The 72,089-nt window shown below is 45.3% G+C and overlaps 1 protein-coding gene across 1 annotated transcript; it reads right to left on the reverse strand.

Annotated features, from left to right (window-relative positions):
- Positions 1-10,710: 10,710 nt before the first annotated feature.
- On the reverse strand, positions 10,711-13,609 carry LOC146830302 (uncharacterized). Its single transcript, XM_085604492.1, has one exon. It carries the CDS (start codon positions 13,376-13,378, stop codon positions 11,822-11,824), a length of 1,557 nt encoding a protein of 518 aa, XP_085460618.1. The 5' UTR covers positions 13,379-13,609; the 3' UTR covers positions 10,711-11,821.
- Between the last annotated feature and the right edge of the window lie 58,480 nt (positions 13,610-72,089).

The following is a 72,089-nucleotide window of genomic DNA, read 5'->3' on the forward strand; positions in this document are numbered from 1 at the left end:
TCTTTGGAAAACCACTTTCCATATACATTGTCTGGTATATTGTAGGCCACTTATGAGTCTTTGACATTCTCACAGCTGAAATCCAAGATATAGATACTTTCCCCTACACTTAGTTAAAAATTAGATACAAAATTTTGTTTACAAATGGATAAATACATGTATGTTATTTCTACTTCTGTATAAAAAAAACAGCCATATTTGTATGGAATGCGCTCCATTTTGTTGAGTATTTTTAATCAACCAAAGCAGGAATTATCAACACATAACCAATAACCCATGGATTATCACTATTACTGCCATTATAATTCTAGAATATAATGGTTTATTTACTATACAGTTACACTAACAGCTCTAAGTTCTCATCCAGACCAGAAGGAAGGGAAATGTTGGCAGCCATCCACCTACATAAGACATCTTGCGTATGGTTTCAGTTGGTTAAGTATGTAGGCAGCGGGGTCCAATAATCTCTGGAGCAAGATGTGCTGGTGAACGTAGAGGTGTAAAGTCTAGACAGTTCTTAACATAGGGAGAGGTCTATAAGCCAACCTAAATATTGGTGTGAATGTTCCCTACACCATGTAATATCAACTCTGGGTTTACCCATTAGCACAGCAATGGTGACAAATTTGCTATATACCTTCGTTATGTTCTTCAGGTTGTCTAATAGTGCAGCAAATGGGCTTAGACCATGGGTATTCGCCGTCACAGGGCCCACGGCCATCCGGAACTTCCTCCCAAAATATGGCTATCCAGGGACAGTACCACGCCAAATGCATGAATTCTGCCACACAAGTCGCATGCCACCAGTATCAAGAGCTAGCCACCATAACATAACAAGTCATAATAGCTGGCATGCCATATACCCAATGGAGTTATTTGAAAAGTATCAACCTATACACCAACGTTTTCTGCTTCACACTCTCCAGTATTCCTTTCCATTTCTTGTCATCAACCAGGTCTTCGCTTTTACCATTTCTCACCATCAACGAGGTCTTCTCTTTTACCATATTTACTCAGCCAGGCAGGAAGTAAGTAATCACAAGCAACTCTACCTCTGAGGGCTTTGAAAGGAGACACACTAGTGACACTATGCAATGTGTTGCGATAAGCCTGTAACTTTGACATTAGGGAATCTTCCATGTTGCACCCCATAGCAACAACACTCACACACTCATTCATCATCCTATTAATTCTTTACAGGAAACAACTGCTCTGAGGATGGTACAAAATGCTCCTCTTGTGCTCGAATCATGCATCCGCCAAAAAGCTCCTTCAACTTCTTAGAAATGAATAGCACTCCATTGGCTGAGTGCAATACAGCTAGAAAACCCTCTCTGACAAAAACATTAGTCAGGAAAACAAAAAACTATGAGCAGTTGGTTTTCTGACGAACCTCACTTCTAGCCACTTTGACATACAATTGATAAGAACCAAAGCATACTTCTGAAATTGAGGCAGATAATGGAATGGACCCAAAAACCTATATACTTTTTGCCCCACACACTTCCAGGAAAACCAAACAAATCCAATTGGCCGCACTCTGCTCGTCTACCAGCAAGTTGCCCCAAGGAACTATGGTCCATGTAGTGGCGACGGCGAGTACGCCTGTGCCACAGTGTTAGAAAAAAGTAAGTGTCGCATTAGCCATCCCTGGACACGTGTTTCGAGGTAGTTGCCTCTCGTCAGCAGGGAGTAGGTGAGTGTAAGGGGGTGCCGCGTAGACTGCCAAAAACGTATTAACAGGTGACGTACCACTCATGGCGCGCAGGTGCTGGTCCAAGGCCCGTCGGCCCAATGGCTCAAGGGAGCCTTAAATACAACAAATCCAATTGGCCGCACTCTGCTCGTCTACCAGCAAGTTGCCCCAAGGAACTATGGTCCATGTAGTGGCGACGGCGAGTACGCCTGTGCCACAGTGTTAGAAAAAAGTAAGTGTCGCATTAGCCATCCCTGGACACGTGTTTCGAGGTACTTGCCTCTCGTCAGCAGGGAGTAGGTGAGTGTAAGGGGGTGCCGCGTAGACTGCCAAAAACGTATTAACAGGTGACGTACCACTCATGGCGCGCAGGTGCTGGTCCAAGGCCCGTCGGCCCAATGGCTCAAGGGAGCCTTAAATACAACAAATCCAATTGGCCGCACTCTGCTCGTCTACCAGCAAGTTGCCCCAAGGAACTATGGTCCATGTAGTGGCGACGGCGAGTACGCCTGTGCCACAGTGTTAGAAAAAAGTAAGTGTCGCATTAGCCATCCCTGGACACGTGTTTCGAGGTAGTTGCCTCTCGTCAGCAGGGAGTAGGTGAGTGTAAGGGGGTGCTGCGTAGACTGCCAAAAACGTATTAACAGGTGACGTACCACTCATGGCGCGCAGGTGCTGGTCCAAGGCCCGTCGGCCCAATGGCTCAAGGGGTTTTTAATTACATTTTGGCAGTCCACATGGCACCCCTTTACACTGTCCTACTCCCTGCTGACGAGAGGCAACTACCTCGAAACACGTGTCCAGGGATGGCTAAATGCAACACATACTGTTCTCTTTACACATCGTGGCATAGGCGTACCCGCCGTCGCCACTTCATTTACCACAGTCCTTTGGGGCAACTTGCTGGTGTGACGAGCAGTGTGCGACCAATTTGTGTACAAGTTATTACGGCTCCCTTGAGCTAACGGGCTGACGAGCCTTGGATCTGCACCTGCGCGCCATGAGAGGTACTTGACCTGTTTTTAATTACATTTTGGCAGTCCACACGGCACCCCTTTACACTGTCCTACTCCCTGCTGACGAGAGGCAACTACCTCGAAACACGTGTCCAGGGATGGCTAAATGCAACACATACTGTTCTCTTTACACATCGTGGCATAGGCGTACCCGCCGTCGCCACTTCATTTACCACAGTCCTTTGGGGCAACTTGCTGGTGTGACGAGCAGTGTGCGACCAATTTGTGTACAAGTTATTACGGCTCCCTTGAGCTAACGGGCTGACGAGCCTTGGATCTGCACCTGCGCGCCATGAGAGGTACTTGACCTGTTTTTAATTATATTTTGGCAGTCCACACGGCACCCCTTTACACTGTCCTACTCCCTGCTGACGAGAGGCAACTACCTCGAAACACGTGTCCAGGGATGGCTAAATGCAACACATACTGTTCTCTTTACACATCGTGGCATAGGCGTACCCGCCGTCGCCACTTCATTTACCACAGTCCTTTGGGGCAACTTGCTGGTGTGACGAGCAGTGTGCGACCAATTTGTGTACAAGTTATTACGGCTCCCTTGAGCTAACGGGCTGACGAGCCTTGGATCTGCACCTGCGCGCCATGAGAGGTACTTGACCTGTTTTTAATTACATTTTGGCAGTCCACACGGCACCCCTTTACACTGTCCTACTCCCTGCTGACGAGAGGCAACTACCTCGAAACACGTGTCCAGGGATGGCTAAATGCAACACATACTGTTCTCTTTACACATCGTGGCATAGGCGTACCCGCCGTCGCCACTTCATTTACCACAGTCCTTTGGGGCAACTTGCTGGTGTGACGAGCAGTGTGCGACCAATTTGTGTACAAGTTATTACGGCTCCCTTGAGCTAACGGGCTGACGAGCCTTGGATCTGCACCTGCGCGCCATGAGAGGTACTTGACCTGTTTTTAATTACATTTTGGCAGTCCACACGGCACCCCTTTACACTGTCCTACTCCCTGCTGACGAGAGGCAACTACCTCGAAACACGTGTCCAGGGATGGCTAAATGCAACACATACTGTTCTCTTTACACATCGTGGCATAGGCGTACCCGCCGTCGCCACTTCATTTACCACAGTCCTTTGGGGCAACTTGCTGGTGTGACGAGCAGTGTGCGACCAATTTGTGTACAAGTTATTACGGCTCCCTTGAGCTAACGGGCTGACGAGCCTTGGATCTGCACCTGCGCGCCATGAGAGGTACTTGACCTGTTTTTAATTACATTTTGGCAGTCCACACGGCACCCCTTTACACTGTCCTACTCCCTGCTGACGAGAGGCAACTACCTCGAAACACGTGTCCAGGGATGGCTAAATGCAACACATACTGTTCTCTTTACACATCGTGGCATAGGCGTACCCGCCGTCACCACTTCATTTACCACAGTCCTTTGGGGCAACTTGCTGGTGTGACGAGCAGTGTGCGACCAATTTGTGTACAAGTTATTACGGCTCCCTTGAGCTAACGGGCTGACGAGCCTTGGATCTGCACCTGCGCGCCATGAGAGGTACTTGACCTGTTTTTAATTACATTTTGGCAGTCCACACGGCACCCCTTTACACTGTCCTACTCCCTGCTGACGAGAGGAAACTACCTCGAAACACGTGTCCAGGGATGGCTAAATGCAACACATACTGTTCTCTTTACACATCGTGGCATAGGCGTACCCGCCGTCGCCACTTCATTTACCACAGTCCTTTGGGGCAACTTGCTGGTGTGACGAGCAGTGTGCGACCAATTTGTGTACAAGCTATTACGGCTCCCTTGAGCTAACGGGCTGACGAGCCTTGGATCTGCACCTGCGCGCCATGAGAGGTACTTGACCTGTTTTTAATTACATTTTGGCAGTCCACACGGCACCCCTTTACACTGTCCTACTCCCTGCTGACGAGAGGCAACTACCTCGAAACACGTGTCCAGGGATGGCTAAATGCAACACATACTGTTCTCTTTACACATCGTGGCATAGGCGTACCCGCCGTCGCCACTTCATTTACCACAGTCCTTTGGGGCAACTTGCTGGTGTGACGAGCAGTGTGCGACCAATTTGTATACAAGTTATTACGGCTCCCTTGAGCTAACGGGCTGACGAGCCTTGGATCTGCACCTGCGCGCCATGAGAGGTACTTGACCTGTTTTTAATTACATTTTGGCAGTCCACACGGCACCCCTTTACACTGTCCTACTCCCTGCTGACGAGAGGCAACTACCTCGAAACACGTGTCCAGGGATGGCTAAATGCAACACATACTGTTCTCTTTACACATCGTGGCATAGGCGTACCCGCCGTCGCCACTTTATTTACCACAGTCCTTTGGGGCAACTTGCTGGTGTGACGAGCAGTGTGCGACCAATTTGTGTACAAGTTATTACGGCTCCCTTGAGCTAACGGGCTGACGAGCCTTGGATCTGCACCTGCGCGCCATGAGAGGTACTTGACCTGTTTTTAATTACATTTTGGCAGTCCACACGGCACCCCTTTACACTGTCCTACTCCCTGCTGACAAGAGGCAACTACCTCGAAACACGTGTCCAGGGATGGCTAAATGCAACACATACTGTTCTCTTTACACATCGTGGCATAGGCGTACCCGCCGTCGCCACTTCATTTACCACAGTCCTTTGGGGCAACTTGCTGGTGTGACGAGCAGTGTGCGACCAATTTGTGTACAAGTTATTACGGCTCCCTTGAGCTAACGGGCTGACGAGCCTTGGATCTGCACCTGCGCGCCATGAGAGGTACTTGACCTGTTTTTAATTACATTTTGGCAGTCCACACGGCACCCCTTTACACTGTCCTACTCCCTGCTGACGAGAGGCAACTACCTCGAAACACGTGTCCAGGGATGGCTAAATGCAACACATACTGTTCTCTTTACACATCGTGGCATAGGCGTACCCACCGTCGCCACTTCATTTACCACAGTCCTTTGGGGCAACTTGCTGGTGTGACGAGCAGTGTGCGACCAATTTGTGTACAAGTTATTACGGCTCCCTTGAGCTAACGGGCTGACGAGCCTTGGATCTGCACCTGCGCGCCATGAGAGGTACTTGACCTGTTTTTAATTACATTTTGGCAGTCCACACGGCACCCCTTTACACTGTCCTACTCCCTGCTGACGAGAGGCAACTACCTCGAAACACGTGTCCAGGGATGGCTAAATGCAACACATACTGTTCTCTTTACACATCGTGGCATAGGCGTACCCGCCGTCGCCACTTCATTTACCACAGTCCTTTGGGGCAACTTGCTGGTGTGACGAGCAGTGTGCGACCAATTTGTGTACAAGTTATTACGGCTCCCTTGAGCTAACGGGCTGACGAGCCTTGGATCTGCACCTGCGCGCCATGAGAGGTACTTGACCTGTTTTTAATTACATTTTGGCAGTCCACACGGCACCCCTTTACACTGTCCTACTCCCTGCTGACGAGAGGCAACTACCTCGAAACACGTGTCCAGGGATGGCTAAATGCAACACATACTGTTCTCTTTACACATCGTGGCATAGGCGTACCCGCCGTCGCCACTTCATTTACCACAGTCCTTTGGGGCAACTTGCTGGTGTGACGAGCAGTGTGCGACCAATTTGTGTACAAGTTATTACGGCTCCCTTGAGCTAACGGGCTGACGAGCCTTGGATCTGCACCTGCGCGCCATGAGAGGTACTTGACCTGTTTTTAATTACATTTTGGCAGTCCACACGGCACCCCTTTACACTGTCCTACTCCCTGCTGACGAGAGGCAACTACCTCGAAACACGTGTCCAGGGATGGCTAAATGCAACACATACTGTTCTCTTTACACATCGTGGCATAGGCGTACCCGCCGTCGCCACTTCATTTACCACAGTCCTTTGGGGCAACTTGCTGGTGTGACGAGCAGTGTGCGACCAATTTGTGTACTTCCAGGAAAACCAGCTGCTGCCATCCTGGGTTGCAAACCGTTGCTACTGCCGATACATACACTACGCTTCTCGACCCATCTTTCCAATTTTCTATCAATCACATGCCACATAGACTCTCAAATAATCACTTTTTGTTCAAAGTCATGTCTAAATTTCTTTCATGATTAATGTTAATCAATATCATTCTAACCACACAAGGCGGAATCAATTTATCATCATGAAACAACAATCCACTCAAAAGCGTCAATTCTGATTGTACTTTGCTGTGTAATTCTCTAGTCCTAGTGGTTAATTTATTTCGCTGGGCCAAACATAATCCAAAACATTGTTCTTTGCAAATGCACCTTTAGCTATAACAATTTCCCAATGGGAGAGATTTCTATGGTTTGGTGACAACAAAAAGACCACTGAGCTTCCAATATATTAACTCCCAAATCTTGAGACCACTTAGTCCTACTTTTTTTGTTATCTGTACCCATCGTTCCCTTCTCTAAAGTGTACATCATTAAACAATCCATTCTAAAGCACCAATGTGGATTGTACCTTACTATAATACGCTGTTCTTAGTGGTTAATTTCCTTCTCTGGGCCATCCAGTACAAACATAATCCATAACCTTGTTCTTAATAGAAGCAACTATGAGATAACAAGTTCCCACTGGGAGAGATTTCCTTTGTCTGCTGACAGTGAAAAAGACCACTGTGCTACAAATATCTTATATCTGCTCCCATAATTCACTTCACTACATTGCCCATCTTAGTGATTAATTTGACTGAGGGCTCGCAAGTAACAAGGTGATCAACTCCCACTCCAAAGGCTCATCAGGTATTGATGGAAAACTTCTCTAGCAGCATTTCACAATGTATGGTATGTTAACATATCAAGAGAAGAGCCAGCAGTCACACCCAAGTATTCCTGGTATGACTTAAAGCATTTTATTTACAAACAACTCCCCATGATTGCTATTTTTTTCCAATTGTTTTATTAGTACTGTTTTGCACTAAACCGCAAACTGGGGGTTATAAAGTACTGGGATATTGGGGAGTAATCTCAGTCACTCTGCCCACCGTGTCTAGTCTTGACAGATTGGGATGGGTTCAGTTAGAGTTGCTGGTCCCACCCCACTCTGAGGTGTCAATGATAGACAGTAGGACCTGGGCATTTTGGGCCTTAAAACTGGATTCCCTAGATATTAAGCTATTTTACCATGAGGGGAAGGCCCTCAAGGCTCTTTGCCGAGCTGAGGAGTTTAAGCCCATGGGAGCTGTCACATCTTCAGCCTGGCAAAGTTCAGCTCAGCCAGCCAGAAGTCTTACTCATGGCTGCCAGACCTGAAAACAAAGTGTCTGCCAGGCTGCTCTTTGCTCTGCCTGAAAAATACTCCTTATGTCCAAAAGGTGGCGGGGATGGCACCTCTGCTATTCATATGGCAACTGCTATTTTGTCCAGCTGACTCACTGCCTGCCCACCTGGCCATGCAAATTTAACCATGATTGTTCTAAGTTACATAAGGAGCGCTCTCATTAGAGGCATGGGGATATTCTGAAAGTGATATCATAGTTTTAGTAGCTGAACCATCGCCATCAGTGCCACTCTGCCAGCTACTGATATGGATAGTTTAATCCACTACTCTAGCAACAAGGTTAAGTGGTTGACACAGTTACCATAATTTGCTTTCAGATTAGGGTCTATTCTTAGTTATATAATATGTCCAAGTATCTTAAATAATCAGTCTGCCATTTAAGCGGAAAATCCAGTACTTGCTGGTTTGTAGTATTTGTTAGTGGTATCATCACTGATTTTGACCCAGACCATCCCCCACAACATATGATTGCACCTATAATAGGGTTTAGGTTTGTGGATTGGAGAATTTTCCAAATTTTATACCATGCGTCTGGTGATAATCTCGGAGTATACTAGTCAATGGCTCTACTTATAAAGCAACCAGTAGTGGGAGTAATGGGCAGTGTCCCTCTGGCAATTGCTATGGATTTGGCCATGCCCCAGTTCACATTAATTCTGACTTTCAGGTCGGAGTATATTAATCTAAGACAACTCAGCATTGCTTTACCTATTCCCACCCACAACCTTTCAATCACAGCAAACCGGAATGGCACTCAAGTGTCAAATCTCTTAGGTGCATCTTGGAAGATGGCTACTGCTGCTGTATCCCTATTCATTTGATGAGTGACAGAAAATAATGTGCGTAGGTTATCTGCCATAGACGTTCCAGGGCTGAATCAAAATTGATTTGATTTAAGTTGAGCATTTAGGGTAGTAATCCATTGGCCAGTATTTTCGTCAAGATCTCGTCCACATTTATGAAAGATAGGGGTCGGTACAAATCACAACTTTCTGGCGACTTGCTTGGTTTTAACAGTGCAATTATTATGATGGCCTCTTGCATAGAGTATGGGAGCTTCCTTGCAGAATATGCCTCCTCATATACAGCTAGTAGTATCGGGACAAACTCTTTTATACGCTCTTTATAAATTCTGATAGGGATGCTCTCACTTCCTGATGAATTTTTCTACATTTGGCAATGCATTTGCTTTAACATTGATTACTCCTCACTTGAACCCACACATGTGCATTAACATGGAGATATTGCAATTGAAACAAAACCATTAAAATGTGTTTTAATGTGTTTTGTGGCTTAGACTAAACTAGGTTTTTTGCCAAAATTGCTACAGTATCATGACATTCATTCTGTTTATATTTCTCGTTTAATACTAGCAAGATGTACTCTGTTTATTTTGTATGACATTGTTCTTGAAGATCTCACTAGAGGAAGCCTTTCGTTTCCTTTTAAGTGTCTTCCTGCTTGCACACTGTGTTGCAGTCATTCACAATTATTTTCTGTTGCTTATGTAACCAGTTTGTTCAGACTCCTCCTGGTGGCATTAGGTTTTTAAGGGGCAAATCATGTAGTGGGTTAGTGCAAATACAACAGGGTTATGTCCTGGTAAACAAAAAACTAAAATTATAATTTGTTGTAAAATGATCATACCATGATCACTGCAGTTTCCATATTTTTTGTATGCTGAAATAAGGTATAGAAACCATCAAATTTGAGGGCTGGCCAGATTTCTTTGGACAGTTTTACGAGCTCACAAGGGATACAGTCTGATTTTCTACGGATTTACTGCATATCTGAGACAATCTCTGAGACAATCTATTTTCCCTGATTCACTGCTTTCTTGTAAACAATGGTTTTAAAGGAATACGATTTTCTGTAACTTAAATAAGAATTACTACTACATGTGTATTTTTCTAATTTATGTCTTGTATCTTAAACTGTAATAAACAAATATGCGATTTCATACATTTCTGATCTCAAACTCTCTTTTTGAGTCAGTCCTTTTTATTGACTGTATTTTGAAATGCTGTTTTGACTCTGGTCTCTGTGACAGATTACCTCATAGACTTTGAGGTTAACAAGCCCCCCTCAACCCGGGCTCACCACTAATGTGCAAATTTTCTAGGCGACCACGTGCTAGCACTACCATTCCTCACAGTTTTGTCCACACTTTTAATTTCTGCAGGTGTGACAGGTTGACATAATGTTGTGAGCTCGTCTAGCTACAGCCACGCTAATGTGGCTTTGTCTAAGTATTTCTTATTGATATTTGGTAAATATGTGTAGAATATCTTGAGACGGTGTAGTAGCTGTCCCTCACTGGAAGCAATCTGAACAATATGAGAGACTGCTGACTATGGTCTTATTCTCACCTCTAATGGATGGCCTTGGGGTTCCCCTTCCGCATAGCTTTAAAGCCTTATATTTCCACAGAAATGTAATGTCTGTCAGCTTCTTCTCTAAATTCTTTGAGTTTAGCATATATGTCCACTAGTGTACAACATCTGGTATAATGATTCAAGTGCCTTGATTACCCTTTGTAGTTTAGTGAGTCTATTTAGTACGATTTAACTATTCGATGACCATTGGCGGTGTTTTTGCCACATGTCACTGGTATGTAGGCTTCTCTTAAGATTGCATTTGTGAAAACTGAGTGTTATTGATTTCAAAATAAGTCTTTATTACCTCTCAAATTTCCACTCTCAATACTGTGCGTAAGAGGGTCATGGGCTACAGATGCCATAATTTTGTGTATGCCAGTCACATGAAATTGACACAGTGAGTTTATCAGGAGAGTGTTCGGACAGTGTCTAGTATCCTGGGCAAAGGTCAGAGCGATTTGGTCCAGCCAATGACATCCTTATTACCAATTCAGAAGTTCATCCTAGAAGAGAAACCTTGAAAAGTGTAGTGAAATATTTGTTTTCTGAAATATTGATGTCTAACTCTCCACAGACCTATAAAGTTGTATTGTTACATAATGTCTAATAGTGCCAGTGCTTCCATTGCCTTATTCTATCATCAAGGTTCCCCTCCCCACGTTTTCAGAGGATGAGATTATGGTTACCTCAGCATTTAATTGTTTGTGATTGAGAGGGGAGTAGAGTGATATTATTTGGGTTAGTAATTCTGGGCAATCATAAGCATAGGAGTTAATGAATTTAGCGTGCATGGCTCCCGGAAAGCCTTGGCCCAGAATGTGTTTAAAAATTACAATTTAATTAAGTAATACTATTACAAAATGTGCCTTTAAGATGCATAATTTGTTTTTTCTTGTTCATAATTTACTCAGCCGTGCTGCATAGTTATATGCCCCTCCATGCCGCATAATTCAAGTGACCCTGGATATAGTTCTATGTGGAGTTAGACTTTGTAAATTTATCAATCATCATACAGGCATCTTACTCAAAGGAATACAAATCTTGCAAATTGATAGAGAAATCTCCCTATGGGTGGGAGCGACTTTTTTTGAGTTGGGCACAGCTATGTTCAAATTCTGCTTTACTAATCTCTTAGGGTAAATTTAGGTTGCAGTTGGTCTTTTTAAACCATGATTTATGCCCTAAATCCATCCTCTGATCTTATCTTGGGGCTGACAACTGCATAATCCCTTCCCAACTTTGAAACAATTGGACAATTCCCAGAAGTATGAAGGGATTTGATGTTTTAATAAAGCTGTTCTCCTAGTGTAGCTGATTTTGCAATCCCCAGTGTGGTTTTTCCACTATGGATCAATTGATGCCTGTACAGATGTGAAGATGGATTCTCTAATGACAATCCACAGCTGATGTGTGAGTGAAGCTTTTCTCGCACTCACTACATTAGGGTGATTTATCCCCAGTATGGATTCTTTGATGCCTATAAAGACTGGAGCGTAGACTGAAGCTTTGAGTGCACTCAGTACACTGGTATGGTTTCTCCCCAGTATGGATTCTCTGATGCCTATAAAGACTTGAGCATAGACTGAAGTTTTTCGTGCACTCAGTACACTGGTATGGTTTCTCCCCAGTATGGATTCTCTGATGATGAACCAGATGTGACCTTCGAACAAAAGTTCTCTCACACTCGGAACACTGATAAGGCTTCTTCCTAATATGGGTCATTTGATGTTTACAGAGTTCAGAGTTTTGACTGAAGCTTTTCGGGCACTCTGTACATTGGTATGGTTGCTTACCAGTATGAATTCTCTGATGCGATTGGAGATGAGAGAGTAGACTGAAGCTTTTGTCACTCTCTGTGCATTTGTTTGATTTCACCCCAGTATGAATTTTTGAATGACTTATTAAACTTGATTGATTAGTGAAGCATTTCTCACACTCCGTACATTGGTACGGTTTCTCCCCAGTATGGATTCTGTGATGTAGTACTAGATTTGACAGCAAAGAGAAGCTTTTTTGGCACTCCGGACATTGATATGGTTTTTCCCCAGTATGGATCCTCTGATGAGAGTATAGATTACTGCGTTGACTGAAGCATTTTTCACACTCTGTACATTTGTATGGTTTCTCTCCAGTATGAATTCTACGATGCCGGGAAAGATGTGAGGGTTGACTGAAGCTCTTATCACACATTTTACATTTGTATGGTTTCTCCTCAGAATGGATCCTTTGATGATATAACAAAACATGTTGATTAGTGAAGCTTTTCGGGCACTCTGTGCATTTGTATGGTTTCTCCCCTGTATGGATTCTGTGATGCCTCCCCAGATATGCCTTTTCAGAGAAGCTCTTCCCACAGTCCGTACACTGGTATGGTTTCTCCCCAGTATGGACTCTTTGATGCTTCACCAGACCTGACTTTTCAGTGAAGGTTTTCTTGCACTCTGTGCACTGGTATGGTTTCTCCCCAGTATGGATTCTTTGATGCTTCCCCAGATCTGACTTGTGAGTGAAGCTTTTCCCACAGTCCGTACATGGGTACGGTTTTTCCCCAGTATGGATTCTTTGATGCTTCCCCAGATCTGACTTTTGAGTGAAGCTTTTCCCACAGTCTGTACACTGGTGTGGTTTCTCCCCTGTATGGATTCTTTGATGATTTAACAAAGAGGACTTGTTAGTGAAGCTTTTCCCACAGTCCGTACACTGGTACGGTTTTTCCCCAGTATGGATTCTTTGATGCTTCCCCAGATCGGATTTTTGAATGAAGCTTTGCCCACAGTCCGTACACTGGTACGGTTTCTCACCAGTGTGGATTCTTTGATGATTTAATAAAGATGACTTGCGCGTGAAGTTCTTTTTACACTCTGTACATTGGTACTGTCTATTTGGAAGCTGTATCCTTTGGTGCTTGAATATATTTGAACTAAAAGTGACACTTTCCATGCAGTCCATCTGAGTTTTCGCCACAGTATAGATGCTTTGATATAACAAAGCCATCATCTGTGATTGTTTTCCATCGATCAAGTATTTAGAGATATTCTCTAACTTGTGAACTTTTTCAAGCTGGGGGTACAGGTTAACGTGGCATGGGATTTCCCCACAACAGGTCTGATGTGTATACAGATGTGATCTTCAAGTGTTTGCTCACACTCTTTGCTGTGGTACGATTCTTGTTTGACTACTGTTGCTGCGGATGGCGTGCTGCATTGTAAGTGATTACTGTTGCACAGCAGGTCTCTTCATTAGCAACCTTTCAGGCTCTGAAAGAGAAGAAAATCAAATGTAAATGAGTGATTAAAAGGCATCTAGTGTTCACTTATGCACAAAAATATTAATTTCCGCAATTTCTCAAAAAGAGTGTACGAGTATGCATATCTGCATTGGTCTGGAGTGATGAGACTTGTGTATGGTTTCACCAACTGGTATGCAAAGAGAGAAGTACAACATGTATAACTAATGAAGTACCATGTCACATATGGATGCAGGTATTTCTAAAGAATTCAAGGTAATTGATTTAGCTCAGTTTGTCAAAGTTGTTTGTCACCATTCTCATGTACATGAATGGAAGACGATGGGTGGGTTGGGCCAAGGGAGAACAGCACACTTGAGTGCAGGGCTAAGAGTGTTCTTTATATGATGGGAATGTGAGTCCTTACAGCTTGCTTCACTTTTTAATTTTACAATATTTAATTGATTTCATTTATTGCAATCCCTTATCATCATACGTACAGGTACATTAAAGGCCAGCCTTGTATTTAAGACTCACACTTTATTGCAAGCAAGGGGCTTAAATCACAGTCACATTTGAAAATGTATCCCACATTATTCCATATGCCATATCTGATCTTTAAAAGATCAAACTAGAAACTGTATACAGCAAAAACATTTACATCCCACCACTCCATCTTCCCTCTGAGTGGCCCATAGTGATTAATCAGGAATAGCACGTGAAAATATTTTATTACCTATTCAATTGATTTTCTCAGGGGATTGACTTACGCAGATTCACTGTATAGGTACACCAAATTAACATTTATTTTGCTCTGTATCCCACTCAGAGGATATATATAGTTTACCTATACAATCATAAGGCTTTCATTAATGACACTTGTGTTCGTAAAGAAGGGACATCTATGGTTCCTCTTTATTATTATCTTGAATAACTAAAATTTTATTCCATCGTTGTGCCATAGGCCCTTTCCTCAATCACAGTCTTTTTTTCTGTGTAGTGTGAGACTATCTGCATCTACCAAATCAATCACAATTTTCCTACAACTAGTAGCCAGAAAGGTTTAAGGTTCTTTCAAGCTAGGGTGATCTCTGTCACCTATTATGAAAGTCAAAACAAATTTCAAAGCCACTTCCTGAAGGGCAGTCCTATAGCATGGGTCTGAAGCCTGTGTGCATTTCACAGCAATGTGGGTTTCCTAAAGAGGGGGTCGGAATGATCTAGTTTATTTTCTGCTGAGTGAGGGAAGTTCTTCTTAACATGTTAAATTGTATATATCAAGCTTGAATTATAGGAGACCTTTAGTGGACAGGTAAGGCTCAATGCCCGCTCCCTCTGCAAACACGCCATGGAAATCTGAGACACCATCATCACCCTTACCCCCTACGTAGCCTTCATAACCAAAACGTGGCTCAGCCCTTCATCGAACCCCACCTCCCCCGATGGCTACAAGATGATACACCGAGACAACACCAACAAAACGGCGGAGGCATCGTTCTAATCTTTAAGGAAACCATTCGATGTATCGTCACCACTGACAAACGCCTCTCATGGAACACCTCAACTTCCGACTACAGAGGCACCCTCGCTTTCAGCCCCCCAGCGGTCCAACCATTCCTAAAGAAACCCTTGGCTGACCCCAGTGACCTAAAAAGTTAACGCCCGATCTCCTTGTTCCCCTATCCAGCCAAAGTCCTTGAGAAAGGCCATCAACCAACGGCTCACCGAATAGTTGGAAGAAAACCACCATCTCGATGCCTCACAATCCAAATTTCATGCCAACCACAGCCCTGAGACCATGCCAACCACACCAACCTAGGCATCATCCTCACAGCCAACAGACCATAAAGCAACAGGTCAATGCAGCTGCCTCCTCCTGCTTCCAAACCCTCCACATGCTACACAGAATTTACAGGTGGATTCCAGCCAGCACCAGAAAGACTGTTTCCACCTAGCTCCTCAGAAACCTATAGACCATTCAGAACACTGCAGCCATAACCATCCTGAACCTAACCACACGGACCAGCATCACTCCTCACCTGAGAAACCTTCACTGGCTACCCATCCAGAAGAGGCGACAGTTCAAGTTCCTCATGCACGCATACAAAGATCTACACAACCAGGGACCATCCTAAATCAACCTTCGACTAAGTTTCCACCTACCCCGCAAGACACATACGCCTCGTTCGCCCGCGCACACATGCCACATCCAACGCAGCTGCTGCGGGGGGGGGGGGGGCGCTCCTTTTCCTACCTCACCGTCGGGACCTGGAACAAACTGCCCCGCCACCTCCGAATAGCGTCCTCGCTGGCGGACATCAAAAGGAAAATCAAGACCTGCCCCCCCTCAGAGCGCCCAGAAACCCTTACGGTTGACAGTGCTGCGCTATACAAATGCTGATTGATATATATTGCCAATCATGTTACTGAACCCACGCCCTAGCGGTGTTTCCCATGTGCCCCTAAGTGGGAGGAGAGGTATGCCCAAAAGTTCCACTACTGCTTTATTGAACCAGGAGACCAGATATCTGCCATTCCCCATACTCAGGACCACTGGATTTATGAAATTCAACGCCCGCTGCCCTTTTCACTTAATTATATAATTGCTGCATTTGCCACATAATTCATCTGCTGTATAATCTGTAGATTTTAACCCAAAAAATGTGTTTCAGCTAAACGGATTAAACGTTACCAAAAACATGGCACTGTGTTCATGCTCAGTAGATCATTCGCAAAGGTCAACTGCCCATCTTTCAGCTGCTTATTTTTAGGTTTCGCCAAGGCAGCGCAGGCACTGCATGAGCTGCCTCGAAGAGATATGCTGTATCTAGGATATGGCCTTCAAATATCACCCATCTTTTACATTGGTTCCTTTTGCTGTCCTTTAGAAATGCTGGCTTTTCATTGGTGAAAACACTTAGTAGTCCCTCCTTTTGGAATTCTGCATCATCCTAGGAGGACTGTCCCTGTTACATGTGTTCTTACTGTTCAGGTTATTTATACTTTGAGAGAACTCTTTTTTAGTTGGCCTGCTTCTTCACTAGTAAAGTGCTCAGTTTACTAGTGCAATGAAACTTCAGTCAGTTCCCCCACCCCCCTTCTGAAACCAAAACTCTCATTTTGCCATTTTACATGATTTGCAGTGCAGTGCCCTCATTTAATCACTTCCCGCCCAATCCCCTCAACCAACACTGCTTGCCTACCCCCACCTCCAAGATCGCTGCATTGATTTCTTATCCTTATTTTAAATTGTTGGCTTTGAATTATTATCCTTATTTTAAATGAATAGCTTTCATTTATCCAGGGCAGCTCTCCAGGCGCTTGGGAGGAAATTAAAGGACCAGTCCATTATCATAGGATGTTGAGCTGACTCGTACACGGATCCGCAGCTCCCCAGTTGGCAGCTCTCACCGCTGCACAATATCCTTTCCCTATCCATGTTTCAGGGTGCAGTACCTTATGAAGCCAAAAGAGGTCCTGAGGGACACCTAATGACTGCCTGTTGTACTGCACCCTCACAACACTGCTGGTGTGTTATGCTGCTTGCAAGGGCCTTGGAGCAGGAGCTGTGCAGGAAGCAGGGAGTGGACTTGTGGAATTTTCTCATGTGACAATCTTGTAGCATGGCTGCCCCTTCTGACAGACTAATGCATGTCAACGATTAGAATTGCTGCATGACTAATAAACAAAAACACGTCACGGGTACATTTGCTCTCGTCCACCCATTCCCTCTGACAGAGTTGCAGAGTGCAGGGCCCCTGGGGTGCTGCGGCACCCTAGCTTTGCTGTGGACGGGATGGATGTGAAAGCTGCAGTGTTGTGTGCTGGTTAGTGATGCCATCACTGAACTCCTGTCCTATCACCTCCACTCACCTTGCACCAACAGCAGCCTCTGCTTCCCAGTAGGAGAGTCCTCCTGGCCATTAGGAGTGCTCCCGCTGTAGTAACCTTCTGAATGTCACATGTGCCTGGAGGTTCGAGTGGAAGCTGTAGGCTCGGTTCTCAGGTTTATGGCGTATTCACACTTGAGTGGGAGAAGCGCTGTCATGTCGTATCTCATCGGAGCTGCACTCACACCAGGGCCTGGAGCCAGTACAGAGGCTAAGAAGGGGACAGTGCACCATGTCCTGGGTGTGGAGCGAGGAGTACCACTGGCAGCACATCCACGGGTCAGTTCAGTGTCTTGGGGTGCAACGGGCTGGGGCATGGGGCAAACCTTGCAAAAGTTGGCATTTACTTTACATTTTTATTTTCACAATATATACAACAAACCAGTGTTATCTTCTCCCTTTGCCCCAGGGACATTAAATCACTCCTGAGACCAGTTCATCCTTTGTCACTGTATTGGACTGGTTTAGTCTGAGGCAACTGATACTTATTGATCAGTCTCTAAGTACAAGCCTGCTGCCAAGGGTGCATATGCGATTTGTCAATTCTTATTATATGGCAGTGGCTAAGATGCGCGGTATACATGTGGTAAGGATATGTAGGTAAGCAAGATCAAGCGGATTGCCAGTCACAGGTCGTTTACAAAAGGATTTTATTAAGTGTTTTTCTTTCTAGAAAGCAGAGCATGTGCACACGTATATTACCTGATCCAAGGATCTGCCAAAAAGTGCACATTCACAATCTTCTTTGAAAGCCAATGAGGTCTTGCAAAGCTTTTCTTTTGCTGCTCGTTTTTTGTCTACCCTGCATAATCAGTTTTGGACAGGGGTGGATGGCTTATGCGATCTTCAGTGGTGCTTGGACCAAGCACACAGGGGTTTCAGTTATAAGAAATGAACATGCCTGGGATGCTCTGTGGTATCAGATGAAGCGGTGTGTAGCTGGAGAGCAATTTGTGGCCAAATCATGGGCATCTATTTCCCAAAATGCCAGTGGTAGTGGAAGTGACATCACATACTCTTTTACCTTAATTACATCGCAGGAAGTGGCATCACATAACATTTGCTTGCTCCAGTTATTTTCCAAGAAGGCATGTCGTATGACCCTCACATAACACACACACTCTCTTACATCTCATTACCCTCATTCTTATTCATTTTCACTCGTATTTACTATTAATCTCACTCCTGCTCGCTCATACATACTGACATGCTGGCACAGGTTTACCCTTAATTTTCCTCAAGATGACAGAAGTTGGCGCCAGTGTTAAGGCGGTATTTCCTATCCAATGCAAACCTGGATTTACATTGGATAGTATCCCAAAGTAATGTATTATTTTGCTATGCACTGCTTTCCTTTCTTTTGGGTCAAGTGTGCGTTCCATGGGAGGTGATTGAGTGTTCCCATGCAACCACCCGTGGATTTTGATGCAAATCATGAGCTACAAACATTGGTACAGACGAATTTGCACCAAAATCTTACGACTTTCTCAAGACTGGCATTTCTTCTCTTTTTCCAACTTTTCATGTGTGCTGCATTTAACAGCAAGCTACAAAGTGCGCAATGCCTTAAAGCATAGTTTTTGTATTGTAAGGGGCCCCTCCCTGTACAAAACCTACTCTTCAGAGAATGTACACATTCTTGCAATATGGTACAGGCATGTGTGCGCTGGCGCATTGCTGGCCAAAGTGCACCAGCATACAGGCAGAGAAACAATGCACCATATTGTAAATTATATGGTGCACTGTTTCCCTCTTCCTTTGACGCAAGATAGCGCTGGATCTTTGGTGAAGCATTGCCTTGCGTGTAAATCTGGGCAACAGTCTCACTCACTACCTGGCACATGCACGCACACTCTCCCCGCAAACACATACAGCATACATTTGAAAAAAATACTTACCACAACAGGAGTGCTCCATTTTTTTACAACACTAATAGTGAATAACAGAATTTTATTCACTATTAGTATAAAGAAACATGGGCTGAAATGAATTAATGCTGAGTTTCCCCTGTGTTTTTGGCACTGAATTTGCAATCCCCAAGGCCATAGGTCGTAAAGGCAGTGTCGGCGGATGCACGGGGCAACCCAAGGGTGACCCCTAAATGACATCCATGGGCCAACTATGTGCTTAACTAGGTGGCAGTTTGCCTTCTTTATCTGTGCAAGCAATACAAAGATGCTTTATCCCACACTAGGCTTGGGGTACACACAGTACGTACCAACATACTACAAGGGATATGTGTGCATCCTTTCACTGCATCCTGTCCTCCGATACGGGCTATGTTCGGAGCGTGGGTAACGTCCTTTTCAGGCTGCTTTAACTTACCGCTGATAACTTCAGTGGGTCCATACTACGTAACATGGTGTGTTTCCAGCTACAAGTAGTAAATGTGTCCAGCAGTCTTGTGATCTTCACAGCTTTTTACCTAAATCTGCTTCTCAAACGCCCTAATAAGCAGCTCGTTCATGGATCAAAACTGCACACGTTCTTCCTAGACTACAGCAGGCCATGATCGCAAGTTAATATCACTATCTGCAATCTTTTTTAAAGTATTTCTTACTACTTCATATTTTGGTTTTAAATTGCCCAAATTACTGTACTTCACACCTGTACTGTGAATATTTAATGCGTCCACAATTCTGACTATGCTCTGAAAACTGTTGCCTCCATCTCCAGAAGTTGTAGCGTTGCCATTTCAACTACTTTAAATTGTAAAACTCGTGACTCCAACTCTGTTCTACCCCTTTACATACAATTTATGGTCCGATGGTGAAATAAATATAACATTTGTGGCTGCTGTGTTCCACCTAACACTCCATCTAGGGACCAGCAGTAGTATTGCAGGCTTTACAGCACCTTTCAGAAGGGGCATCTATCAGTGCATTAATGCCATTGCAACCTCTTTGAAGGGACATCTTCGTACACTGAGCACGCTTCGTCAGCTCCAGTATTTTAAGAAATACTTCGTCTGCAGTGCACCTCCCGATCGGGGGGGGGGGGGGGGGTGCAGAAGCTATGGTTAATGTGCTGCATGGCTAAACACAAATAAGGCTCCAAAGGCAAACACATAGAAAAAAGACATTATCGTCTACAATGCCAATAGCTCTAACTCTCCCAAATGAAACACCTATTGCAGTGCAAATGCTTGTTATATTTGGTTGTTAAACTGGTACTACTGAGATGAAATCTTTGTCCAGACAATATTACCATGTATAAAAGAAATTACATAACACTATCACAAATTGTGCTGCATAATTCTCCTAAAGTTAGTCACCCGGTTGCATAATTTGGTGCTCCACTGACATATAATTCTGGTGGCCCGGGGCATGAGTTTGTGGATCCTCCAGTGTGGGGTCTCATTGCCGTTTTACTGTGCTAGTTCTTCTCCCATTCACTAGGAATTGGCCACGGTGCAGCACACTTTCCTCTTCTAATAAATGGAAAGTGGAGCAACACCAAGTCTGTGTACAGATTCCTATGTGTTCAATACCTGCCATCTCCCACTGTGTCAAGTCCTTTACAAGATGAATGCAACTAATGCCTTAAAAGGAATCACAGGCACATATGGCTTAACTGTACAGGTTTTGTTCAGACTTCGCTTCAAACAACCCAGTGTGGTGCACGTTTAGATACGGAGGCCTTTGGCAGTTAAGGATGTACAAGAAAAAAAACTGGAAGCGGCCTGTTATTGTGCAAGAGTATACCCATTCTCACCGAGTCTCTCTCTGCTAACCATTGGAGCAAGGCTTCCAGATAATAACCTGCAAAATTAGGGTACCCCATCAATTGTCAGTTTTAATTTTACTATCGCTACTTGTCTTCCGTTAGAGCCCCCTTATCAGATCATTTAACAAATGATCAAGTTAACAAAAATATTATTTGAGGATTCATGAAATTATAAGGAAGACATGGTAGCACTCATTTTGGATAGATTCAGCTATATGGCCTATAGTCCATAAAAAGAACATGCATGAGAATGCAAACAGATCTGAGTGTACAAACTACAGATCCCAAATTGTTCTCCAATAAATCACCCTCCAGATAATAGGTCCTCATCCCTAATTATCAGAACATAACTCATTCCCGTTGCATCTCATGACCCGAGAATAAATCTACATTGTGGTAGTATATGGGATTTTGGGAATATACAGGATTTGCTTCAATTAATGCCAGGCTCTGTACTTCTTTAAAAGAGTTGAGCATTAGAGATGTTGAGGGTGATCTCTCAACTATTTTTAAGAAAGTAGTATATCAGGTATGTAAAATGAGATTGTAGGATTAGCATCTCCCAGTTGAGTTGCCCGTTCCTCCCCCAAAATGAACATTCAACCGCTAGTTGTTCAATGGCTAGCCAGAAGAGCATGAGAGAGTGGGCACCCCTGCTGGAGTCCTCTGCCCACTTGATAAAATACCAATATGGATCACCAAGATTTAACCCTGGGTGTTTTTCTAACATTGAGGATCATGAATAATTGGATCATTTTCCTGCCTGTCACAAATTCTGGCAGTATTTTCAACATATAGTGCTAACTGCACATGTTAAGAGCTTTGTCCATGTCCAAGATCACACAGACAAAGACCAGGAGCGCTTTCTATAATAGTATAAAGGCATCGCATATTCAGAGATGTGTTTAGAGGCATAAAGGCATTTCAGTCCTCGTGTATTAAGGTAAAAATTATAGGAGCCTCTGTGCTAAGATTTTATTGAGGATCTTTTATTCAGTGCCTGCTTTAGGAATTGGTACTAATAAGCAGAGCTCATGGTAAAGTTCATCTAATCTGTAGATACTGAAAAAATAGGTTAGGGTGGGAGTGTCAGGGTATTAATTAGGAATATGAAGGACATATACAATAGGGGCGGAAGTCATGGTCCAGCCCTCTGACTTCCTACAGTTATTGCTTTTATCCCAATCAACTACCTACCGAAGTTAGAATCCAGGCAGAACATGGAAATCAAGAGCCTTTTCTATGATACTTTAGAGGTATCTAATATTCAGATATGTTTTAAAACGGACAAAGCCATTTTGATCCTCATGTATTAAAGTAGGCAAAATGAGTAGCAGTTTGCACGCCACGATATAAATGAATATCTTGTATATATTACCTGTTTTAGGGGTTGGTACTAGTTTTGCTTGTTTGCTGTGCTAACTATAATTGAAAGCAGTTTCAAATTATTGACCACTTTGGGGGCCAAAACAGCAGCAGATTTGTCTTAATTTTCCTATGGTGTTTGTCTTCACTTGTGCACCTGGATGGTTTGCACAGACTTCTGCACTACATCATCCACCTCTTAAGGTGGGTGGCATGCCATGCACGACTGTGTGACTAGCCCTTTTATTGTTACGAGGTTCAAGATGTGTGCTACTGTGGGTCAAGTCACCCAGAATGGAGTCTCCAACACAGCTCTGTGTTCAGTAGAGCTTTCTGAGCATGGAGTCCAATATAATCCTGTGTTCTTCACAGCTCACCCGCAGTAGCAATTACTAGTGCTATAATGTGACCTATCTTGCACCCCAGACCGGTCTAGTGAAGGGATTTCATGGCCATCCTGGTGAAGATTGCCAACCTCACACACATCTGAGATCGGATTCATTTTGAGCTTTATAGCACCAACTTGCACCTTGCTAACAATTCAGAGCGATGAATCGCCAAGATAAGGTGCAGTTAGTACTTAATTTGTATAAACCAATTTAAGTAAGCTTAGTGTTAGTAAGTAGAGGTCAAAGAAAAGTTCAGCTAATAGGTAGCTTCTGAAAGAAAGTTAGCATGGGATGGTTGGGGTATTAGTCAGAACTAGCAATATAAATGACATTCAATGGGAGAGGACGTCACAACCCAGCCCTCCCTCTGACTCTTCAGTTGCTGCGTCAATCCCAATTGAACATCTACTGAAGTCAGAGTCCAGATAGAACATGAGGTTGGTTCTCAATATGGAGTTCTTTATTACTGCTTGCAGCGGATCGTATTGTCAGTGTGGGTTCATGTTATTTTGAAGTTTAGCTTGTGCTGATTATAGGAAATCAAGGCAGAGAAAACCACAAAGGGCATCAAATTAAGGAGTACTGTGGGATTCCTGGTGTGTTATACAATGCTTTATTGCAGAGAGGTTGTGGCCTTCCGCTTTGGTAAATAGTAGTTGTGCTCCCTTACCATCTATTGGTAAGAAAATACAATGAAGTGTTGGCTGCTGGGATCTAGTATGATCTATAGGTCAAATTCCAGAAAATTCCACTCTGCTTTTTATCATTGTAGGGTCATAAAAGTAAGTAACTTTCTGATTGTGCGATAATTATACATACAAATGTTCTAAGTCATATGTTTGGATAAAATGCTATATAATTGATGCCACCTGTGCCTGTATTGTGACCTGTGTTCTCTAAGACATGCTCCTGGATGCTCCAGCACACACATGCGTGACGACGCACTCAAAGAGGATAACACTACACAACAGGACACCCCCAACACAGGTGGTAAAGGTTACCCCCTGTAGGGATTGACTGGCCATTACCATAGCATATTAATTTCCAGAGTAAGAAGGGGGCATCATAAAAGGCTTTAGGGCAGGCATCTTGCAAGGCAGTCTTGCTTATACGTTCCCGAGGATAGAACTCTGAAAGAGTTAGCATTTGTAAAGATTATGGTGATGCTAGAAATTGAAATACTTAAATCAATGTTTTGGGTCATTTCCCATGCTCTGCATTCCAATTTTTGGGGGTTATTGTTTCTGAGGAATTTACAAATTAGTGTATTAAAAGAGATGCTGTTCTTTTACTTTTAGCTGAAACATGGTTTTTACCCTTTTTAATAGTAATATCCGTAAGGAGCAAGTTGACATTTAATTGAGCAGACATAAACACTCCACAAATCCTTTTCCTTTCCTTAATAGAGTCCCAAAAACTTTTCTACTGAAAGCTTAGTTGCTTCACCAGGAGTTTGTTTTATGATGTTTTAGGACACTCCGTAGTGCTTTGTTAGCCACGTTGAATTATATTATATATAGAAAATTCGTATTTTTTTGGACCCAGGTGGAATTATATAAATCCCAAGCAGCCTCTAACAGAGCGATGCCATAAATCTGAATTAGTTTGAAATCACCCTTTTGCAGCAGATTTCGACTCAGCCACTGCTTTGCCACCTCAATTCTCTGCAAGCAATACCTGCCATAATTTGTGTAGGCAGAAGAACGCGGTTAGGGAATGTTGTGCACTAAAACTGGCCTCAAAGACCTTTACCACATATTATTCCCAGTTGCCAGTCTGGAAGCTTTGAAGGTACCGTGCGCTTACGGTATTTTCATAGGAGGGTAGAGATAAAGGCTCATTGCGAGCAATATTATCTCACCAACTGGGATTAGACTTGTATTTTGCACTTTCATCATATATACACATAACTCAACTTCACACAATGCCAGTAAACCACAGCTTTCAGTGGGAGGTCAATTTGCTCAAATCGACGGTTCAAATTGTACATCTGGAGCCCTGTTGGAAGATCTCACAGGACATAATTGTTTCTCTTGCTGTTTTTTTTTTCCCTCAAGAATCTTTACTGACTCTCTTTAACTCTTTCCTCTCCCATCCACCACTGCTCCAATGTGGTAGCTCGCTTAGCATAATCGCCCAAACGGCTCATGGTAACATACTCTTCCTGCTACACTCAATCAATCAACGTGTTCATGCTACCATCCTGTTGCCACACACTGAGAAAAATAATTAGAGGGAACTTTAATCATGACCAGTGTTTAGCTTTTCTATTGACAAATGGACCACCAGTGCACTCTTATGCAAAGTTTCCAATGCTTTTAAACATGACCGCAAAACTGTACAGCTCCAACCATGCGACTCTTTAGGACACCCTTACTTTTACTGTCAATACAACAAAGAGGAAAAAAAAATCAATTAATGTTGCTTGTGGGGGACATGTATGTATGCCAAGGTTATCATCTCAAGAGGCAATGCCTCAACTTTGAGACGGTACCGATCATATAAATGTTATTATTGTAAATCTAGATAACTTGTGAGTCCCCCACAATACAAAAGTGTTTGTGGGGCAGTCCACCGGACCCCTGCGATCACTTCACACAGGTTTGAACTCACTCCCGTACTCACCTCTGTCCTGCTACCACAGATATTCCTCCCCCCAATACCCTAGATTTCACAATGTTATCCCCACACCTACCCACAGTAATCACCACATCCCTTAAACTAGCCTTCACCTCTCCCAGCGTACAAGTCTATATAAATAGGTTGCACCTTTGGCATGCCTGCACCAGTCCACTCAAATGCATCGAGGTAGATGGAGTTCAAGAAAGTCTCTAAACTCATTGAATTAATATTGGTTGACAAATTCAAGTGCAGCTAGTTCTGGACATCTTCTAAAATACAAATGTTTTATACTTGTGGTACTTGTCAGAAGATAGCTGTCTTATGGGAGCTTCATGATTTGTAGCTTTAAACTTCCTATGGTCTAATACTTAGCAAAAGGCATACCATGGACTCAGACAACCTTCACAAGCTCTTTTAGCAGTTTGAAGCTTGAATGAAATTCTAACAGATGGATTGCATGCCTACACCAGTCATCACAAATGTATTCTGACAGATGTAATTCAAAGCAATCTGTTAGCTGAAATATTGTTCAGTTCTCACAAACAAATTCAAGACAAGATTGAGATGCACATCTCCCGACATATGCATGCATGTGTCCATCAGAAGAGGCAGTCTAGAGGGGATGGCATGAAGTGTCGTCTTAAGTTCCAATGGTCAAATAAATACTCATCAGAGCGCAGGTGTTCACCACTGGCCCAGACAATCATCACCAGCTCCTCCTGTCAAGTGCTTTGCGTAGTTTACCCCTACATGCTGTCCACTATAATTGTAGGTTTCCTTTAACATTGATTATATGCACATCTATTATTTTGATAGTACAACCACGAGGGTGAAACAGAATGTATATGCCAATTATGTTTATTTAGAATGAATGCACAGGTATCTCAGTGAAAGGGTCATCTTGTGATTTCCAGGGAGAGGTTGGCTCATGATATGCAGACAAAAAAAAAATCAGAGCCGACGGCCCTAGGCTAAGTGTTTTTATTCTTATCTGTACTCTTGCAGTATGTAATGCCAAAAAACAGCAGCAGCTTGACCATGCCTAGAAAGCCGAGCACAATAGCAGACTGGAAATCATCTTGCAAGAATGCATGTCTGATGCCATCAGAAAAACTCAAATGGGGATTTTGGTGTAGAACTAGTTCTGCTCATCTAAGGCCTATAAAGCGATGGATGTCAGCATTGATTGATCAAATCAAAACCACCCAACATGCAGCCATTCTTTTTATCTTATGTTTAAACATTTAAAGCCTACTTTATCAGGACGGGTCTGTTTATTCTGGCTACATCATTTATTCATATAATTTGATTTCATATTTATAAAGCGTGGACTAATGCTCGAGGGTGAAGCGAACAGCAGATACCTGGATCCATTATAAAAATGACTGCAGGGTGAAAAGCCAGAGGTTATGGGCCTTACAGAATGGTAGCAGTTCAGAAGAGTTCTTCAGGTGGGCGGGTAGTGTGTTCCATAGTTTCGATGTTGAAAAAACAAAAACTACTATCTCCCCACCTAGATAGCCGAAATCTCAGGATTTCAAAAAGATTTGCCTTGGCTGTTGGACGATTTGTTTGCGGGGTGTACCAGCGAACGTTATGTCTTAGATAAACTGGTCCAGAATTGTGCAACACTCTAAAGGCAATACAGAGGGCTTTGAAACCTATTTGTTTCTTTAAGGGAAGCCAATGCAGAGAAAAGAGTGCTTGTTTAGGCGACTGATACCTGGGAGTTCCTGTCAATAGTAGGGCTGCTGCATTCTGAAGAACTTGTAACTTGCTAAGGCCTTTCTGTAGGTTAATCAAGAGCTCTACAGAAGTCTAACCTAGAAAGGAGAAGAGCGGAGACCATGGTTTTTTGGAGATCCCAAGGTATATAAGGAGGTAATTTTCTTATTTTTAGTGTGTAAAAGGTGGAGGAAGTAATAGCGTTGATCTGAAGTTTAGAACATAGGGCTGTGTCAAAAATTACTCAAAAGTTCTTAGCTTTTGTTGCTGGAGTAGGGAGATTCCAGAGTTGCTGAGGCCACCAGTTAGGTGACCAGAAGGATACATCTGATCCAAAAAGCAGGACCTCAGTCTTTCCAGAGTTCCATTTCAGACAATTCTCCAGCATCCACTTATGTACCTGCCTGTTGCATGCAATTATGAAACCTAGTTCATCTGTCCAGGACGTTACTAGTTACTGAAACGACAATTTGGGTGTTGTCTGCATACGACACCACAGCGAATCCAAAGGATTTGAGAAGTCCTGCAAGAGGGGTAATGCAAAGAATAAAGAGTGAAGGGCTGAGTGAACAACCCTGTGGAACACAACAGGGTAGTTGAAAGGGAGGGGATTCAAAGTCGCCAAATTCCACTGACTGCTGTCTCTCAGTTTAAAAAGATTTCAGGAGGGAAAGGGCTGTACCCTGGATACCTAAGCTATGGAGAGGAATATTCATCAAGCAGTGGTCGACAGTGCCGAACGCTGCAGAGAGGTGTAAAAGAATCAGTGCAGCATTGCCTCCTCTGTCTAATTCACAGCTCCGTACTGTGCTTGCCCCTGAAACCACACTGAGCTGTTCCCAAGATATCATGGTGGTTGATGAAAGCAGTCAGTTCTTGATTTATCAGTTCTTTAATGATTTTAGCAGGCAGTGGGAGACGAGCGATAGGACGATAGCTGCCGAAATCCAGAAAGATTTGTGGGCAATACATAGAAGCTTGAATTTTATTCTGTCCGCAACCGAGAACCAGTGCAGGGTTTTCAGAGCAGGCCTTGCGGAGTGGCTGTTGGGAATCATGAAATGCATCTGTGCTGCACAATTCTGGACGACTTGCAGTTTATTTGTGGTAGCATTGGGAGCTCATAAATACAGAGCATTTCCATAGTCGAGGCGCAAGAGGATTAAAGCCTGGACCATGAGTCTGAGGAAATATGAATTTTGTGATCAGTTATGTCCCCTATCGTAGACCCCAACGGCTCCATGTGCATGCTACAAGTACATGTATGTTCCCTCCAGTTCCAGTTATGAAGACGCAAATACATGTGCGTCCACCGTCAACATGTCCTCTTTCAGATCCGCCATGAATGGGTCAGATATTCCATTCCTAAGTATGAAAGGCCACCGACTTTATGTGGTTCACTTTCCACATTTTACAGATTCAGGCGAGTAGGCCCTGAATTCTGCCATCAAGCCTTTTCCTGTCTTCTGCCTCTGAAAGCTCCAGTCCGAGCCCGCATCTGTATCCATGAACTTTGTCCTACTCCCTGCGCGGCTAACGGTGCCTGATCCGGCCGTTGCCTGCCAAAAACTGTATTTCACCTTCAAGATTATCTGCTCCGCTCCTCATCCGATGCATTCCTGTCTAGTAGTTTAGGTAAACATTCTTCCAGCTACCGAGCAAAGGGCCAGGCCTCACTGTCCTCATGCAAGTAATTCATAGCCCCTGTTACCATGGAAGATTCCTGCCCCCTCGCATCTCATGTAGACACTTAGACGCTTGTACACGCACTAACAGTCAGTATAGAATAGATTCCGCCCGAGAGACTTTTCCTTTTGGATAATACAGTTCTTTAAACATAAGATATTAGATATGATTTGGGATTAGGTTGACATGACCCCTCAGACTTCTGTCTCCACATGTAGAGCTAAATGTCAAGTCCCCTTCACCCTCTAGTTGCACGTCAATCACACGTCATATGGCTGCGCGCGCATCTCTGCCAAATATTTTCTGCTGACATTGCAGGATTCTCTTATGGATCCACCCACTTGTGACATCATGTTTAATGACGTATCTAGTTACGCCTATATGTACGCCTTTTTCATTACGTATGTGTATTATTATCTGTACTATCAGCTGTTACGCCTCCTACATCTGTCTTAATGTAATGCTTTTCATATAAATATCTTTACTTGTCAATAATGTATTGCCTTCCCTTCCTGAACCTTCGTGGTGATGGAATTTGAAGCCTACGGTTCGAACTGTAATTCCTTTGTAGAGGAATAAAGCCTTTCAGAACCTCTAATACCACGGATTCTGCCTCTTATTTATACTGAGTTATTCTTGCTAGACTTTACCGCATAAAAAATAGTACCGGTAATGAAATATTTACCACATAAATTGGCGCCCGAATAGGGACACTTTCTCATCTCACGCGCCGGAGGTGCGTTGCAGGCCCGGTCTCCTGCCACAGCTGAACGGACAAAAACGCGTACCTGCAGGATTTCCTGTATCTCCCTCCGGCCAAGCGGGGGTGACTGAGGCTGCGATCAACACCCAGACGAGGCGGTGAGAAGTGCGAAGTATCCCGACCAGAGCCTAGCTGAGAGAGAGCAAGATCCGAGGTATACAGAGGCCCACCAGGTTCCGAAGTTCCGAGTCCAGTCGAGTCGAGTCCAGTCCGGGCCAGACCAGTTCAGTTCCGAGGCCTTCCGTTCCGTGCTACCCGGTGAGTACCGTTGCCGGGGAGGCAGTTAGACGTGCACATTGGTTGTGCCGGTCAAGACTGGTTTGGGTACACAAATTCGGTCTGCACTGTTTCAGCAGTGTATCTGTACTGTTTAGCAGTATATCTAGTATGTCTTGCATATAATTCAGTATTATCTAGTGTCAGTATTATGTCAGTAACTAGTTTTCTATTAGTTATCATCGTTCGTTAACTGTTAAATGTTAAATGTTTTAATACGTTCTACATATTGTGGTGTGAATGATTGTTCATTATTGTGTTTATTGTATTAAGTGTGTTCAAATAATAAGGTCTAAAAATGCCGCTCTTTTCAAAATTAAGACAGATCAAAACCAGAAAAGGGGTACTCGAAGAAGCTGTTCCCATTCCACCTAGGGACACTCCAGGGTACTTTATGTATCATAAGCATGGCCTAGATGCCGTATTATTTCTTGATCTATGGGTGGACTACACCAAGGATTTACCAGAGAGTCAGAGATGGCCCGCAGCGGGGACCTGGGATGCAGATTGCATCATGAGAGTAGAAAAAGAATTATGGAAAAAGAAAGCCAGACAGTCACAGAAAGATGCCATTGAATTATGGCGTAAAGAATCATATAGACGTACAGAAAAAGCGCTCAGACAGGAAGAGAAAGGTAGGGAGAATTCGAATAAAACCCGAGAAAATTTATTAATTGAGGAAGGTACCCGAGTAAAAGCAGAACAAGTAGACAGACAACGAAACACTCTTATGAATGGTATGTATCCTCTTCTGGCCGAAGGGTTACCTCAGGCCACCCCGGAAATACCGAAAAACTTGACATCTCCATTACTCCCGATAAAAGCACATCCCAAAACAGCAAAAGACGTTTTCCTTTCTTCCTATTTAGATGATGTAGCTCCTGAATATGCTAATGCTCTGCCACACACACCGCCCATCGATGGTGCTCAACGCCAAGATCATCCGTCTGTATCCCCGCAACAACAAACTCCTACGCACATTCCCACAGGTCCATCTGCTTCTACCGCTTTTCCTACATCTACAGCTTCTATCTTACATCCAACAAATCCTTTCGCGCCTAGCACCTCAGATGGTGCGATAGGAGGTACGACAGAAATTTTTGCCACGCCACCTCGAGGAAATAAATTATCCCTTAGAGATTTAGCATACGAACGTACACCCCAACTAGCAACTTCAGACTTGTTTAAAGAGCATCTAGTGGATTGTAGATATGATCCTGTGCCCGGTAGACGGGACGGTATGCTGCTGTCATCACTACGTATACGACGAGCTTCAAGATATTTAGCGACGCTACCAGGAATGGTGGCACATTTAGACAATATATATCACTTTGTCCAATCAGGGCGAGGCCCTGAAAGTATTGACGAAGCTATGGAATACCAGAAAGTGGATGTACAGAGACAACTGTTACGCTTCTTCATAAACTGTGTGATCAGAAACAGAGATAGGCCTGGGGTAGATCAGGAGGAAATGCAAGTACTTACCAAATGGGGTCAGAATATATCAGAAGGGAAACATGATAAACAGACATGTATAGTAGTTATGTGCCGTAAGATTCGCAAAGAAGTAGAACGAATACATACAGAAAGATTAGAGTCAGATCTACATGAACCAGAGGGAGAGGAGGACGAAATGCCTACAGGACAATTAGAAACGATGGCTTATGTAGGTAAAGGAAGATCTTTTAATAAAACCAGATGCTTTAATGATCCGATACGTCCGATACGTCCAGAATGTAACAGACATTTCCAAGCCCCTATGTTAAATACAAGGTCTCCTGAACACCTATTCCAAGCCGCTGATAAATTACTCCGAGACCGAAGGGGGTACCATATGCTCGATTCCATGGATGAACAAGAATTGGCCAGGTCAGCAGTACAATGGGCTGACTGTCCCGACAAATACAGTGAAGATGCACTAGCACACACGTTTCTGAATCTTGCCCCAGACGAACAGCGTTTAGCTGGTATATACATGATTCAACACCTCCTTATATTATATAAAAGCCAACACTCCGATCCTGGACCCTTACCTGACATATTGACCGAATTACTCACGAATAAATGGAGAGGGTCAGGTACTGATTTAATTAAAGAAATTCTAGAATTTCGAAACCAGTATATAGTTTTCGTATGCCCAGAACATGTTCCAGTTCCCACTATGGGAAGAAAAATGTATCACATAGATAGACAGAATCCCTTACGCAAAGTACTCACTCAGGAACAAGCAGGATCACACAAACCATGTGCTTATTTTTCTAGTACATTAGATCCCGTAGCTCAGGCTCTTCCTGCGTGCCTGAAATCAGTGGCAGCAACAGCTTTAGCAATCAGACAAAGTGATGCCATAGTATTAGGACATCAATTGACAGTACAAGTACCACACGCAGTAGAGGTTCTCTTGAACCGCACACAAACACAACACTTGACTATAGCAAGACTCACCGGTTATGAATTAACATTGTTTCAGCCACACATAGAAATCAGACGCTGTAACACATTAAATCCTGCCACACTTTTGCCAGTAAATGGAACAGATCCATTAGCACATGATTGTATTGAAGTCATTACTATCACGACGAAACCCAGACAAGACTTGACAGATATCCCTTTATCAGACCCGGACCTAACATTGTATGTAGATGGTTCATGTATGAGAACAAGTACAGGAGAGTTAGTGGCCGCTTACGCAGTCACAACAGACACTGAAGTTATTGAAACAAATTGTATTAACACTTTGTCAGCTCAAGCAGCAGAGCTCATCGCTCTGACACAAGCCTGTATTCAAGCCAAAAATAAGAAATTCAACATATACACAGATTCACGTTATGCATTCGGAGTCGTCCATGACTTCGCGTACTGTGGCGAGAGAGAGGTTATTTAACTTCCCACGGTGCCCACATCCAACACGGACCCCTCATTCAAGCTCTATTAGACGCGATTCATCTACCTACTGCAATATCGATTATGAAATGGAAAGCTCATACAAAAGTTACCGACATCATTTCTCAGGGTAACGACCTAGCTGACAGAACAGCTAAACAGACTGCTCAGAACCAGACTCATACAACTGACACGACAAAGACAATAGTTCCGACACCAACACATTGCATGACAGTTAAGGATCCCGCCCTTGATGTAATTGACATACAGACACATGCTACACCAGAAGAAATAAAGAAATGGACTGAATTAGGAGGGATCCAAACGGATCAAGGATGGATGACGAAGGAAAAATCTATATGGTTTCTTCCCGACTCCATGGTTCAAGTCATCATTAACACAATACATAGTCCAGCGCACCTAGGAGAAAAAGCTATGCTAGACAGTATTCAACACATTTGGTTCAACAAACACTTGCGAGCAGCAGCCAAACAGAAAGTACGTACCTGTATGATATGTTGTCAGTTTAATCCAGGTAAAAGCATTCCCGTAGAGCAGGGTGGATTCCAACCTCCCGATCACGCTTTTGAAGTCCTCCAGATGGATTATATCCAGATGGAACGATGTCGAGGATTCAAATATGTTCTCGTAGTTGTTTGTGCTCTTTCCCGTTGGACAGAAGCCTACCCGGTTTCAGATTACACTGCCCCGACTACTGCCAAACAGTTAGTTCAAGAATTCTTCCCACGGTACGGTTTGCCACGTGTTGTATACTCAGATAACGGCCAGCCATTCTCATCCGAACTAATGAAACACGTTTCACTTCTGTTAGGTTACCAATGGAAATTCCACTGTGTTCGACATCCCGAGGCAGCAGGTCTTGTGGAACGTCATAATCAAACTCTGAAAATCAGATTGTCCAAAATATGTAGAGAAAAAGGTGTCGATTGGATAGTAGCCTTACCAGTTGCGCTCTTTTACATGAGAATGGTAGCACATTCTCGAACAGGGCTATCCCCGTATGAGGTGATCTTCGGTAGACCACCAAATATGTGGGGGACGCCTATACCTCGTAAAATCACTGATGTTGACTGTAATATGCTGACAGATTACCTGGCTTCCTTGATGTCTGCACTACAATCTTGTCGTTCACAGGTAGCTGCAGCTTTTCCCGATAACACTGAGGTAAAGCCCAATGACGTGGTTCCAGGTGATCTGGTTCTTGTGAGGAATTTCGACCGGAAGACCCAGCTGGAGCCCAGGTGGAAGTCGCCCAAACTCGTCTTGCTGACAACAAGGACAGCCGTGAAGGTTGAGGGACGTAAAGGGTGGTTGCACTCGAGTCATATCAAGAAATTTTATGGACTACCGTCCGATGTGAACACTCAGCCCTGCATTCCCTCACAGACAGACTCAAAGCTCCCCTTGGTTGAACAAACAAAAAACGAACTCTATAAACTGAAACTAAGGTCTAGCAAGTCAGACAATTTGATTGTTTAAGTCCTCTCCAAGGTGAATCGGTTGAATTCGTCTCTGACATGTATCCTCTAGACCGAAACAGAGAGAGAAATAGACAGATACAGCTTAAAAAACACGCGTACTGTAAATCGCTTCGTAGTCACTGCACAGTGACATTATTAATTTTGTTTTTTCTAAGTCTTCTGATCATCATTTCTAGTGTATTGCTACATATGTATTACCCTATTTCTAAGCGTGCTTACAATGTTACTGCTGAACATTCTTTTAGCGAATTACCTCCGCATGAGTTGTCTTATAGATTTGCGCTGCGCAACAACACTTTTATTAGTATGTTACATCACTCCCATCAGACCAGCAATGCTACAAGTTGTTGGATATGTGGCCGACTCCCTCCCTATCAGAACTATAAGGGAGTTTTGCCTCTCTTTCCGTATCCGTTCACACACAATGGCTCCTGTGGAGCATGGTTTAGTTTGATTAATTCCCTAGATTCAAATTCAGTAGTTTATCAAGACAACTGGGTATGGGGAAACCTGAACCTAGTTTTGCTTAAAGTCTGCTATCCTAACAAGGAGGGACTTCCCAAAAGAACAGGAACTGATCTAGAAAATGAAGTATATGGATTAGGTAACTTTACACTTAACCTCATGATTCTGAATGTTGAATCTGAAGCTACACCAATCTTGCCCGCTATGTCAGTATTTCCAGTTAAAGGTGAATTATGTGTAAGAAAGAATGGCTCCATACACATGGGCCATAGTAAATGTACCACTGTAATAAGATTCAGTGATCAAGGCAAGTCTACATTCAGAGCTTCCCGTCATTCCTACTTCATATGTGGCCAGACCGCATATATACGTTTACCTCTAGATTGGGATGGTACCTGTTACATAGCATTCCTTCTGCCACCTGTTTTCCTAGCCCCTCCTGACTATCACAGAAATACCCATTTAGTACACAATAGACAGCAGAGAGATCTCCCGATTGTCGATTATACTGAAACGGCATGGGAGCAATACACAGATTTCAATAAAGGTTTCTTTCCCTATATAGGTACAGTCACTAATAGTAAGCTGATACGTAGATTAACTAGAACCCTTGAAGCAGTAGTGAACGAGACTACTTCCGCCCTAGGCAACTTAACAGAGGAGCAGTCTGCGATGCGGATTGTTGTGCTTCAAAATAGTCTTGTCCTTGACGTCATTCTGGCCGATAGGGGCGGAGCTTGTAGGGTCATTGGATCAAGTTGCTGTGTTTTCATACCAGAAAATTCGCCGTCAGTATATAAAGCCATAACTCGCCTTCATAAAATTATCAGCCAGATACACCAGAGTCCAGGCACCTGGACTTGGTCCGGTTGGTTCTGGAGCGTGTTGTCAGCCTGGGGATGGAGGATCCTATCCTTCCTAGGTATTGGCTTTCTCATACTATTCAGTTGCTGCTTATGTCTACAATGTGGGCCAGCGATTTGTGGTCTGTGTGCCACATCGTGTATCCCGCATCCAAGTTTTCGTTCAAGATCCCGGAAGAAGAAAGAAGAACAAATGATGCTATATGAACAGATCGATGGATTGATGAAGATCGATATCTCCTGAGGGTCCGTAGGGGACAAGGAGGGAATGAGGAAATATGAATTTTGTGATCAGTTATGTCCCCTATCGTAGACCCCAACGGCTCCATGTGCATGCTACAAGTACATGTATGTTCCCTCCAGTTCCAGTTATGAAGACGCAAATACATGTGCGTCCACCGTCAACATGTCCTCTTTCAGATCCGCCATGAATGGGTCAGATATTCCATTCCTAAGTATGAAAGGCCACCGACTTTATGTGGTTCACTTTCCACATTTTACAGATTCAGGCGAGTAGGCCCTGAATTCTGCCATCAAGCCTTTTCCTGTCTTCTGCCTCTGAAAGCTCCAGTCCGAGCCCGCATCTGTATCCATGAACTTTGTCCTACTCCCTGCGCGGCTAACGGTGCCTGATCCGGCCGTTGCCTGCCAAAAACTGTATTTCACCTTCAAGATTATCTGCTCCGCTCCTCATCCGATGCATTCCTGTCTAGTAGTTTAGGTAAACATTCTTCCAGCTACCGAGCAAAGGGCCAGGCCTCACTGTCCTCATGCAAGTAATTCATAGCCCCTGTTACCATGGAAGATTCCTGCCCCCTCGCATCTCATGTAGACATTTAGACGCTTGTACACGCACTAACAGTCAGTATAGAATAGATTCCGCCCGAGAGACTTTTCCTTTTGGATAATACAGTTCTTTAAACATAAGATATTAGATATGATTTGGGATTAGGTTGACATGACCCCTCAGACTTCTGTCTCCACATGTAGAGCTAAATGTCAAGTCCCCTTCACCCTCTAGTTGCACGTCAATCACACGTCATATGGCTGCGCGCGCATCTCTGCCAAATATTTTCTGCTGACATTGCAGGATTCTCTTATGGATCCACCCACTTGTGACATCATGTTTAATGACGTATCTAGTTACGCCTATATGTACGCCTTTTTCATTACGTATGTGTATTATTATCTGTACTATCAGCTGTTACGCCTCCTACATCTGTCTTAATGTAATGCTTTTCATATAAATATCTTTACTTGTCAATAATGTATTGCCTTCCCTTCCTGAACCTTCGTGGTGATGGAATTTGAAGCCTACGGTTCGAACTGTAATTCCTTTGTAGAGGAATAAAGCCTTTCAGAACCTCTAATACCACGGATTCTGCCTCTTATTTATACTGAGTTATTCTTACTAGACTTTACCGCATAAAAAATAGTACCGGTAATGAAATATTTACCACAAGTCTTCTGCTGAAAAAGGGAGGAACGGAAGAACTTTACAGAGCAGCCGCAGGATGCTGCCAGTGTAGTTGCCTGATGATCAAAAGAAAGTGACTGATCTAGCCACATGCCTAAACTTTTGATCTGATTTTTAGGTGTGGGTGGGGAGTCGAGAGAGACTTTGGTCATGCTAGGCCGATGCCAGAAACGGGTGAGTTGCCCAGCATTATGGGCTCGGTTTTATCTCCGTTTAGTTTGAGGAAGGAGAGTTCCATCCATTTGGCGACTCTCTCCAGGCAGGGACCTAGACTGGATGAAGTGGATCCTGGGTAGTTTAGGGTCACCACTAACTGGGTGTCATCGGCGTACGTAACAATGTCTATCCCAAAGGGGAGGGCAATCTGTGCCAAAGGGCTCATGTAGACATTGAACAACATCGGGCTCAGGTGTGAGCCCTGAGGAACGTCGCAGCCAAGTGGGATTTGGTCTGACGAGTTATCTCCTTCAAAGACTTGAAAGCTCCTGTCCTTGAGGAAGGACTGTAACCAGGTGAGGACACTACTCGATAGACCAACATTCCTCAATCTGTGGATTAGGATGTCGTAGTTAAAAGTGTCGAAGGTGGCAGTGGGGTTCAAGAGGATGATGGCCATTGATCCTCCTTTGTCTATGATCCTTTTGGCCTTTTCAACCACTGCGTGTAATGTGGTTTCAGTCCCGTGATGGGGGCAAAATCCAGTTTGTGGAGTATGTTATTAGATTCAAGAAAAGCAGAGATAACTGAGTTAACGCGATTTTCTCACATTTTGCGGGTCCCGGGGAGAAGGTAAATAGGGTGATAATTTCCAAGTGTATCAGGGTCAAGACTGGGTTCCTTCAATAGCGCCCTCACTATGGCGTGCTTCCAGGGTGGAGGTACTAGTCCGGTTGAAATGGAGGAGTTTATCAGCTTCAGCAACATGGGGAAGATTGTAACCCCGGCCTTACTAAAAAATTTGGGAGGTGCTGGGTCATTGGGAGAACCAGATTTTACTGAGATACATATATTCACTATGGTATCCATGTCTATCAAGGGAAGTTCCCTGAGAAAGTGCTCACCGGACATGGAGTGCTCCGTAAGCCGCTGATTGATGAATGGTCCGGGGGGAAGAATTGTAGATATTTTATCGTTTTATAGAGCGCGAACCAGACCTGTGAGGGTATCAGAGCGCTTTACAGGATTGAGGGGGGGAAATAAAACATAAGGATGGGAGGGATTAGATTTTGAGAGATAGGGATACAGGAGGAGCACGCAGTTTAAAGTCCAAGCTGCACAAGAGAGAAAATTGAAGCATGCAGATAAAAAAAATACAAAAAGGTTTCCACATCCACGAGGTGCACCACAGCTGTGGTCGAAGCTACATGTGGGATATCCTTGATCTTATTGGAGAACTCTGCAAGTTTGTCACTGCGTGCGTTTGAGCTGTCCGATGGAGGTGCTTGGCGATCTTAAAAATTTCACGTGGGGCGTTTGAGGCAGAGTTGATTTTTTCATCATAGTATAGCGCTTGTACCGCCTTCACTTTGGATTGGTACATCTTAATAGAGTCCCTGTAGATCTGTTTGCTTGTTGTGTCGTAATTTCTTCACCATTTCCTCTAGAGTCTTTACCAGATTTGTTTGTATTCACGCAGTGTAGAGGAGTACCATGGAGAGGGATTGTTCCTGGTTTTTTTATGGATACGTTTCTTAGGTATAACCAGGTCAAGGGAGGAGTTGATCCATTGGTTAAACTGGTCATTCGTGATCATGGGGCAGGGAACTATGTATGTAATTTATCAGAGCTGCATTCCAGGAGCCCAATGGGAGGTTGGACCCTGGAGCGTTTCCAGCTACTGGTCGTGCCAGTATTAGGAGGGGGATGAAAGAGGGTTGATAGATCCCAAAAGAAGGGGACCAGGAAGTGGTCGGACCATGGTACTGGGACTGGGTCACCGACTGAAAGTTTATTGCAGTTGGAGAAAATGGGAAATAACAATGCCCTTTTTCATGAGTGGGGCTCGTAACATTTTGCTTTAATCAGAAGAGCTAAAAGATTTTGGGTTAGTTCGGTCATTCTCGACTGTGGCGTTGATTTTATTTTACTCGTATAAAAGTTCGTTTTAGCTTTGGTGATCATCTCTTCATAATTAATAATCATTTTCCAATAGGCTGTTTTTTCGGAGTTGGCATAATTCTGTCTCCAACAAAGTTCCCGACTGCAACAACGCTGTTCCTCGGAGAACCAAGGCTCAGATGGCATTGCTCTATGAGCCCTTCCTACTTTTAAGGGTCCCAACAAGTTTAGTACAGAGCCAATCCAGACATGATACTCTGCAGTGATGGTTTCCAAGTCGTTTGTGATCATAGGCCTCCTGTTTGCTATCAAAGTATTCAATTCAGTGGCATCAATGGTATGCCATTTGCGTCACTCATGTATCTTTGCTGGGGTTTTAACCTTACCCGATCCTTTCAGAAGAATGAGATCAAACATGACAGCAGAATGGTCCGACAGGAAAGTTGGAGTGAACTGGTTGGTTTAAAGAACGGATTATCCTTGAAAATGCCACCAAGCAAGTGCTCCGCCACATGGATGGGGCCCTTGGTGACCTGGTCCAAACCTAAATTAGACATTAAGTCTGGGGCAATAAAGACAACGAGGCAGCAGGGTTAACGGCAACTGCGCTACCTAGGCTAGTCACAGGATGTACTTTATACACGTATTGCCCACCTCAAATGCCCAGCTGCCACATGACCACAAATCAGGGCTCGAAAAATCCAAAAATTGTACTAGTCCTGCAGGTCTAGTCCCTTGGAAAATCCCCTCGACCTCACTGCAACCTACTTGACCTACGTCTCTGAAAACGGAGCAAAAGTGACAAGATAACAAGATTTAAAGGCATCTTTATTGCTCATTTCCTTTGTGAGCAATAAAAATGCCTTTAAATCTGGTTATCTTGTCACTTTTGCTCCGTTTTCAAAGACAGAGGACAAAAGTTAGTTTGTGTTCCTACTCGCCAGAAAGGGCGAGTAGGACCTAAAAATAGCTCGTCCTCATCAATTCTCCCTCGCAAATGCGAGCGGGCGAGTGGATTTGTCGAGCCCTTCAAATAGATACAAAGAAAAAGGTTGATGAGAGGCAATATACACGATCAACAATTACAGGGTATGCAAAGCAAAGTTCATTCAGCAGTTTTTGTGGGTTTTGTTGCAGGACTTTTTTTCACAAGCTCTTTGTACAACTGTAAAAACAGCCAACGCGTTTCACCCAAACAAGGGCTTCTTCAGGGCTGAAATATCATACAACATAAAAACGTTTTAGACACCTCTCATTGAAGAGCTTTTGATTGTTATTGAAAAAGAAAGAGAAAATGAAAGTGAAATTGGGCAGTCTGAGTCCAACAAGAGAAACACGGTGCAATAGTAGTGAAAGAGGAAGGAACAGCCAAACTACGTGTGAAATGTATGTAAAGTCACAAAAGGTTATTGAATGCAAGTGATTTTGCTAGAAAGAATCCATGGCTATAGGAATCCTAAAGAGAGAAGGATGCCTAAGCACAAAGAAAACCAAAACCATTGTGCGATCCCATGCTCCAGTCAACACCCAAAGTGCCACTCTGTGTTAGGAAATTGCAAAGTCTCCTAACTAAATGCTTACCCCCCCAAAAAAAGGTTCGATGAGGTATATTTGCCAGTGGATTGAATCCAGTAGTCTGTAATCCATGCAAAACGTCCTTATGGACGAGATCTCCAGAGAAGAGGGCTTGAAATAAGAAAAATAGTATAAGCTATATAGCAGCCTAAAATACTAAGCACAAACGGAGTGAGTTGCTCCACGTTGAGGGAGAGAGAGCATACCTTAATCTGGTAATGAGTACCTATGTTTCCTCAGTTCAGATGTAGTATGCGTGGCCTCCAATGGCGGAGAAATAACTCAAACGGCAATAAAAAGCCTCCAGTGTATTCTGTGAATGTACCTGTGGGTAAGGTGAAAAGAAAACGTGAAACCCTACTATAAAGGTTGGAAATCTGTTGATTCTAAAAGTGGTGTTCTATCATCTGTCAGAGTAAGAGAGGTTCCCCTCTACTGGTCTGTCATAAAGGTATCAGAGAGAAGGGTAAAGGCCCATTCAAGCTAATGCCCATGGTCAAATGCCACAAGTGAGCCAATGCGTTTATCTGTCACCAAATCTAATGCCAAGGTGAAGCAAGCCGCCCACAGTCCTAAGAACAGGATTCAACAAAGGCCCTAAATTCCATAGTGTTGAGCAGATCAAATTATAGATGCCTTTGGGGTAAAAATTCTCAAAAACGCACATGTAGTGAAGAGGGGTTTAAAATTAGCAAGTGAAGTGTGCCCGTATTGTAAAGTGCTCCCTGCTATTCAACTCCGTGTCTATCTATTTATAAATCTTTGAAAAAGTCAACAGCTTGGCTAGCCTAAAAGTCAAGTGAAAGCACGTCTCGAATTCGTAGATCAAAATCCCCCAAAAACCAAAACAAAAAAAAATGCTAAGACGCGAACAGTAATATCAGTGATTAGCGCCCTTAGGCCATGTTGCTAAGAATGTATTAGGTATCCTACACAAGTCAAGAAAAAGCGTTCTCCACCTTTTGGTGATTGAGCGCTTGCCGCTATTAAAAAATACCCGTTCAATGATTCATACGTCATAAAAAGTCACCAGCTACTAAACTGGCCCAGGAGTCAGGTGAGAGATACTATACTGTTAATGTCACGATAAGGCGGTAAGCGCTTGAGTAATAGCAGGTGATTAGACCAATGTGCGCCCTAAGTAAAAGTCTGCTTACCGCTGATGGCGTAAGCGTGTAACTCTCCATGATATTGGGGAGTAAGTCTACCGTGTCATGCGAGTACAATCTGACTTAAAACTACGGCACCCGACCTCCCATTCTTCATTAAAATCATGCCCATCGAGGAGGGGGCTAAGTTAAACAGAAACAGACCCCCCTTATGTAGACATTAAGTCTGTAAGGTCGGTCGTATCCTTATCCAACGCCTTATCCAAGTGAAAATTGAAATCGCCAAATAAAGTGTAATTGTGGCAGGAGGGGGTTGATTCTAGCACAGGCTAAAAGCTGTAATGAAACACGCTCTGGGACCCGGGGCAATAAATAAGAAGTACATTAAAGGTATAGTTGTGAGTAAGTGCAATTTGAAGGAGAGCACTTAACATTCCAACTTGGGCAGAAGATCCAAGAAAGTCGCACTCAGAGAATCACGATAAATTATGGCTATGCCCCGCCTTTCGTACCTTCCCTGTGTTACCTGCCCACCGAAAAAACAGTCGGAATTGCAGAGCCCAGGTCTGGTCCTGATGCGGCGTCAGTACAGGTCTCTGCTAGCTCATACTCATATTTTATGAGTGAATGGCCATTAACGAGCCATGCCAGGTGAGGTCTGTCTCATATCTGGTGCCTCAACAGTGTGGGGTCTAGAAGGCGACTTCTGATTTGCCTTGTCATTTGTCAATGTAAGGTTGCATTTGGGAAAATCTGGGAGCTGAGCGCTGAACCAGTACAGCATCTACTTGGGAGGTTCAGTTTAAGAAATTTGTTTCTCGAGTAGCAGATTTTTGTCTCAGGGTGGGATGTAAAAACAGCAGGGGGGCTGGCGCTGAGCATGATAAGAGTGCGAATGGGCACAGACTGGCTTGCCTTTGGCGCTGACACGCCATTGCCCTCCTTAAGTATCCACCCTTACGGGGTGTGTCTCGAGTCCAGTGCCAAGACACGAGTATACCAGCTTGGACAAATTAAAAATGCCTTTTAACTGGAGTCCAGCAACGCCTTCAGTACTCGCAGGCTCCCCTGTGAGATGCTGATTACTGGCAACTCAAAACAAATTAAAGCAAAAAGGAGAAACGGCAACGCATACATTTTTTAAAAGGGAGATACTCCCTTCAAAGATGGTGCCCACAGATATGGGAGCCAGGAACCTCCCTTCACGAATACAAAGAAAGTAAATGGCGATACGATTCAATGCAAGTCAGGAAGTAATTCTCAGGAGCACTAGGGTAGGGCATTAATTAGAATTCAAACATTCAGTGTGGATGTCTTGTGGGTTCATCCATGGGAATACAGTTCTTGAACTCACTAATAAAACAATCCTCTAATCTCCCACAACTGATTTGTGACCCATATTCAATACCCACAAGTAGGTGGTGGGAGGTGTGCGGGCCACAGTCTGCCCCAGCTCGTAGCTGAAAGGTAGGTGAAGCCTGTGCCTTTCACATGATTTAGGATTTCTAAACACTCAGCAACGTTTGCTGTTTAATCTGCAAAAAGACATCATGACTTCCAGCTCATGAGCTTGAGTTTGGAGTACACTTGGTGGATGTACACAAGACCCCATGATTTATTACTAATGCTGAAAAAGTGTTTCTAATATTGGTTAACGTCCTCCCACACAAACTCACACACCTTAGGAGCTCCCTATTAACTGCAAAGGTTGTTATGCTCAACTAATAACCCTTAGATGGGGGTGGAAGGGGTAGTAATTCTTGAATTCCACGGAAGCCCAGCATGGCCCTCTGAATTTTGATCCTGTACATGCAGCAGATCCTGCAAAACACTTCACTACATACAGAGCTGTTATTCCAGAAAGTCAGGACTCTTATGTCTCACTGGAAATAACTATAGGTTTCCAAGAACATCAAGAATGGTTGGAAAGGAAACTTGTCAAAGTAGTGGAAATCATGAGAACGGCCCCTTTAGGTCTTCCAGTTGCTACTTTGCTAATATTTGGTTATGAGCCGTATTTTAACATGGAACATCTAGTTTCTGTCTAAAATGAAGGCATTTATTAAATGCATTAGAGGTCACCTATAGAAGACTTCAACGATATGTAGTACAGCCAATAGATACTGGTTCATGCTGTTGCCCCGCAGGCACCTGCTCCAATGTAGACAGCTGGCCCGCAGACTACTAATGCAGTAATGGGCAATGAACCCAAAAAGCGAAGCATAACTCCTTTTTGGATCCCTCGCAAAACAAACTAATTTTAAAAGGTCTTTCCAAGTTCAACATTGCAAGATAAAACAAAAGGAAACTGACATTTTCTCCTATTGGCATGATACCACCTATAGCAACAATATTTGCCAGCCTATATACTCCAGCAGGTGACACACCAATTTTAATGGCATAAAAATAAATACAAGACGACCATGGAACCGCTCCAGTGGTTCATTTGAGTATTAAGTTATTTTGGTAATTTTCACACCGTTGCTTCAATAGTTCTAACTAATGTCTAGGCATAAAACAGCATTAGTGGCTCTGTACCAGTGCTTGGCCATTCTTTCAGTGCAAGATCATGAACGTGAGTTATCTACGAATATTTCATACGTATATAGTTTGGTTAGCGATTATGCCTTGCATACTCACTCTTCAAAACTGAAATCTAGAATTAAATCGGAGGATTCTGTTAAGAAAAAAATTCTGAAAAGTAAGAAAGAGCAGAAGTCAAACAGAGCACTAGGACTACATATCCTGAGGCGCAGGAGTTCACGGTAGGTGGATACAGAATATATTTGTGTATGGCATTAGTAGCAAGCTTTTGCAAGATTTTGTAAAGCCAAGTGATACTATTTTTCCTAATCCTGCTGAAGGACACAGATTCAAAAGAAATGTGTCCTACATATTTATTCTTTTAGATCTGTGTTTGATACCCAGCGGAACTGCAGAGTTCCCCTTCACCTAAAGCTGAAGGAGCCCCAGAGTTCCAAGTGCAAAAAGTATGGTCTAACTGCCTGGTTGGAAATCTAGGTGGGGAGTGCAGGGTGATAGCGGGGGCGGTCACATACTCTTTATATCAAGCCACATGTTGCCAATACTTTAAGACGATGGCAGTGGATTGGAGAGGAATTCATGAACAACAGAGTAGATTTGCTCCACTTGAATCCTGGCCTTTCGGTCTTGGTTTAATCGCAGTCAAGGGCTGCATTTGAGCCGCAAGGACGTACAAACTTATGTCTGGCAGGCCTAAACCTCTCCCTGCTGTAGGGGACCCTTAATTTCTTTCCCTTCCATACAAATATTTACCAACTTCTCTTAAATCTGGGTTAGTAACAAGACGGGAAACGTAAAGATAAGGGCTTTGCAACATATAGCAAGCGGGGAGTAGGTTCATTTTTATGTTTACTATTGTTTTCATCCAGCCCCAACGATATAGATCCTTGAAGAGTGTCGGGGGGCATTACAAGTGTACATGGGCTTGGCACTGGGTGCCTAATTGCATGGCCAATATAGGCCCAAACCCATTGTGGTTACCATCCCGCTACTACTTGGCCCTTAAATTGGTAGAATTGTTCTGTCATCCCGAAATTGCTGTATACCTAGTTCAGCTTCAAGAGTCGGCAGTGTAGTGCTTGGTTATGTGAGAACCAAAAACACAAGCAGCTCCCTTATTGGACTCACTTAACAACAAGATTACCACAATCACATACAAAGGAATGTCTACACAGACCCGAATCCAGTGTATTACTCCTTTATACATGAAAGGTGTTCATGGATTCAAAATCATACACTGTACAACAAGGTGCAACAATAAATAGCAAAGGTGTTCCATGAAAAGTAATAACAGTGCAACTGGGTGCAATAGTAAAAGAAAAACATAAAAGATGTTCATAAACTGGGCAATAGAATAATCCAGTTGCAGAGCTAACACAACAAATTATTGAGTTGTAAGCTTTTGCAATTCTCTGGTTAGCTCCTGGTCAGCCAGCTCCTTAGTACTATGTCTTTATGTCAGAGTGTCAACAGCGTTTTGACTATGAAAATTCAAAGGGTCATCATCAGGACATTAATCAATTTGAAAAGCAAAATGTAGATCCTATATCTTTTGAAGAAGATTGAGGGAGCGTGGGACACTAAAACGAGAGACAGCAGGAGGACAGGTAAGAAACACTAGGGACGGGGGTATATGCAAGCAACAGCATGGATGGTGGGAGCCAGACAGGACAAGCACTGATGGGGGCAGGAGGGAGCAAGCAACGTGGGGGTATAGGGTGAGCAATGACACAGCGCAGGGGAGACAGCATAACAATTCATGTACTCCTATTGGGTGCAACAACTTACAACATTTAAAAAAGTACCTCCATAAGCACATAGCCTATGCAAGAACGCTGGCCTCAGACAGGAACCTATACTTGGTCCATGCTCCACGAGCGGACAAACACAGGAACAGAAAGTGATAGCAGGAAGGGCTGAAAATGGGAAACAAAGACACGAAAGTGACGTCGAAACCAACCAGTGGTAAGCAATAGGTGATTTCAAGTCCTTTTTAAGTTCTCATGTTAACAATTCTCGTGTTGCTCTTATTTGTAAATTAGAGCAATTCATGGGCGGCGCCATCTCGGAAAGATACTGGTCTCACGGAGAGACCAGACCGTCACAGTAAACTTAACCTATCCACTTTTCTTTCCCGAGGCCATCGAGCCTTTGGGTTGGGTCTTTTAGGACAGACACTTTTGCAGACGTTAATGCAGGCTTGTTTGTCATTGCTGCTTGGTCAGCCCTGTCAAGCTTCCCTTTTTCAAGCCATGCTTGGTGTGCCCCTCTGGTCCTGTTTTGTCTTTGAATAATGGGATTTGTAGTCGTGTTTATTCGATTATAAAATTAGACTACAAGTTCTAGAATTCAAAGGAAAACCCCTGGACTAGAGCACCACATAGGGTTGCCACCTTTCCAAGAGAAACAAGCATTTACAATGCAATGGTCTCGGCATTGGTAAAGTTAGAGCTATTGGCATTGCTCATGACATTATTTTTGTTTTTGTTTTTAAAACATTTAAAGAAACGGCATTGTTATTTACAATGTCAATAGATAATTTTCTCAAAAATGCGAGACCTCGGGCCGACTTTTGCTGGTATTTCTCAGTTGGGAGCAAGTAATGCCCCTTTCTCGTTGAACATCTGTGACGCTCTTTCAGTTTTCTGGGAATTTTTGAGGAAATTGAATCAGAGAAGCGCGATTGGTTCTTTAAAGCTCCGAGAAGTCTTGCAAGTCCTAAAAGGCGCAAGCAGTTTTAAGACGTTCTTAAAGTTCTTTGATAACACGGGATGGGGAAGGTTTGGATTTTCTAGAAGGTTCTCGTAAAATCCGCATTGTTCTTGGGCGCGCTAAAAGTTCTGGAAAGCTCTTCTGTGATGCTCCAGAAAACTGAGACTTATCGGTGGACAAGTGACTGACAGGATGCTACGGATGGTTCCAGCAGCTCGCGGACACCCAGAGAGTTCCAGCATACATTGAAAGCGCTGGGAGTTCCTAGCAGGTTGGGAGCTTCCCGAAGACCTGGGCAGCGCTAGAAGTTGGAAGAAGCTCGCAGGCGGCCGCGCTCCCTCTGAGTACCACCCCAGCTTGACAGAAACGCAGCAAGAGAGAGATGCGATCAGTCTCCAGTCCCCACCCTCCAGCGAGTGGGAGTCACTGGAAATATTTCACATCAATAATTAGACATAGAACTACGTGAGGAGGAGGAGGGCGGGGGCTATAGGAAGGAGTGAGCTCACCTGATTGAGGGGCGAGGTACTGAGCTCTTCACCTGCAGGCTAGAGGCAGGGAAAAGTGAGAAAAAGTCCAGATACGGAGTAAATTGGAAACCTCGTCGTGAATGTGCATGATTGAATATGGGCGTTAATTAGTGGTCGCAACTAAATCCATCCCACCCCCCTCCCCCCGCGACCCATGGCACTGCCAATGTGACCCCTGGCCTGAAAGGTCACCACAGCAGTGCCAGGAACAAAAGCTAAACACGGCTCTCGCGAGCCTTTTAAAACGCTTTCTATTGCAGCAAGCGGGGGCGTTTGGCTGCCATAAATAAATTCAGCAGTTCACCTCACACTGCAAGGAAACACAGTGTTCTCGCCGTTACCTTTCCATCATTTGTTGTTGCTGTGTTGAGAAGCTAGCATAAAAGGTGATGTTTCTCGGTGTCACATGGAATTGTCAGATGAAAGGAAAATAAGACGGAGATGTGGGGACAAAAGAAAAAAAATTAACAGATGACCAGAGACAGCAGAGAGACTAGAAGAGAGGAAGAAGAGAACAAAACAAACGGAGAAAAAAAAGGTGTGTGTATGTGGGAAAGAGAAATAATCAGCTGAAAGAGGTGATAAATGTTCAAAGGGCAGAGATAGACTGGTGTGAGAGTGGAAGAGATGACACCACTGAATATCGCCATGAAGAGCATCGACGTACATGGGGCTGCCCGCGGTACAGATGTCTGTCTCCCTTAAAGACATGGCTCACCTCATCGACTCCTGCGGGTTGGCCTCATAGCACACAGCACAGACATGTTTTGGCAACACGACCTCAGGGGCTGGAGAGCCTGATACGCCATGAACACCACCGCCTTTCTCCGAGGTCAAGCAGAAATGCATCGGAGAAACGCAGCGGCGTTTTCGGATTCGGGGGGCGTGTTTTTCTTTCTCTCCTCTTGCCATTGGCTGGAATGTTTACATTCCAGAGGAGAGAAAGAAAGTAAAAAACACGCCCCCGAATCCGAAAAAGACGGGGCTTCTTTGGAGAGACAAAGCTCTTCTCCAATGGCTGACCAGCATTTAAGAGGCCAGCCAATGGAGAAGAGGGAAGAAGAGGGGCGGGTTAAAGCCCCACTTCTAAAACGTTAAATCTCGCGAGCGAGACTGCGCAAGCGCAGCCTTCGCTATCCGAGACCTAAAAACACATACATGCCAACATTTTGAAACTGCTAGTCGGAGTGCCGATTTACGGAGAGGGCTGTGCATGACCAGAACATATGTTGCAGATCTGCTGTCTGCAAGTGACAATGGGTACACCGCAGGTGTGCATCTCGAAGTAACGATTGAGCTATTCTGGGGTTTAATAAACCCAATGTAATATGGAAAATTTTTACTGAAACCCATGGAGGAAATTCCAAGGCTTCCCCGCAATGCATTTAGTACCCAGGTCACAAAGGAAGATCATCCTGGAGTCATTCTGTAGTCATCGGATGACTTCAGCCAGGCTAATTCCTTAATTGTCTGGAGAAGTCATCCCAAGCCATCCTGAAGTATGTGTATAGGGTGAAATATTCAAATGAGATGACTCTAGAGTCATCACAAAAACGACTCCAGGATGGTGTCCTGATTACTTCAATTGAAAATGCGTGATGATCTTGTACTTCTTGAGGAATAATAATTGACAACTTCAGGATGAGTGTGAACTATTCCCATATAATTTCAGGATGAGTGTGAATTAATCCAGGATGACTTCAGTACAACGTCATGATTATTGTGGATTACTCCTGTATGATTTTATGACAACTTCAGAATGAGGCTGGATTACTTTTAGATGACTTCATGACTACTGCAGGATGAATGGAATTTACAATTAATATACACAAAGGGAGTGGGGGAAGCACACTCTAATCCATTTCCTAATCAATGTATAACAACCTAGAGTACCTAGTGGAATCATTTAGAAGAAACCCCCATTCGTAACAACCAAGAGTGTCCACTGACTAGACACTTTTGGTTATTACAAATGAGGATTACTTCTGAATGATTCCATGAAATGCTTTGCATACTTGTGGATCACTTCTTAATGTTTAAATAGTGGCTAATCGGTTGATCATTTCTTGAAGACAGTGACGCAAACACATTCTCCGAATGCCATTTTTCTCATCCAGGATTCCTCAAGTATAATTTAAAAACACAAATGTGAAATAAATATTTGGGATAAACACAACAGCCCTGCAAAAAAGTAAATAATTTGGGTTTAAAACATGTTCCTTCTTTACACAAGGTGGAGAGTGAAATCAATTGAATTTGCGAAGAAAGTAAGTATTGTAAGAATGTCACTTTGCATTAAGTAGCAGCCTTGCAACTTATGACATTTTCCCATATTCATTGTGTCTTGTCTTCATTTGAGGTGAAGGGCATAACCCTAAGTTTTGATATGGTAACATGTAGCAATACACAGAAAAAAGAATTGGTTTAAATAAAATGGAGCTGAAATGACTTGCAATTGTAAGCTTTTATTTACCCAAAGCACGTACTTGGCCTCAAAGAGAAATAAAACACTGTCAAGATAATATTAAAATGTAAGCAAAAATAATTTTATAATGTCAACAGACCAAGCAACTCTGTTGTGTGTTCTCAGATTCAGGGTACGTTGTCCTCTTTTGTAATTGCAGATCGTTATGGCAAGATTCCTTCTTAAAGTTCGGTTGCTGAGAGATAGCCAGCTTGCACAGAGATTCCGTAACATTCTAAAAAGATAACAAAGCATAGATTAGTACCCTTGCTTCATCAAAGTTGAGTTAGGTTTTCTTTTAGAGAGGCTGCCTTCATAAATCACTGGATCCCCCTCCAGCATAAAGGGTGCCTTATGAGATGTTTTTAACTTAGCTTATGGTGCTTGTGTCAAATGTGCACATTGGAAATTAGGCCATTTATCACATAGAAGGTGAAGAAAGAAAATGTCCCTTTCTGGACTGTAAAAATGAAGGGGGCATGTTAGATTCAGAAGAGCAATCCACAAGTTTCAAAATGTTGCTAGAAAAACCCGTTTTTTTTCTCAGCAGACAAAGTAATCTGAGGTTTCAATCTCTGACCACAAAAATTGACCCCCATAGTTTGACAGCATAGTGTCTTTAAACACTGCCCATCTAACATACAGGATAATTAAAGATGTACAAAAGGTGAAGGCAGCAAGTGTGTTTTCCCAGCTACCAAAAGCTATCATGATATGTGACCTGTGCAAACAGGAATTAAATTATCTTGGGTTCCGTGATTAGTTAGGGGACCACTTAAGCCTAAAGGTTTTATAACTCAAAACAAATGTTTAATGTTCATTACTATTTTTTTCATGAACAGTTTGCGGCTTTGACCTGAATGATCGTTTCCAGAAAAGTAATTAGGTTATTTGGAATATCTTACCAAATCAAGCATCAATTTTCAGTTGATCCTTGCCCAAAGCTCTCCTCAGCACACAATCAGTTCAAAATGAACAGGGGCCAATAGAACCTCCACCAGCTGCTGCATATCATTCTGCAGATCAAAATACAAAACACTATTTTATATGCCATCATATATAGATGCTTTAAAAAAAAAAAAAGTTTTAGTTTCTGGGTGCCTATTTGACCATTATAAGCCCCATGTCTAACACTGATCAAAAAGTGGTGTATTAGTGCCAGCAATACGCAGTAGTCATGTCAAAAATGTACTCCAGTACCAGTTATTTTCAATTTTCCAGGGAATCTACAATGTTTGTCAAAGGAAACAGTTCAGGCTGCAAATGTTAAATAGCCCAGTGATTTCCACACATAGTTCAACTATCCAACAAAGCAGTTTAAAAAAAAATTATTCTTTTTTTAAAGGTACAGCATTTGGTGAACAGAAACCTATTTATGAGCTACACAGGAGAGGATAAAAAAGAAAAGTGCCTGATATTTAATTTCTTTGGGTCATGTGGTCATGAAGTTGTTGCTACTTATTGGGTTTTAAAAGAGGAGTTTCACTTACCTTTTTAGCAAACATTCTTCGCTTGAAAACCTCTTTCTTTAACTTGTATTAATATTAACTCCTCATGCAGACCAGTAGCAGAGTAATCCAACGAATAGTAGTAATTTCCAGTAATAACTGACATAGAGTTATAAATGATTTACTGATGTAAAAAAAGCATTTTGTAAATAGGCAGATAACTTTGGCAATTTAACTTCTTAAGCATTCACTGTGACAGAATGTGTGGTTGAGTTTCACAAGTTCTCAAATGAAATGATTCCCCACTGTGTTGCACGTGAGGAAATACATTTAATACACACACTCACACATAACAGATGAGATAATGCACTTGAACAAATCTAATGTTAAAGGAAACCATATGTTTCGCTCACCTTTACCCACACCATGTAATGGCATATTGGCTGGTGAATATTATATATTTATTACAGTCGCCACTATTAGTTATAGTTAGGCCAGAGTTTCCATAGATAAGACATTTTTGTCCTCTCTCTATTAGCTTTGGTACCGTTTCACCCCACCCCCCACCAAAAACAAAATCACTTTGGCTTTGTCATTGAAAGGTATGCATCGATCCTTCAAGTAGAGGCCAAGAAAACACATTTTGGCCTTGCCAATAGGTTCCGCCTCTGCAAGTGCTTTTGGCCTTACCAATATGTTTTAGCAATGTTGTACACCAGAGTGGCTGCTTTTCAGCATGGCTCAAATTAGTGAGGTAAAGCAGAGTGTCGTGGAGTGTCGTAAAGTGGAGTGGTGTGGAGTGTTATGGAGTATAGTAAAGTGGCGTACAGTAGAGTTGAGTGTTGTGGAGAGGAGTGAAGTGTAGTGTCATGGAGTAGCATACAATGTTGTGGAGGGAGCAGAGTGTCGTAGAGTAGAAGGGCGTAGAGTTGAGTGGCGTACAGTGGCAGAGTTGAGCGAAGTGTCAGAATGGAGTGGCATAGAGTGTCATGTAGTGATGCAGAGCAGAGTGGAGTGGCTCAGAGGGAGGTGCGTAGAGTGTTTTAGAGTAGAGTGGCGTAGAGAGGAGTAGATTACCATAGAGTGGAATGGTGTGAAGTGGAGTGGATAGGAGTGGTGTGTCATAGAATTATTTTGGAGAAAAGTGGCACAAAGTGGCATAAAGGGAGTTGCGTAGAGATTTGTATGGAGGTGTAGTGTTGTAGAATGGCAAATAATGGAGTAGAGTGCTGTGGAGTAGAGTGTCAGTGGAGCAGAGTTTAATTGTGTAGAGTATCACATAGTGGAGTATTGCTGAGTGGAGTGTAGTAGAGTGGCCTAGAGTGAAGTGGCATAAAGTACAGTGGTGCAGAGTAGATTGGTGTAGAGTGCATTGATTTTGAGTAAGAGATGAAGAGCCTCAAACCCATAGTGTTCTGCAAGTGTTACTCCGGATGGGGAGGGGCTTCACCTGATCAAATGGATCTACAAGGCAATCAGGGAACACATTTGGCCCAGTGTGTTCCCTGACACACTAGTCCAGTTGATGCGGAAATCCGTGGAGTGCGCAAATGCATCTAACGTGTCATGAATGGGTGCAAAGTGGAGTGCACATCGCAAAGGTAGCGAAGCAAGTCATCTGCGTATAAGAACACTGAACGCAGTTGCCGCTGGCATGACTCGCAGGTGGGAGTTCATGCGGGTGGGGGGTTTGCGCAGGGGGTTAAATAAAATAAAAAAATAAACTTACCTTCCCAGGTCCCACACTCACAGATCCGGCGCCGAGGAGGCTCTACTGAAGCCCTCATTCACAACAGGTAAACCCTGTAATAAAGCAAGTTATAACGCATAGACATAGCATGGTCCCCGGCTGAACACACCGAGAGGTCCTTTTTGATTCCATCCCGGAGATCACTAAATGTCAGGTCAGGTAGTCAGTCTGTAGCCAAGTTAATGAGAAAGTGCTCATGTGAGTGAGTGTTCAAGTGAGTGAGTGTCACTCTGTAGGGAGCTCACTGACTGAGCTATGCAAACGTTGTGGAAAGCTGGACATTCAGATTTCGGTCGCACTGGAACATTTTGTATGATGAATGAAACCAATAAAAAACTGTTTCATGCGTGTTTTGCGTTGCGATATCGCTGAGACATGGTTTCAGACAGCGCTACATTAGTCACAAAAGCATCAATTACTGGAAAAAAAACACGTCTAAAATATACACCAGGTTTTTTGGCCTCATCACAGAACGTATGCTGCGTATGATCAGTAATACACTCACCTCTGGGAGGAGCAGTCTGTGAGGGTCTGGTCGCTGACTGTGGTGTTGTGATCTTGTGCTGCCATATGGAAATAGTCAGCAGTCTGTGGCGCTCTTCTGATGAGACCCCCAGTTTCATGGAGCAGTCTGATCTGTGGTGCGTGGCACACTGATCCGTGTGGTCTGTGGTATCCTGGCCAGCGGGTGGTCTGTGTACTCGATTTGTGCGTGGTCTGTGGCACGGTCTGCTTTACTGTGATCCATGGTCTCTTATGTTCTACTCTGTGGTCTGTGGGGCTCCAGACACGGGGTCTGTGACTGTTATGTTATGTTATGTTACGGTTATTTATTGTGCGCACAGATACTCCAGCCAAGGAGCGTCCTGGCGCAGAGACAAGGAAGCACGTAACATAACCACAAGCTAAAAACAGATGCTGAAAGAGGGCTAAAACAAAAAGGTTTTTATAGCCCTCCGAAAGGTCAAAAGGTCCTCCAACATGCGGATCTCAACAGGCAGGGAGTTCCATGCTGACGCAGCCATAACCCTGAACGAGCGGCCTCCCATGCGGCTAAGCCTGAATCTGGGAACCACCGCAAGGGCCAGACCCTGTGAGCGAAGGCTGCGGGCAGGAACATAGAACGACAGACAACTCGACAAGATCTCCGGACCTGTGCCTCGCAAGATTTTAAAAGCAAGACACAGTACCTTGAAGAGGATGCGCTTCCTGACCGGAAGCCAGTGTAGGGAGCGAAGGACACCTGTCACCGAGCAGAATCTGGGCAGGCCCACGATCGCCCTTGCAGCAGCATTCTGAACCCGTTGTAGACGGGTTAGTTCAGACTGATTAGCCCCAGCCAGGAGAGAACTGGCGTAATCCAGGCGAGAGATGATGGTAGCCTGGATTACCAGTTGCCTGGTCGGGGCATCAAAGAACTTGAGAACAGGTCTCAAACCCCTCAGAAGACCGAAACAACAGGCCGCGTTTTTTTTAGTGTGGCCAACAAAGGAGAGGCCCGCATCCAGCCATACCCCCAGATTTTTCACTTCCGATACCGGGATCGGAGTAGGTCCCAACTCTGGAGGCCACCAGTGGTCGCCCCACAGCTCCACACCCTTCCCGACGACCATCACCTCTGTTTTACTGGCGTTAAGCTGAAGGCAGTTGCCTGTCAGCCAGCTAGCCACCGCCTTCAGTCCGGACTGAAACCTGGGGGCCTCAATCTCCGCATCCCCGCTGAGAGTAACCGCCAGCTGAGTGTCGTCAGCATATGAGACTAAAGTAAGGCCCCACTGCCTAGCGACATCAGCCAGCGGTCTCACGTAGAGATTGAACAACGTGGGACTCAGCGAGGACCCTTGCGGAACCCCCATGGCCAGTGGTTGGTAGTTGGACTTGAAGGGAGGGATGGCAACACAGAAGGAACGGTCATCTAAAAAGGAGCGGAACCATTGCAACACCCGACCGCCAATACCAGTCTCCTCGAGCCGACGCAGGAGGGTGCTGTGATCTACCGTATCAAAGGCGGCGCTAAGATCTAACAAAATAAGCGCCGCCGTTTGACCAGCATCCAACATTGCCCGGAGATGTTCCACCATCACAAGTAACGCAGTTTCCGTACTGTGCCCAGCACGGAATCCGTTTTGTGAGGGGTCGAGGGCATTGGTCCGAGTCAAATGTTCAGACAGGGCCAAGTTCACATGGGCCTCCGTGATCTTGGCTGGCCAGGGCAACAACGAAATGGGGCGATAGCTTTCAGGCTTAGAAGGGTCCAGGGTGGGCTTTTTAATAATCGGGGACACCACAGCTTGTTTCCACTTAGATGGAACAGTTCCCGTTTCCAATGAAAGGTTGACCAAGGAGCATACGGCTGTACGCCCCATGAAAGCTTGATCTCGGAAGAGAGTAGGCCTTACTGGATCAGATGGGGACCCAGATTTGACTTGCAACGCAAGTTTATCAAAACCATCCAAGGTAAGGGGGGGAAAAACAAGCAAGGTAGTCTGGTGATGAACCCCAATTATACTTTCCTCAGTGGACCCTATGCTAGGGAATGTCCTATATATAGCTTGGACCTTCCCCAAGAAGTAAGATGCAAGGGATTCACAGTGGGAAAGGGAGCTTACGGTCGTAGAGGTAGTCCGCTTTGCTGTGAGATCTTTTACGGCCTTAAAGATAGCTTTGGACGGATTCGGACTGTTCCGGAATTCGATGGCATAAAAAGCCGCCCGGGCTCGGCAGATAGCTCGATGGTAGAGCTTAACGGACTTGGCATATGCGGCTTTTAGCTCAGCCCCATAGGTTTTCCTCCAAGCCCTCTCTGCACGTCTACAGGCTCCCTTTAGGGCCCGGAGAGTGTCATCGTACCAGGGACTCGACTCTCTGGAATTGATTTTAGTTGACACAATAGGTACCAGAGAGTCCAAGGCCCTAGTTATCCAAGAACAGAAGAGGTCATACCCCCTTTCCACATCCGTCAAAGGGCCCAGCGGCTCCTCCAATAGAAGACGATGTAAGTCCTCTAACCGAAGCTTTTTCCATGCCCTCTTCAGAACCCTTCTGGCCGAAGAGATGAAAGGAGTGGCCGAAACCGGGCAAAGGACGGACACCAAAAAGTGGTCCGTCCATTCCACCGGAGAGACAGACTTAACTTGAAACCCCACCAGATTAGAAAACAGGGGATCCAAAATATGCCCCCCCAGATGAGTAGGCTGGGACACCACCTGGGGAAGTTGAAAGGCCTCCAGGTCAGCAGAGATGGAACGCACTGTCAGGCCAGAGAGAGTGTCAAAATGTAGGTTTAGGTCACCCAAGATGGAAAAGTTGGCACAGTCGGCGACCAGAGGGCCAACAGTGTCGGGGAAAGCACTTCTAAACGCTACATCACTGCCGGGTGGGCGATAAACGACCATCCCGGACAGGGTAAACTCGGGGCTGACAGAGACCTTGAACATGGCACTTTCACACCCAGAGATGTTTAAGGCACCCCAGACGCACGGGTAGATAGATTTTACCACTAACGCAATACCTCCACCCCTAGACAGCCTATTCAGAGTGTACATAGAATAGCCGGGTGGGCAAGCTAGATTAGTAATAGCGGTATCAGCGTCCTGTAGCCATGTTTCCGTCATGGCAAATACGTCTGGAGCTTCCTCCTCAATGAGGTCACAAATCTGCTGATAGTGTTTCAACGCAGACCTGACGTTTAAATTCAAGATCTTCAGAGTGGTAGGAGCGCCTGTGGCACGGCGGGTCTCCGAGGAAATAAACCCTGGGAGAGGATGCGGACAGTCGAGAGTCCACTCATTGCAGGGGCAATGATATGGGCCACGCAATGGGTGTACCGGTGGAAGGGTGCAACAGCGGCTTTCCTTACCGATGGCAAACAGGTGATCCCGCGTGTACGTTAGCATGACCGAACCAAGGATGGAGCAGTGGTCCTTACACAGAGTACCGCGACGTCCAGCGCGTCCTTAGCGCGGACGGGCGCAGACGGGCAGGACTCTGGCACGACTCCGGCCACGCGAGGACGCGCCCGCTGCGCGATCCCGCTGCGCTAGGGGAGGAGCGTTAAATGCCCGTTCCCATCTGGCGCATGCGCAGTAAGCGCTGTAAGCCTGCTCCTCGCCCCCAACCCAAGATGTCTGCCACCCCGGAGCCCGGAACCAACCCGCCAAACGGCGGTGAGGGACCCAAATTATAGTGCGTGTGAGGGGGAGATGCAGCGCGATACCGAAAACCTAAAGAAAAGAAATACAAGTAAAATATTAAACATATCACATAAACATATCAGCAGGACTCTCGCAGGGCAGCTCTGCTCCTGTTGCAGCCTCCCAGGCTCAGTCCGGGCAACGAATGTGCTCACTCCCTGTGGTCTCTGCACTTCTGAGCTCAGCTTCTGCCTGGTCCTGGGGGCTGCTCCTAGCTCACACTGAACTCAGCCCCGGGATCCCATAGCAGGCTGACGCTGAAGTGTACGGAGCAGAGAGGTGGTTCACTCCCTGTGGTCTGTGGCCTCGGTCTGTGCCGCGCGCTCCCACTCCCGGGCTCGGCCGGGTCCCGTTTTCCTGCTCTCCTGCTGAATAGAAAGCAGGCAGCCTCCTTCCCGGTCCCTAAGCCAATCACAACGCTGCAAAGTCAGCGTTGTGATTGGTGGGGAGGGCGCCCAGCCAGGCGCCTATGGGGAGGCCATTTTCTCCATGTAGGCTGCATGCCAAGCCTACATGGCAAGCCATTCCTTCCCGACTCGCCGACCTGCCCGCCCCCAACCAAACACTTCTGCTTTCTCGCAGTGTGAGAAGCAGAAACATAAAATGGTAGTCTTACCATTTTATGTTTCTGCTTCTCACACTGCGAGAAAGCAGTGGGGGGATGCTCCTACGCCCTAATGGAGGGGCCGCCCCTGACTGAATGTGTCTTATCATCTAGGGAGATTCCCCAGTCTTGACCCACTGTTTGAAGTCGGATGGCGAGGGGCTTCATTTTGATTGTGAAGTGCAAGGTGGACAGTGGCAGCCCCGTCTGGTCCTTCTTTCTACTACAAATAACAACAAGATAAAGGATCCCAGTTGGACCCAGGAGGTGGTTTTTGTTTAAAGCAGTTTAGTATATTTAACGGAGGTGGTTGCCCCCCCCCATGAAAGAGGTAGTCCCAGAAGAGTTTGTCAAATGCTTTCTCGAGGTTCAGTATCAGGCAAGCTGCATAGTAAAACTATTTGGATGCCTGGTCTTATACATGGAAGAGTCTTCGATGTGTGTTTCCTGGGTAGTACACTGTCGTTGTCCCTATGTTAGCCTAGTTCTTCACATTGCAGGTCACTTTTGCTTTGCACACGTTAATAGTATCACACTTGTTTTTGCAACGTTATAGTTTGCACATAGTCAGCACATGTTTGTATTACATTCTTTTCATGAGATTTCGGCTGAACAGCTAAGGCAAGGTCAAACAACATCTCTCCTTTTTTTGTTTTGTTTTGGTCCTCATGTCACCACCGATTGCCACCAATAGACTCACCTTTCGTGAGTGCCCAAGATTGGCTATAAATCAATCAGATTTATTGGGTTAAATCGAAGTTTGCACAGCCCTCCCAGTTTGCTGAATTGACAGTGTGTAATCATTGGACAGAAAGGTCTTCAAAAATTTAGCAAGTCCCAGAACCTGAGCCTACTTCTATCCAAAACCCACAGATCTCTTCCATCCCTGCCACGAAGGAGCCTCAGTCTGAGTCCAAAGTTTGCAGATTTCTCTTCTTGCTAGTAATATTAAGTAGAAAATCAAATGGCAGCAGCTTACCTGCAGATCATTCATGTCTTTAACCAGCTGGGATATCCCAAACATAATTAAATCAGGGTTTACCTCTATGTTGACACCCACTGAGTGCGAGATAGTCATACCCACTGCTGATTCTTCCAATTTTGGGCAAGTGGCAAACATATACACTTCAACTTCCTCTCAGCTGCCACACCGTTTACACTTCAAGTCAGCACTGCCCTCTATCTTTTCCAGCTTTTTAGGGTTCCAGTATATTCTATGCAAGGTAAAAAAGTGATTTTTCCTCCAAGCAGCGCAGGTTTAATAATCAAATAAAGCGTAGCACAAGATACTTGCCACAAATCTGCCATCTCCACTTCCGGCAAGCATCCATCCCATGCGCTATATGGTGTTTTCATCTCTGCTAATTTTGCTGCCAGTAGGTATTGATACCATAGTTCCACCTCTTTTTTCCTTGCTGCTGTGTTCTGAAGATCCAACTCCATTTGTTCTGAGTCTGCATCCAGCCCATTTTGTCTCGTAAGCCAGGCATTGACCTGGTAGATTTTAAATCTAGAGATTGCCCCTTTTGTTTTGTTGTGCCAGAAGCTTCATGTTAACTTTTGTCCACCAACCGACCCCATTGCCTAACATCTTGCTGGTTCAGCGGTTTACCCAAACAATCAGATAGACATTCTGGGGTTCCTTGGGAGTCCAATATGGGGGACAGCCTACTGTAATAAGGTACTCCCAGGATCGACCTTATCTCATACCAAGTCCTTGCCGCTGTCTGGAGACATTTTAGCCTGACCTTTTAAAATTGGAGCCCCATATTTATAAGAAAAACCCTCCTCTGGTAGGTCCTCCTATTAGAGACTCATTGGGTCGTTGAAGAAACATTCTATTGTTTTTAAGTTGGAACACCAGCTATAAAGCTGTTGGTCTGGGAGACCCAAACCCCCCAATCCCGCTTTCCGTCTGAACTTTCTCCATGAGAGACGTATTCCTGTAATAGCCCAGATAAAAGATGTTATCTTCCCTTGCAATTTCAGTAGTTTTTTTTCAGAGTGTAACAGTATATTGTCAAAAAGAAAGGTACGTTTTGGCATATTGGACATTTTCACCAGATTAATCCGGCCATAGATCGTAAGTGGATGGTTCTGCCATCTTTTTAGTAACACATCTATCTCTTTTCCTACTCTTTCAAGAATTACAGCGGCTATCTTCCCAAGGTCTTTAGTCATTTTAATCCCCAGATATCTCAATTCCTCAACACAGTTTCTTTCTCCATCATCTTGGTTCCAGATCATTATCTCTGTTTTTTTCTCGTTTGCAGCGTATCCTGCTAGTGTGCCAAATTCCCTCACTTCCGCCATGAGGTGTAGAAGGGTAGATACTACGTCTGAGGTATAAACCATAAGGTCGTCGGCATGAAGCAAAATCTTCCTTGTGTATGCCCCAATACTAAAAGGTTTAATCTCTTCATTTAACCTCAAGATTTGAGCAAAAGGCTCTATGTAGAGATTGAATAATACGGGAGACAGAGGGCAACCTTGTCTTGTCCCTCTCTCAATTTGTACTGGAGGAGACAGACTATCATTCACCAAGATCCTCGCTGTTGGAGCCCTGTAGATTTTAAAGATTGTGTCTATCATATTCTTACTTAGACCAAAATGTTCTAGTGCAGTTTTTAAATACCTCCAATTAACTCGGTTAAATGCTTTTGCGGCATCCAGCGTAACAATCACGAGGGGGGGAATCCTGAATTATAGCTAGATCTATAGAGCCTATCAAGGTGTAGTTAAGCTCATTCATATACCTCCCAGGAAGAAAACCCTTTTGATCTTGATGAATCAACTGCCCCAACACCTTATGCAAACGGGCCACACGAATACCGGTAAAGATCTTATAATCGCTGTTGAGTAAAGATATTGGGCGAAATGATTAGTAGTATACTGGGTTTTTGCCTGGCTTCAGAATTAGAGAGATTACAGCCTCTTTCCATGACAAGGGGATTGACCCACCATCTACCAGAATAGAGTTAAATAGCTTAACCCATATGGGGATGATCTCTTCCCGCAACACAGAGTACAATTCCGTGGGGATCCCGTCTGGGCCAGCGGCTTTCCCTTTGTTTTGCTTTTTCTGAATATCAAAAATCTCACTGCCACTGATTTCTCGTCCTAGATAAAGTGCTTGTGTTTCTGTAAGTTTGGGTAGCTGCTTTTCTAGGAGCCAATCTTGTATTTCTTGCTCTGTTACCTCTAGGTCTTCTGCGTATAGCTCCTGAAAAAAGTTGGTAAATGCGGCTCTGATTTTATCGCTGTCCTCCACTATCAACCTTGACTTCCCCTCTAGGATCTTTCCTATAAAGGTTTGGTTCCTATCCAGCCTTGATTTCCAAACCAAAAGCTCCTCACAACACTCTCCCTGTATTATATCTCTGGCTCTGGTCACCTCTAATTGCTAAGTCACTTTCTCTTCCATTTTGGTTCTAAACTTCAGGCGTAGACCTTACAGCTTATCTACCCACTCCTTTCTTTCTCCTTCCTGACCTTTATCATCTTTTAATTGACTCTCTACTTTGCCTATCTCCTCCTCTAAACTATTGAGGTATTTCTTCTCTTCTCTAACCCAATTAACTGTTAAATTTTTAATCATTTCCCTTAACCATGCTTTGTATGCATCCCATACTGAATGCATGGGAGCTGACCCCAGATTCCAGGAGAAAAATTCCTTAGTATTACGGGGTACCTGCTGCATTACCTCGGACTGCAGCCTTATCCTTCTATTAATCATCTACCTACCGATAGTATGGGTATCTCTCCTCTCGATTTTTAGAAGCAATGCTGCTTGGTCTGATAGCTGAATAGGCAAATGATCTAGCCCCACTACCTGCACTACTTCATTCCTGTCCATGAACAGGTAGACTATTCTTAAGAAGTGCCCATTCTTCTGACTTTGGAAGGTGTAATCCCTCCAATTCCACTCCACTCTACGAAAGATGTCACATATATTAAAATTCTCCATCATATCCAGCAGGTATGCCCTCATCTTAAGGGAGGTGATCTGGGACCTAACTGATGACCTGTCAAGATCATTATTCAATAAGAACATTAAAATCTCCACCAAGAATGAAAGGGGATTGAAAATCTACAAGGTTAGAGAAGAGCGGAGTCAGAGGGGTTACATCATCTATGTTTGGACCGTAATAGCTTGCCAGTGTATAGGTTGAGAGAACTATTTTAATTCTGACAATTATCCAGCCCCCACCCTTATCTACTCTATGCCTAAGTAGCTCTATCCCTGACTTCGCTTTTAATAATATTGCTATACCTTTGGTGCAATGAGTTTGGTCTGCAGATACCCAATTTCCTATCCATCTTTGTTTTGAGAAAAGTTCCCTACATTCTTCTCTCAGAAGATGTGTCTCCTGCAGCATAATTATTTGGGCGTTCTGATTTTTTAAAAATTGCGCTAATACTCTCGACTTTCTTTTAACCCACAACCCATTCACATTCCAAAAAAGAATCGTCAATTTTTCCTTATTAATACTCCTTCATCTTCCTCTTTTGGCACCCAAGCTGACCCTCTTTTGGATGATTTCTGACAAACTTTCCTTCCTTGACTTGAGGACAAGACATTTAAAAAAACAATTCCCCAAGTTTCCCACCACTAATGCACCCTCCCGTGGAAATCCTCCCCAAAACGTTTTTAGGCATCGATGCTGCCTACTGAGCTCATGTTGGGGGAAGAGCCTATCAGGCACATGCATCAACCACAAAACGGGCAGATTCTCAGAATCTGCCCCTTTGCGACCGGTATTTTTGTATTTGGGATGCATCATCCCAAATGCAAAAATCGCAATTTAAGGAATCTCAAAATAGCGATTGCATTTAAGGAATCCCTAATTGAGATTCCTTAAATGCAATGCATTAAAGTTTAAAAAATAGCAATTTCGCTATTAGCGGGAGCAAATTACCATGAAGCTGGACTTCATGGTAATTTGCTAAAACTTAGAAAAATGCACTTATTTGCATATTTCAAAGTTTCATGTTGCGCACACACATGCCCTTAGAGCATGTGTGTATGCAACATGTGTGAAGAGTTCAAATACATGGGTGCAATAGGGTGTCATTTTGACACCCTTGCACCCTAGAAATTGCGGGAGCAATTTGCGAGTACCTACTGGTACTTGCAAATTGCTCCCGCACTCTCCTTTTAAAAAAGCCGGAAATCTCATTTGTACAGATGCTCCCAGTTTCGTTAACTTATCCATTCTGCTTCCCAGGTCCCAGTGTCTATCAGCTGTCTCTTTAGAGATATCCAATTTGACTCTATAGGAGGCACCCAAAGCTTACAGCGACTTTTCTGTTAGAGCTAGCCCCAGAACTTTCTCTTTCTCTAAGATAAAAGTTTACCAGGATCTTTCATGGTTTTTTACAACCAGGATGTAGCTTAGAACGGTCTCTGTGTATTCGTTAAATTTCTACATCTAGATTTAACGGAGCGACCTCCAGTGGGAAGGAATTTTACAACATGCTTGTTGGAAACCGGGCAACCGGGTTAGCAGTCACCAGGTTCCCAGCACAATGGTAGCTTGGCTCGAGCGGTTGGGGTCAGGCACCGTGTTAAGCGTACGTCACACCCACACAATAACCATGCGTTCATCCGTTCCAAAAACGACACTACACCGTAAAAATTATGGAAGTCAAGTTGAAAATATATATGTCTTTATCTTATTTTCTCTTAGTTGCAGGTTTCATAACATAAATACAATACAATAAGATTTTCCTTCAAAAGAGAAGGTCAAATAAACAATACTACTTTGGAATTTCAATAAATAGGTTCAGGTCATCATTAAGCAAGGAATAAATAGATGTGCAATAAATACAGACGGCAAATAAATACAGTCAGACAATAAATACAGTGCAGGAATAAATTAGTGGAAGACAATAAATAAAGCACCTTCAATAAATAAGGTAAAACAATCAATGACAATTACAGTTCAGATCATTTTCATGAGGTCACTTGGTCTTACTTTGCCCATACACCGCTTAAGGTCACTTGGATGGCATGGGGGTGTCCCACCTAGATTGGTCAAGGCTGGGACCTAAGCTGAGGCAGAACAAGAGTAATCTAAAGATCTGGCCCTCCCAACTACACAACCCTTTATGGAGGTCACTGTACCAGTCTTAGTTCACCCCTGGCACTCCCAGGCTGGTCCTAACACCCCCTTTAACCTCTAGGATGGTCTTTTAGGGCTCCACGGGGCCTCAGACGCCCCCTCTACCACTTACTGTCCTTTACACGATGATCGGCTCCGCTCGGCGCCGTGTCGACGCCGTGAGGCGGCTCCGGATCGATGTCGTTGGGCGGCCTCGACTCGATGTCGCTGGGCGGTCTCGACTCGATGTCGCTGGGCGGTCTCGACTCGATGTCGCTGGACGGTCTCGACTCGATGTCGCTGGGCGGTCTCGACTCGATGTCGCTGGGCGGTCTCGACTCGATGTCGCTGGACGGTCTCGACTCGATGTCGCCTTCCGGTGTCGCAGGGACTCGGACTCCCCGCTTCCTGGTGTCTCCGGAGTGCGATCTCCACTCCCGACCTCCGGCGCGCTTCACCTCAGTTTCCGGCGACTCCGGTGGGCGGACTTCACTCCCCCGTCGACGCCTCACCTCGACCTCAGGTGACTCCCGACTCGACCTCCGGCGCCGCTCCACGACCTCCGTCGGCGCCCTCACTCAACCTCGGGTGACTCCTTACTCGACCTCCGGTGCCCCTCCACGACCTCCGTCGGCGCCCTCACTCGACCTCTGGCGGCTCCGGGTACGACGTCTGCTTTCTGTCAGCGCCGCTTCTCTACCTCAGGCCCCAGGTCTCCAGGCTTCTCGACGTCAGGACTCCAGGAGGACACCGCTGAACAGGTCAGGAACTTGCTGTTCTTCTTCTTTAAGGCCTGTTCCAAATGTTCAGTTCCTTAAGATGGTTCTTCTGGTCTTGGTCCCACACAGGGCTTTAGGTTGGGCTTGGTCAGTAGAGACTAGCATCAAGGGTGGGTTTCTGGACCCCACTCCAAGCACTGGTTTCCACCTCTGCTGCCTTACTCCGACCTCCTTCTATCTCTGTCCTCTCTCTTCTCCAGTCAGTTGCCAACTGCCACTCTGAGATGACCTCCCAACATTCTAAACTGCCTCCTACTATCCCAGGATTCTAGAATGTTCCAGGAGGTTCTGGTGATGTCACAGGTGACAATGGGTGGCCACCATTTTGTGTCTCAGGCCCTCAGACAGAAGTTCCAGGGGTAGGGAAAATGGCTCCCTGACCCTGCATCAACACTAAAAAGTCTGGTGGTTCCCAAAAAGGAAAAATTATAACAGGGTTTGAGGCAGAAGTGGGACAAAATAAATAATGATGAGGAGGGACCACCCAAAGGGCTGACAGGTCTAACACACGCCCCCCCCAGCTGAAAGTGGGGAGAGCTACCCAACCCCTTGGGAGTTCTCATCACTAAGACGGAAATACCTTGAGAGACCGTCTGCATTGGCGTGGTCCACTCCAGGCCGATGTTCCACCTGAAAGTCCATTCCCTGTAGGGAGATAGACCACCTTAGCAACTTGGGATTCTCCCCCTTCATCTGCATCAGCCACCGAAGGGGTCTGTGGTCGGTCTGAACTAGGAAGTGCGAGCCAAACAGGTATGGCCGCAACTTCTTCAGAGCCCATACCACGGCAAAGGCTTCACGCTCTATTGCACTCCACTTCTGTTCCCTGGGGAGTAGTCTCCGGGATAGGAAGACCACGGGTTGATCCAGACCCTCTTCATTGAGTTGCGATAACACTGCCCCAATGCCATGTTCCGATGCATCTGTCTGGACAATGAACTCCTTGGAAAAGTCTGGGGCCCTTAAGACCGGGGCCTCGCACATGGCTTGCTTCAGTTTCACAAAGGCCTGCTGACAAGCCTCCGTCCAGACTACCCGTCGAGGTTGCTTCTTGGACGTAAGCTCCGTGAGGGGGGCCACAATGGTCCCATACCCCTTCACGAAGCGGCGGTAATATCCGGTGAGGCCCAGAAAAGCTCGGACCTCAGTCTGAGTCTTGGGGGGTTCCCAGGCCATGATAGCCTCGATTTTCGCTTGGAGGGGTTGCACCGCTCCCCTACCCACCAAGTGTCCAAGGTACACTACCGACCCCTGCCCGATCTGGCATTTACTGGCCTTGATCGTTAAACCAGCGTGTTTCAGGGCCTGGAGAACAGCTTGCCGGTGACGCAAGTGATCCTCCCAGCTGTTACTGAAGACGGCAATGTCGTCCAGATAAGCAGCAGAGAAACTCTCCATTCCAGTGAGGATCTGGTTCACCAGACGCTGAAACGTAGCAGGTGCGTTCTTGAGCCCAAAGGGCATCACGCAGAACTGATAGTGGCCCTTGGGTGTGGAGAAGGCTGACCTTTCCTTAGCTCCATCAGTCAGAGAGATCTGCCAGTACCCGAAAGTAAGGTCAAAGGTACTCAGATATTGGGCAGCTCCCAGCCGGTCAATCAGTTCATCCGCCCTCGGAATCGGATGAGCATCAGTCTTGGTTACTGAGTTCAGTCCCCGGTAGTCCACACAGAACCTCAGTTCCGGTTGGGCCCCCGGTGGTGCAGCTTTTGGTACTAATACCACCGGACTGGACCAGGGGCTGCTGGAAGGTTCAATCACTCCTAGCTCCAGCATCTTAATGACTTCACTGTGAATGCTGGCCTTCACCTTGTCTGTCATCCGGTAGATCTTTGACTTCACAGGTGGGCTGTCTCCTGTGTCCACGTCATGGACGCACAGGTGAGTCCTACCCGGAACAAGGGAGAACAACGAAGAGTACTGCCCCAGGACCTGGCGGCAGTCCTCCTGCTGTTCAGGAGTTAGGGACGGGGAGAGAATCACTCCCTCCACCAACCCATCCTTCTCTTGAGACGCAAATAAGTCGGGGAGAGGCTCGCTTTCCACGTCCTCTGCTCCGTCAGTCACCATCAGCAATATGACTTCGGGCCTCTCGTGGTGGGGTTTGAGGCGGTTGGCATGCAGCACCCGTAGGGGCTGGCGAGGGGTCTTGAGATCCACCAAGTAGGTAGCCTTACCCTTCTTCTCCAACACCTCAAAGGGTCCTGACCAGCGATCCTGGAGGGCGCTAAGCTCTCCTGGTTCGATCACCCACACCTTCTGGCCAGGCTCCAACTCCACCGGGTGAGCATTGTGGTCATACCACGCCTTCATCACTGCTTGGCTGGCTTCCAAGTTGTCAGAAGCTTGCTTCCACAACTTAGCCATTTGGCTCCGGAAGGCCAGCATGTAGCTCACCACGTCCTGGGGAAGCTTTCTGGGAGTTCTTTCCCATCCGTCTCTCACCAGGCCGAGAGGTCCACGCACAGGGTGCCCATACAAAAGCTCGAAGGGGCTGAAGCCCACTCCCTTCTGTGGCACTTCCCTGTAAGAAAACAATAGACAGGGTAGGAGGACGTCCCATTTCCTCTGCAGGCTTTCAGGCAGACTTCTGATCATGCCTTTCAAGGTTTTATTGAACCTCTCCACCAGACCATTGGTCTGGGGGTGGTAAGGAGTGGTGAACTGGTAGGTCACTCCACACTCCTTCCACATGGCCCGCATGTATGCTGACATGAAGTTGGTCCCCCTGTCAGACACAACTTCCTTGGGAAAACCCACTCGGGTAAAGATTCTCATCAGGGCCCTAGCCACAACAGGTGCAGTAATGGTCCTCAGAGGTATGGCCTCTGGGTACCGTGTGGCATGATCCACCAGAACCAGGATAAACCTGTGACCAGCTGTAGTAGGCGGATCTAGCGGACCCACAATGTCGATGCCCACCCTTTCAAAGGGGGTGCTAACGACAGGAAGTGGTTCCAGGGGAGCTTTCAGCTTCACCCCTGTTTTCCCACTGGCTTGACAAGACACACACGTCCGGCAGTAGGTGTCGGACGACACTTTCATTTGAGGCCAATAAAAGTGTGGGACAAGCCGGGCAAAGGTCTTGTCTTGCCCCAGGTGTCCTGCCAAGGGGATCTCATGAGCCAATTCCAGGAGGAAGGCTCGATAACGTTGAGGGACAACCAAGGCCCGTGACGATCCGTGCATGGGTGCCTTGGGTTCACTGTAGAGGAGGCCATCCTCCCAGTAAATATTGTAGTTCCCCTCAACGTTCCCTGCTGCCTGGGCTTCGGCCTGTCGCCTCAGTCCCTCAAGGGTAGGACACTCCCTCTGGCCCTTGCAGAATTCCTCCCTGGTCGGCCCTCCCTCCACGTGCCACTCGGCCGGGATGGGTAGGTTCTCCAGTTCGGTAACATCCCCCTCCGCGGACTCCTGGTCCACCACCTCCGGTAGCCTATCCGTCACACGGGGCGCGGATGCCGAGGCAGGCTCCTCCTGCCCTCGGTTCTTCCCTTGGTCGGCAGCCGGCGGTGCCTTTGTTCCAGGCTCCCGCCTAAACGAACTCCCCCTCTGGGTAGTCGCAGACCCTGTGCTGACACAGGCCCAGTCAGGTGTACCCAGCATCTCAGCATGAGTCCGGTATTCCACCTCCTTCCAAGCATTATGCTCCATGTCATTCCCCAGCAGACAATCGACTGGCACGGCAGGGCTTACGGCAACTCGAAGTAACCCTGCAACCCCTTCCCATTCAAATGGAACCTCGGCCACCGGATAGTGGCCCATTCTGCCGTCAGCCATCGCGGCAGGGTGTAGTCATGGGGAATCACCTGCTCTGGAGACACCAGTTGGCTACGTACCATAGTCATACTGGCTCCTGTGTCTCTCAGAGCCTCCCCTCTTTGGCCGTTGATGGTGACCCACTGCCCATACTTTGTGGTATTTGCGGGCGCCTGGATCTTAGGAACCATCTCTCGTTCTCCCAGGGACACTAAAGTGACACCCACCCACTCCCTTCCCTTATCTAAAGGCATCTCCTCCCCGAGCACTACACTAGCTACTCCGGGGGCCTTTCCTCCGATGGGAGGGGGTGGTCTTTTCGGGCACTTCACATCACCCTTATAGTGTCCGACACCACCGCACTCGAAGCAATGGACAACCCTTGGCTGCTGACTCTGGCCAGGATTAGGGTTTCTGGGTGGGTTAGCCCTAGGGGTGAATCCCGTTCCCTTCCCTTGGAAACTATTTTGGGGGCCTTTAGAGAACTCCGTTTTCTTTTCCCCTCCCTCTTTCTTCTGGGGGGTGCCCTGTCCGGTCTTTTGAGAGTCCCCTCCAGTCCCCCTTGTGGACACCCGGGTACTAGCCCAAATGTCCGCCTCCTCAGCAAGCTTCCGGGGATTGGTCAGCTTGCTATCCACCAGGTGTTGATGCAGTTCAGGGAAACATTTTTCGAGCAGGTGTTCCTTCAACATCAAAACAAACAACCCCTCGTAGTCCCTCACCTCGCTGCCCTGTATCCAACCCTCTAATGCCTTCTTTGCATAGTCCAGGAAATCCACCCAATTCTGTGTGCCCAGTTTGTGGCTACCCCGGAACTTCTGTCTGTACTTCTCAGGTGTTAGTCCAAACTTCCTCACGAGCGCCACTTTCATGGTGGGGTAGTGGGTCTGCTCATCCTGCTCCAGGGCCAATAATGTATCCCTGCCAGCTGGAGGCATGTATTTATACAATCCCCCTCCCCAATATTTCTCTGGAACCCCATGGACTCTTAAAGAGATCACATAGGCCGCTAGCCACTTGGCGATATCATCTCCCGCACTATAGCTGGCTACTATGTCTTTTGGCAAATAGGGTTTGGGTTCCCTGGTGATTTCTCTTTCTTCGCTGCCACCATTAGGAACAGGGTGTGCCCCGACCCGTAGGATCTGGAGATCCATCTCCCTAAGCCTCAACTCGTGAGCCATCCTCCGTTCCTCCTTTTCTTTCTCTAGCTTCGCCAATTCCCATGTGAGCTGTCTTTTCTCCCTCCGGTCAGTGAATTCTGCTTCTAATAAGCCGTTGCTAGAGACACTGCTGCCCTTCCTTGAAAGTGTTCTGGGCCCCGCTACTAGGTTCCCCACCTCAGGTTGGTACAAACCAGCCCCCTCGCTGTCAGGCTCTCCATCCCTGTCCTCCTTCTCAACCTTACTTTCTCGCCGTGCCTCCCCCCAAGCCCTCAAGCTGGTCTGGAGCTCACCCTTCTTTGCACCTTGGGGACAAAACACCCCCTCTCGCTGACAAAACTCTCTGAGTTGGGCCACAGTATAAGTTTCCACATCCTCCAACACAAACTCCATTTTGCCCACTCAGGATAGAAGACAGTTGCTTACAGAAGCTATGCAGGGGGGTACCTTTTGTAATACCTCCTCCCACCACCAGAAGTAAATTTGGAAAAACAAAACTCAAAATTAGGAAGTCCGCTTGGAGAAAACTCCCGGTGTAGGCCTATGGACTACCCAAAGTTATTGTCGAGTAGACGCAAGCACAGCTCTATCCCACCACTGAACACCAATTTTATGTTGGAAACCGGGCAACCGGGTTAGCAGTCACCAGGTTCCCAGCACAATGGTAGCTTGGCTCGAGCGGTTGGGGTCAGGCACCGTGTTAAGCGTACGTCACACCCACACAATAACCATGCATTCATCCGTTCCAAAAACGACACTACACCGTAAAAATTATGGAAGTCAAGTTGAAAATATATATGTCTTTATCTTATTTTCTCTTAGTTGCAGGTTTCATAACATAAATACAATACAATAAGATTTTCCTTCAAAAGAGCAGGTCAAATAAACAATACTACTTTGGAATTTCAATAAATAGGTTCAGGTCATCATTAAGCAAGGAATAAATAGATGTGCAATAAATACAGACGGCAAATAAATACAGTCAGACAATAAATACAGTGCAGGAATAAATTAGTGGAAGACAATAAATAAAGCACCTTCAATAAATAAGGTAAAACAATCAATGACAATTACAGTTCAGATCATTTTCATGAGGTCACTTGGTCTTACTTTGCCCATACACCGCTTAAGGTCACTTGGATGGCATGGGGGTGTCCCACCTAGATTGGTCAAGGCTGGGGCCTAAGCTGAGGCAGAACAAGAGTAATCTAAAGATCTGGCCCTCCCAACTACACAACCCTTTATGGAGGTCACTGTACCAATCTCAGTTCACCCCTGGCACTCCCAGGCTGGTCCTAACACCCCCTTTAACCTCTAGGATGGTCTTTTAGGGCTCCACGGGGCCTCAGACGCCCCCTCTACCACTTACTGTCCTTTACACGATGATCGGCTCCGCTCGGCGCCGTGTCGACGCCGTGAGGCGGCTCCGGATCGATGTCGTTGGGCGGCCTCGACTCGATGTCGCTGGGTGGTCTCGACTCGATGTCGCTGGGCGGTCTCGACTCGATGTCGCTGGGCGGTCTCGACTCGATGTCGCTGGACGGTCTCGACTCGATGTCGCTGGGCGGTCTCGACTCGATGTCGCTGGGCGGTCTCGACTCGATGTCGCTGGGCGGTCTCGACTCGATGTCGCTGGACGGTCTCGACTCAATGTCGCCTTCCGGCGTCGCAGGGACTCGGACTCCCCGCTTCCTGGTGTCTCCGGAGTGCGATCTCCACTCCCGACCTCCGGCGCGCTTCACCTCAGTTTCCAGCGACTCCGGTGGGCGGACTTCACTCCCCCGTCGACGCCTCACCTCGACCTCAGGTGACTCCCGACTCGACCTCCGGCGCCTCTCCACGACCTCCGTCGGCGCCCTCACTCGACCTCGGGTGACTCCTTACTCGACCTCCGGTGCCCCTCCACGACCTCCGTCGGCGCCCTCACTCGACCTCTGGCGGCTCCGGGTACGACGTCTGCTTTCTGTCAGCGCCGCTTCTCTACCTCAGGCCCCCAGGTCTCCAGGCTTCTCGACGTCAGGACTCCAGGAGGACACTGCTGAACAGGTCAGGAACTTG

This window comes from Triturus cristatus, chromosome 5_1 (assembly GCF_964204655.1).
Source record: "Triturus cristatus chromosome 5_1, aTriCri1.1, whole genome shotgun sequence".
Classification (NCBI taxonomy): domain Eukaryota; kingdom Metazoa; phylum Chordata; class Amphibia; order Caudata; family Salamandridae; genus Triturus; species Triturus cristatus.

Coding starts and splice junctions, on each gene's coding strand:
- LOC146830302 (XM_085604492.1), bottom strand. CDS start 13,378: ATGATGGCTTTGTTATATCAAAGCATCTATACTGTGGCGAAAACTCAG.